The 72,089-nt window shown below is 36.1% G+C and overlaps 8 protein-coding genes across 8 annotated transcripts; 7 read left to right on the forward strand and 1 right to left on the reverse strand.

Moving 5' to 3' along the window:
* Positions 1-48: 48 nt before the first annotated feature.
* LOC144420792 (uncharacterized) lies at positions 49-1,902 on the forward strand. Its single transcript, XM_078110441.1, has one exon. It carries the CDS (start codon positions 49-51, stop codon positions 1,900-1,902), a length of 1,854 nt encoding a protein of 617 aa, XP_077966567.1.
* Positions 1,903-2,021: 119 nt separating this feature from the next.
* On the forward strand, positions 2,022-2,570 carry LOC144420793 (uncharacterized). Its single transcript, XM_078110442.1, has one exon. It carries the CDS (start codon positions 2,022-2,024, stop codon positions 2,568-2,570), a length of 549 nt encoding a protein of 182 aa, XP_077966568.1.
* Positions 2,571-2,674: 104 nt separating this feature from the next.
* LOC144420794 (uncharacterized) lies at positions 2,675-3,178 on the forward strand. Its single transcript, XM_078110446.1, has one exon. It carries the CDS (start codon positions 2,675-2,677, stop codon positions 3,176-3,178), a length of 504 nt encoding a protein of 167 aa, XP_077966572.1.
* A 368-nt stretch (positions 3,179-3,546) lies between these two features.
* Positions 3,547-4,029, forward strand: LOC144420795 (uncharacterized). The gene has a single exon (XM_078110447.1). The coding sequence runs from the start codon at positions 3,547-3,549 to the stop codon at positions 4,027-4,029; it is 483 nt and encodes a 160-aa protein (XP_077966573.1).
* Positions 4,030-4,116: 87 nt separating this feature from the next.
* LOC144420796 (uncharacterized) lies at positions 4,117-4,800 on the forward strand. Its single transcript, XM_078110448.1, has one exon. It carries the CDS (start codon positions 4,117-4,119, stop codon positions 4,798-4,800), a length of 684 nt encoding a protein of 227 aa, XP_077966574.1.
* Positions 4,801-23,567: 18,767 nt separating this feature from the next.
* LOC144421024 (uncharacterized) lies at positions 23,568-24,523 on the reverse strand. The gene is made up of 2 exons (XM_078111073.1): positions 24,348-24,523; positions 23,568-24,060 (listed from the first exon to the last, which is right to left on the reverse strand). The coding sequence occupies exons 1-2, from the start codon at positions 24,392-24,394 to the stop codon at positions 23,763-23,765; spliced, it is 345 nt and encodes a 114-aa protein (XP_077967199.1). The 5' UTR covers positions 24,395-24,523; the 3' UTR covers positions 23,568-23,762.
* A 2,212-nt stretch (positions 24,524-26,735) lies between these two features.
* Positions 26,736-30,158, forward strand: LOC144420797 (uncharacterized). The gene is made up of 5 exons (XM_078110449.1): positions 26,736-27,174; positions 27,325-27,746; positions 27,988-28,827; positions 28,942-29,330; positions 29,561-30,158. Exons 1-5 carry the CDS (start codon positions 26,736-26,738, stop codon positions 30,156-30,158), a joined length of 2,688 nt encoding a protein of 895 aa, XP_077966575.1.
* Positions 30,159-30,239: 81 nt separating this feature from the next.
* LOC144420798 (uncharacterized) lies at positions 30,240-31,850 on the forward strand. The gene is made up of 2 exons (XM_078110450.1): positions 30,240-30,382; positions 30,464-31,850. Exons 1-2 carry the CDS (start codon positions 30,240-30,242, stop codon positions 31,848-31,850), a joined length of 1,530 nt encoding a protein of 509 aa, XP_077966576.1.
* Positions 31,851-72,089: the final 40,239 nt, after the last annotated feature.

Raw genomic sequence — 72,089 nt, forward strand, 5'->3', positions numbered from 1 at the left:
TCTGTTTCACCTAAACAAGACGTGGTGTCACCAAACAAGGATGACAGCATGAATTCAGGGTTTTCCCAACAATCGGCTGATTTTGCACCGAATACAGATTCAAATATTGAACATATATCTAAACCTTTGGTCACTGACACTGATAAATTTGCTCACAGTATAGCCAGAGCATTTGGTGAAGCCATGCATGCTCCCAAGTTGGAATATTTGACATTTTCTGGCAACCCTATTGACTACTATATTTTCAAGAAAAATTTTGAAACTAACATTGATGCTAAAGCACCTACAGATGCCTTGAAATTAGATTTCTTACTACATCAATGTAGAGGGAAGGCAAAATCACTCATACAACACTGTTCTATATTTGAACCGGAAGTGGGTTATGCCAAGGCTAAATCTATTCTTCACAAGAAATTTGGTGATTCAGATGTTGTAACTGAAGCTTTTAAGGAACAGTTGAACCGCTGTTCGAATATAAAACCAGATGATCATGCAGCACTGCAGGACTATGCTCTTTTATTAAGAAAATGTGTTCTTGTACTCGGTAAGCTTGATAGCCTTGGAGAAATGAATACATCTGATCGTATCATCGATTTTGCCAGTAAGCTACCTTACAGCTCACAAAAGGCATGGGAAAGGAAAGCTGTGAGGATCAAGAATGATACTGGTAAAAAGGCTCAGATATGGGACTTGGCTGATTTCATAGAAGAGGAAGCTGATATTGCAGGTTCAAATACTGCAAAATCATTGAACATCAGAAGACGTGAAGATAAGCCACAACTAAAACGACAATCAACACGAAAGTCTACAACTTATACTGTTAAAACTGAGGATGTCAAAGCAACTTCTCATGTCCAGCGTCCTACTATTTTGAAATGTAAGTGTTGTTCCTTTTCCCATCTTTTGTCGAAATGTGAAAAGTTTAATGCAATGTCGATTGAAGAACGAGTGAAGTTTCTGAAAGAATTTGGTTTCTGCTTCAATTGTCTACGTGGAGGTCACTTGGTAAAGGACTGCAAGTCACAATATACATGCACCGTTAAAGTGTGTGGCCGAAGACATCATACCTTGTTGCATTTGAATACTAAAAAATTTGAAAATGAAGAAAATGCAAACTTCAAAAGAAATGATGATAAACAAAGCCCAATTCAGAAGAATGTGACTTCTGCAGTTCAAGCTAATTCAAATGCATGTAAGAGCTCCATGTATACCTACAGGAATATTTTGCCTGTCAGGATTCGAGCAAACAATGTGGAAGTGGAAACATATGCTCTGGTCGATATTGGGTCTGATACAACATTTCGTGAAACAAGCCTAATTGAAGAACTCGGTTTGACTGGAAAACAAAGGAGTGTTGAAATCAACACATTAGGACAACGACCAGTCATGCATGATGGTGTTGTAGTAAATCTCACTGTTGCATCAATCGACGATAAAGAAGAAATATTCATCGAAAATGTGATGTCTATTGACAAGATTCCAGTTCAACCAAATCCTATTCCATCTGATGAAGAATTCAAGCTACTTCCACATCTGCAAGAAATTGATCTACCTAAGATTAAAAATACAACGGTTTCTCTGCTTATTGGAACTGATTGTCCATATGCACATTGTGTGTTGGAAGTTCGAACTGGAAACAAGAAGCAGCCATTTGCACAAAAATCTCCATTGGGATGGTCGATTATCGGACCATCAGTGAATGTTCCATCAACACACAAGATCCATGTCAACTTTGTGAAGTCTGATATGCTACTTGAAGAAGAGATAAGAAGAACATGGTACACTGATTTTGAAGATGAGATTGGAGATTTGACATTTCCAACCTCAAAAGAAGATAGACATGTTCTAAATTTTCTGAAGAGCTCTGTAGAGCATTTCGATGGGCATTTCACAATACCTTAACCTTGGCGTCCTGGAGCACAGCTGCCAAGTGGAAGTCATTCATTGGCTGAACGCAGACTGGAGTATCTCCAGAAACGTTTTCTAAAAATGATGATTTGAGAGAGAAATACACAGAAAAAATGCAGGAATATATTACAAAAGGTTTTGCGAAAAAGCTTTCGCAAGAAGAAGATATCCCTGCAGGTCCTGTTTGGTATTTGTGCCACCACCCGGTGTGTACCCCAAATAAACCGAAAGTGCGTATTGTATTTGATTGTGCTGCAATTTTTAAAGGTATTTCTCTCAATGACACTCTCATGCCTGGACCAGACTTGGTGTCAAGCCTTATTGGTGTGTTGACTCAATTTCGTAAGGGACGCATAGCTTTAGTTGCTGATATTGAAGCTATGTTTCATCAAATTAAAGTTAAGAAAGAAGATTGCAATGCTTTGCGATTTCTTTGGTGGCCAAATGGTGACATTTCAAAGAAAGCGGAATTATATTCCATGGAACGTCATATATTTGGAGCTTGCAGTTCACCTTGCATTGCTTCATTCTGCTTGAAGGAAACCGGGAAACGATTTGGTCATGAATTTGATAAAAGAATTTGTGAGATTGTTGAAAATGGATTTTATGTAGATGACTGTCTTACATCTTCTGATAGTGATGAAGATGAAGATTTCAAATAGTTCCACTGTGATGGCCAAAATTCCAGAATCTGAACAGACTAAGTCTGTAAAGGATTTAGATTTGCATGAACCTCGAAAAGAGCGTGTTCTTGGAGTTTTTTGGAATGTGGATGCCGATGCTTTTCCAATTTCGTTCAACTGTACCTAAGTTGAAGACATATACAAGAAGGACAATTTTATCTGCGGTTAATTCACTATTTGATCCTCTGGGAATGCTTGCTCCTGTGATTCTGGTAGCAAAAATGTTGCAACAAGAAATCATTGAAAAAGGATTAGGCTGGGATGAAGTAATTACAGAAGACAATGTCAAAGAATGGGACACTTGGTTCAACCAGCTCACTGAACTTGAATATATTTCGATTCCAAGATGCTTCAAGCCACAAGAGTTTGGAAATATCAAACATTGTCAGATACATCATTTCTCAGATGCTTCCAGCTTCGGTTATGGTATAGTTTCGTATTTAAGGCTGGTCGATGAAAATAACCAAATACACTGCTCCTTTTTGTGTGATAAAGCAAAGGTGACTCCTCCGAGGGCTGAAAGCATTCCTAGACTTGAACTTGTCGCTGCTGTGCTAGCTGGAAAGCAGACAAGTGGCTACGATTAAAGTTGGGTTATTCTGATTGTGAATCTGTATTTTGGACTGAATCAAGTGCAGTGCGTCAAAGCATATGCAATCCAAGAAAACGTTTTCGTACCTTTGTTGCAAATAGATTGGCCAAGATTCATCGACAGTCAAATCCGTCTCAATGGCGACATGTGCCTTCAAAAATCAATCCGGCTGATGACGCATCACGCGGCTTATCATTGAAAACACTCATCAATAAAAGTCGTTGGTTGCTTGCACCTGAATTTTTATGGAAGAATGAAGATAGTTGGCCAATAAATTGTGAAGATAAAACAGACTTGACTGATGAATTTCAGCTAATAGAAAGAAAGAAAGTGGCAACAATTATTGCTTCGAATATTGACACAATGGACAACTACATAAAAAGCATTTCTGATTTACAAAGACTCAAGATTTCTACTGCATGGGTGTTACGATATAAAGGTTTTCTTCGTAACCACAATTCTGTTACCACAAGAAATATAACTGTGGAAGAAATGCAATATGCAGAGCAAGCACTTGTGAAATATGTCCAGCATCAAAATTACAAATCTGTCATTGATAATTTATCAGACAAAAGTGAAATTGGTGACAGGAAGGCTCGTCATGAGATGAAAAAAGCTGAGCATACAAAGTCAATTGCAAAACTGGATCCAATAATACCTAAATTGGATGGAATTCTACGGATTGTGGGGAGGTTGGATAAAGCTCCTATTTCATTTGAAATGCGACATCCCATCATTTTACCAAATGATCACCACTTAACCAGATTGATCATTGACTTCTATCACAAGAAAGTTGGGCATTCAGGTGTTTCTCATACTTGGAATGTTATTCGTGAAAAATATTAGATCACAAGACCAAGAGCAACAATTCGGCATGAATTGAATAAATGTGTAACTTGTAGAAAAGCTAACACACGACAAGGAGAACAGTTAATGGCTGAACTGCCATCTGCTCGTCTAAAGGTTGGCCAACCACCATTCTATTCGACGGGAATTGACTTCTTCGGCCCATATTTGATCAAACGTGGAAGAAGTGAAATCAAAAGATATGGCTGCATATTTACATGCCTCACAACAAGAGCTGTTCTTATTGAACTGGCTGAAGATTTGTCCACTGATGCTTTTATAAATGCTCTTAGGAGGTTTATGGCAAGAAGGTCAAAACCCTTTGAATTACACAGTGACAATGGCTCCAATTTTGTAGGAGCTCAACGAATATTGCGAGAAGAAATACAGAAGCTTGATCATACCAAATTAGATGGGTTCTTCAGAAAACAAGAAATACTCTGGTATTTCAATACTCCAACAGCCAGCAACCAAGGAGGTTCCTGGGAAATTTTAATTCGATCAATACGAAGAATTTTGAACAAGATGTTTTATAAATCTCCTGTAGTATCTCAAGATGTTCTGCACACTGCGCTTCTGGAGGCAGAATACATAATCAATTCAAGACCTTTGTGTCGGGTTTCTTTTGATCCGAGAGATAATGCACCATTATCCCCAAATCATCTACTTCTACAAAGACCAACGCCATGTATTTCACCTGGATTGTTCGATAATCAAGATTCCTACAGTCGTCTGCACTCTGCAGTGGCGTCGAGTTCAACTTCTTGCTGACGAGTTCTGGAGAAGATTCTGCAAAGAATATTTGCCAACCATAGCTATTCCTCAAAAATGGCCTGACAAGACAAGAAACTTCACTGTTGGGGACATAGTACTTGTGGTAAACAACAGTGTACCAAGAGGCAAATGGGAAATGGGGTGAATTATCAACACATATCCGGATAGATTTGACATAGTTCGTAATGTAGATGTCAAAACTCAATGGGGAGTACTGAGAAGACCAATCAACAGGTTATGTCTCATTCAAGAATCAAATGTGGAAGAAAAGTAATAAAAGGACTGAACTGTTCAAAACAGCTTTTTATCGACTGTTTATTCAAGATGAGAAATCTTGAAATTATTGCACATGTACATACAAGTTGAGATTTTGTCAATTTTTATTATTTGACCATAATTTCGTTTTCTGCACTTTTTGTTTTTAGGGGAAATGTATTTATTGTCCCAATGCATACATTTGGGGGGAGTTTATGTAAGTTCGAAAATTGGTATTATCTACTATCAATGGGGATTTCCCTAAAGTGAAACTACAAATAGGAAGTTCCAGATGTCAACACGTGTTGCAATCGACTCTCGCTGGACAAGTCTAATCTTGCCTGGCTGTCACATGACTCGCTGACGTGTTTTGACGGTAGTTGTTGCTTATTTATTCGCAAGGATTGTTTTTATGTGTTATATAAATTACCTTTAACGTTTGGTTGTAGGGATATTTAATTGCTCGTTCCTGAGGCTTATATTAATAGAACATATAACTGCTGTAACTTTTATTGTAGAATTTTAAGTAATCTAGAAATAGACTATAATTTGATTGATTCCTGAACTGAATTTGAAGAAGTTATTTCTATATATTCTAAAGTTGAATTTGTTATTGCCTGGCTCAAAACGTTTCGGTAAGATTGTAATTTTTGTTTTACATTACTGGTTTATGATAATATTTTCCTCATACTGTCATAGTGCTGTCTTGGTTTGATATTAATTTGTGATCAACATGACTTGTTAGTGTTCGAATATTATTTACTTTAATTGATAATTTAAGATTACAAGTGCTTCAATGCATTATTGTTTCATATGATTGAATTTGAATATTTTTATTTAAATTCAGAAAACCGCAACATACGCAATATTTGGATCATATCGCATCATTCTGTCATTACGTAATACCACACATCTACACCTCTTTAACCTCATTCAACATTGTGAACTGTTTTACTGGATTTATTTCAATATATCAAATTTCATTGAACAACATCATTCTTTTGATATTTGTGGCACTGGAGGACACACTGAGAGTTGCGCGTTTTCGAATAGTTTTCCAAGAATCAAAGAACAGCCAGATATTTCAGTCACCCCCTTATGCGACACTTGTATTTGCCAGGATACATAGAAAAAGGAATTACATGGCGGTCTCCGGTAATTAGGAACTCCATGCGCGCTTCCCGTCGCGTCTGGAGGAAAGGAAGGCATGGTGTGGATTTTCTAACCGTTGTTGTGTTTGCGTATATGTTTCATAATTAAACCTCATCAAAAGTTTGCATGTTCCTCTATAATTTAACTACTAAAGTTAATCAAGTCTTTTTTTATAAACGTTGTTACACCGATTTTCAGTTCTTCCGAAGTGTTTACTTTTAGTCCATCACAAAGAAATATTGTAACAGGATTTAACACTTACTGCATAGATTCATTTTTCCTCGATGTACAACGTGACCTTATTATATTTCATCATTGGCTCGGATGGTGAAAATTCTATTAGAGTATTCTACTGAATGGGCACTGTAATTTTATTGCGTATGCCATAGGGTGTCCATAAAGTACTTTTTTTAATTGAAAAGGGAATTTATCGATGCCATATTTTGTTTTGGCTCTCTCAGATGTATTAAATGAAGTAAAAATACATAAATAATTACTGATTCAATACAAAAAGAACTGGTTAGGTAATTTTGTGAAGAACTTTATGCACACCATGTATATATAAAAGCAAACTAAATATGGCAAAATGATCTTCAAGTTTTAGCAATTTCCATATTAGTGTAACACCCAATAGTTATTCAATTATATTTAGACAATATGCATATAATGATATAAAATTCTGATTTAAATGTTAACTTGCAAACCCTTGAGCTGTATTGTCGGAACCCTGGTTGAAAACCATCGCAATATAGCATATATATATTTCTCATTTTTGTAGATTTGGTAAGAGGACGTCTTATCGGGAAATTTTAGCAAATTCTTGGTTGTGTAGGTATTTTACATACTTCTGTGGGTATCATTCTTTACGGTGACCGTACATTTGAACCCACTTACATTTAAACCCACTTACATTTGAACCCATGTGTATATCCGCGGTTTTAATTTACATACGGGGGCAAAAACCCATGGGTTAGGGTTAGTATGGGTTCAAATATCCGCAAAACGGAAAAAAAATTCATAGGTGCAATATGCAGGTGCAATTGTCGTGGGTTCAAATGTACGTGGGTTCAAATTTACGGAAACCATTATTCACTTGTTTCTGCCACGGCTTAGATGGTGGCACCGTTCCCATCAGGATGTGGGGCATGGTGCAGTCAAGTGTATGTATAATAAGATGCAAGTAGTACTGCTCATGTTTGTGTTAGTCAGATTGATGGAGTAGAAAAACTGAAACCATTCGGTTATTACGTGTACCGCCAATAACACCAATTACTTCAACAATCATCACGCTCATAATTACCTCACAAGTTCACATTGATAAATAAGTAAATAAAAATAACGTTTACTTGAAAATATATCATGGCCAGTTACACGTCTCATTGCGGAAGGTTTTTAACACAGCAATAGAAGGTCCATGTGCGCCCTAATTTAAGTTAATGTGGCGATAGTTCGCAGGCGTAAATTAATGCGGCCCGCACGTTACCGGAAATGTGTTTATTTTTCCCGCAAGTACATAAAATTTGCCGACCACTGGCTTAGTACGATTAGTCACACCGCCGCACCTGTTAATCTACTGGGAAAAAAAATAAGAACACCATGAAGAAAGAAAATGCACTGCACATAGAAAACAATATAAATACAAAATACGATAAAGTAACTGGACATGGACTGGTAACCAAGCAAGAGGCTATGATTGTCGTATGATCAAGCAGTCTTATAGTTTTCCCTTCCCCCAGGGTAAATATGTAAGGTCTTACCTTATCTCATATCCGACATGGAATGGTAACAAGGCGAGCACATGTAGTGCGCCATATGAATAAGCTATCTTATGGACTTTCCATTCCCCCGGGATACATTCAGGTTTGTTGCAAAATGTACGTAAATATCACTATATAAAGTTTGAAGTTTTTAGTGACCAATCAAAACACAATATGAAGCATATGATTGCCACCAGCCATATTCCCTTCGATAATAAATATAGCACAAGCATGATATGAAGTTTCCATTTGACATAATGTATTATCCACTTTTGATTTATTGTGTGTTGTCTCTTGCGCATGACATGCATTTATCAATGCTTTATATTCTTTTCAAATCCCACCAATGTTGCAATGGTGCCTGGCATGTTTAAGAATATTTAATTACATTTCATTTTACTGTCGAGTTCCAAGGTACATGAAGCCCTAAAAGAGGTAACTCAGTCTCCGTCTTGTTGTAGTTCTGAACAATTACGGTGAGACCCAAACTTCAATATTTCCGAATTATTAAAATGTTCGAATATTGATAAATTTTGATATATATATTGATCAAATTTGTTGATACCGGGGTGTCACTGCGGACGCTTGAACACGAATTGGACATTTGATTCCTTCGGTCGCTTAAGAAATTTGCAGTTACTAATCTAGTACCATCAGAAAATGTCATATACGTACATAAGTAGCACCCAATCAATAGTTGCTCATTCATGGTTACAGTTTATGTTTTTATTTTCAAGAATGCGATTGAAGTCTGAAGTCAAAATTTTATATTCATTGCACAGGTGCAACTAGCAATTCAACTAGTACCATTTCCTTAACTCATATACGGAGGCCTCAAAATCATTTCAGGTCAGCACGAGTATCTGCAGGCTCTGATTTTATGAAAATTGGGGTCGCGAAAAAAAAGTTTGGGAACCACTTGAACTAATATATATGGCATCTATGTGGGCGCAAGCGACATTTGTCATGATTTAGAACAATTGCAGTCAAAGCATGTTCCAAAAATGTATCTTGGGGATGGCAGCGTCCCACTTCGAGGCAAATTCGATTCCGATTTATATTTACAAAATATTGAAATTCAAACATGGCATGTTGGCTGAAGTGGTTGACAACTAGTTCGTGAATTTGTGTGTAGCCCATGGATACAGCGCTCGCGTGGTGGGCAGTGTAGCTGTTTTCTCAATACGTCCAGTTCTATTATCAACTAGTTGAAAAAATTGCTGGGTCGATTCTTTGGATCATCCCGTTTATTGACAGAAGGGGGATTTCTTTGATTTGTTTGAAATAACGCCACGGCTGAAATCCCCTTCTTACAATAAAAGAATCAGCGAATCTAGTTTGTCAAAAATGGACGGGTATTTTCCGGACGAATTCCACCAAATTATATTAAAATTATTTGAAATGCACAGAATGCAAGGCATTGCTATTTCCAAAGATTGACCTAGTAACTTGGTTCACAGGTTCATATTGAGACTTTTCGGTCCCGTGAAAAAGTGTGCAGCGACTATAGTTATGTCGTGCGTTTCCTCGACACTATGTATGTCATTTTGAACAGTCATAATAGCTTATTCAAGCAGTATATGAAGGTTGAGCTTTGCAAGAAAAACTAAAGTTGAATCTGCATTACTTCTCGCATCATTCGAAGTGGGATATCTTTGTAATACCTAGATGCCCCAAATAGAATGGAATCCACATATTCGTGAAAGAGCATACGCTACAATGTTTTGTTTGCCGGGGGTGTGCTACATAGTATTAAAATTCAGTCGTATTTTGCTCTCTATAGCTTGGAGTTTCTTAATATTTAATCCGCATTAGTATTGAACATTGGCACACAGTTTTTGATCAGTCACTAAAGTGAAATATCTGTCGTGCAAAAAGTGACTCTGTTTTCGAACTGCTTCATCTATTATAGCAGAGGCTTGTTTCTTTCCTATGGTATATCATGCACCAGTGGAAGATAAAATTCTGGAAAATAAAGCACACGGAGACCTGCTAGGTAGCACACATCAGTTATTTAGAAAGTTTACATTCAAATCCAAGATTCCGTGTTATTATTTGTACATTGCTTGAATATAATAAATGATTCACAGTATCTGGTTTGTACGATGCGATGCCTTAGGCTAGTGCTTAGCCGCGCCCTTTTTTTAGCGTGTTCCAAAATTTTATCTAACCTTCTATAGCTAACAATAAAACAGATGATTGAGGCGAAAATATGTTTTATCCAAAACACCTTGAAAATACATGGGTGGAATTGCAATCTCTAAACAATAAATAAATATAGATGTCCAAAATAAGACGGGCAAGATCAAATCTAACAAATATTTCTACTCTTAATTAGCTTCATGCACTCTCCAAAAATTTTCGGTAAATAAAAGCGTTAATTTTCAGTTGTAGTCAATTTCATATTCTTTCAGAAAATACATCGATATCAGTTTTATAAAACCAGTTTCATTCAGAAATATGCCTTCACATTTTAAAAACTACCTGATATACTAATAGTTTTGTGAGACTTCAAAATTCGAAGGGCGCTGGGATTTACATATTTCAGAGAGAAAAAAGATACTGAAACGGCTTAATCATGTGACAAAACACGGCATATCGCCTGGTTGTCAGTCCATGTTTGGTATAGGATTAGTTGGCCAGTTATCAGTTTTCAGATGTATGGTCTTTATGGTGGAGAAAGCCGTAACGACCAGCGCTTACATGAAACACCTTATGGCGACAGGGAGTCCTGCAACACTCTCGCATATAATCATTCCCGCATGGGATTCGAACCTACGCAGGTTAATTAGAGGTTCTGTGACGAGCGTATTCTGAGTGTTCAGCATGATGCACCACAACACCGAGCCAAGAATATTTGTTGCAGAGCTTTGCTCAACATTATCATCCGTTCTGGACAATCTCAATAGGGCGCTGGGTCATATTGTATCTCTAATTCTGTAAAACCGTGTACAAACGCTTTTATCCGCAATTTAATGAAGTGTGATAAACAAATGGCTTGACATGTCGACGTTTTTGAGGCATCATATCATATTTCCAAAATTGCAATTTGTCCTTAGTTCTCCACCTTCTCAACCTTCATTTTCTTTAACTTTGCACAAAATTAGATTTCCAATTTATGAAGTCCAATTTCACTCTTTCCACCAGCCGACCAAAATGCGGTGGGTTTCGATTGCAGCATGCAGAATAGCATAGGTAGGCTCTCAGATGCTAAAAATGACTTCTATGAATGGACATTTTTCTGAAAAATTGCTCGAGCTCACCAACGCTTATTTGAATTCACTAAGCGAAAAATATGAGAAATTGCATTAGCCTGTATCGACTGTATTTTCTGTTTTTTTTTACAGAAAAACCAGAAACTAATCTTATACGTAAACCTCATATCAACAAAATTGTTGTCATTGCAGCAGCATACTACATTAATGCAATTTATCTGATTGGAATGAGTAAATTACGTTTAATTACGTAACAATAATTAACTAATTGCAGCACAAGATTTGTTTATTCTATTTGTTTACGTCTGTGTTTACTTCTGAGCATGGGTGAAATCGGTTTGCTTTACATGTAGTTGTTGTATCATTTAACATAGCTGTATGAAAAATAATGTTCAATATTAATGTTGTAGTAAACTTAAATGAGGAAAGATTTGATGTAATTAATTTTCAAAAATGATTGCAATTACTATATTTTAGACATAAATTTAGATTAGTTCACGAAATGCAAGATGACATCCATATATATGTGAAAACCATCATTTCAAAAAGGAATCATATCCACTATCAGATTTAATATGACAAAGTTACAACTCACCAAACAGCAAGTTTCTTTTATAGATAGCAAAAAGGGAGAATGTGTTATAATAGAGGTTATAGCATGGTTTATTTAACAATGATGTATGAGGTAAAGTGACACAAATATATTAACAAGTCTTAACACAGACGTAACATTATTATTCATTTACAGGTGTCTTTTTATATTAATTTTATCATTGAAACAAAAGTCTACATCAGTAAACAAGTCGGAGGTTGGTTTGGTCACTGGGACTAAACCCAGTCATCATTTTGGCCCTGGGTCATGATATATGGCCTAGGTTTAAGGTGGTTTTGAAAAAGTTTGGGATGGATTCCTAAAGAAATTTGATTATCGATCTGTATTCAACCGCATTAGAGTCACCACCATCCTGATTTATTTTTATTTCAGATTTCTGGATCGTTAATTTATGACTACAAAACATTTTTCGCAAACGGCATCGTATGCGGGAAGAGACTAAATTGCAAATCTACTTCTCGTATATCACCAAAAACATTTTGCACCCCCGAAAAACGCCCCGAGAAATGAACTAATCAATTGTTATGTTACGTCTTCAACAATGTTAGAGCAACTTTGACAACAATTGCATAACGATATTCAGAAACGCGAGTCACAAAAGAGCGCAGACAGCCGTAAAAAAAATTGTGAGGCTTTTTTGTTTCGTTCTCGTACAAGATATCGTTTCAATTTGTAAATTAGCATAATTGCCAGGTCGAATTTCAACAAGATTTGTCGTCGTAGAAAATCCTAATCGTTGACCCGATAATAACAATTTTGATCATTTTTATTGCAAATTCTATTCTTCAATTTCATCAACTCGCCGCCGATAGTAGTCCGATTTATTTTAAAGGAAGTCTATACGGGTCGTAGTACTTGATGTGGAGTGCCCATTCGACAACGGTGAGGCTGCCATAGAGGATGCGGCCCGTCTGAAACATTCAAAGTATGAAGAGTTATTTCACTCCATTTCTCTTGCCCCTGACAAGAGGGTGGATTTTCCCGCATTTGTGGTTGGTTCCCTTGGCAATTATGCCGTGTGGAACCAGACCTTTTGAGTGTGCGACTAAGGCGGTCTCCGGTAATTAGGAACTCCATGCGCGCTTCCCGTCGCGTCTGGAGGGGAGGAAGGCCTGGTGTGGACTTTCTAACCGTTGTTGTGTTTGCGTATATGTTTCATAACTAGACCTCATCAAAAGTTTGCATGTTCCTCTATAATTTAACTACTAAAGTTAATCAAGTCTTTTATAAACGTTGTTACACCGATTTTCAGTTCTTCCGAAGTGTTTACTTTTAGTCCATCACAAATGAAATATTGTAACAGGATTTAACACTTACTGCATAGATTCATTATTCCTCGATGTACAACGTGACTATACTATATTTCATCAATTGCTCGGATGGCGAAAATTCTATTAGAGTATTCTACTGAATGGGCACGGTAATTTTATTGCGGGTTTCGATTGCAGCTTGCAGAATAGCATAGGTAGGCTCTCAGATGCTAAAAATGACTTCTGTGAATGGACATTTTTCTGAAAAATCGCTCGAGTTCACCAACGCTTATTTGAATTCACTAAGCGAAAAATATGAGAAATTGCATTAGCCTGTATCGACTGTATTTTCTGTTTTTATTACAGAAAAACCAGAAACTAATCTTATACGTAAACCTCATATCAACAAAATTGTTGTCATTGCAGCAGCATACTACATTAATGCAATTTATCTGATTGAAATGAGTAAATTACGTTTAATTACGTAACAATAATTAACTAATTGCAGCACAAGATTTGTTTATTCTATTTGTTTACGTATGTGTTTACTTCTGAGCATGGGTGAAATCGGTTTGCTTTACATGTGGTTGTTGTATCATTTAACATAGCTGTATGAAAAATAATGTTCAATATTAATGTTGTAAGGAAACTTAAATGAGGAAAGGTTTGATGTAATTAGTTTTCAAAAATGATTGCAATTTCTATTTTTTAGACATAAATTTAGATTAGTTCACGAAATGCAAGATGACATCTATATATATGTGAAAACCATCATTTCAAAAAGGAATCATATCCACTATCAGATTTAATATGACAAAGTTACAACTCACCAAACAGCAAGTTTCTTTTATAGATAGCAAAAAGGGAGAATGTGTTTTAATAGAGGTTATAGCATGGTTTATTTAACAATGATGTATGAGGTAAAGTGACACAAATATATTAACAAGTCTTAACACAGACGTAACATTATTATTCATTTACAGGTGTCTTTTTATATTAATTTTATCATTGCAACAAAAGTCTACATCAGTAAACAAGTCGGAGGTTGGTTTGGTCACTGGGACTAAACCCAGTCATCATTTCGGCCCTGGGTCATGATATATGGCCTAGGTTTAAGGTGGTTTTGAAAAAGTTTGGGTTGGATTCTTAAAGAAATTTGATTATTGATCTGTATTCAACCGCATTAGAGTCACCACCATCCTGATTTATTTGTATTTCAAATTTCTGGATCGTTAATTTATGACTACAAAACATTTTCCGCAAACGGCATCGTATGCGGGAAGAGACTAAATTGCAAATCTACTACTCGTATATCACCAAAAACATTTTGCACCCCCGAAAAACGCCCCGAGAAATGAACTAATCGATTGTTATGTTACGTCTTCAGCAATGTTAGAGCAACTTTGACAACAATTGCATAACGATATTCAGAAACGCGAGTCACAAAAGATCGCAGACAGCCGTAAAAAAAATTGTGAGGCTATTTTGTTTCGTTTTCGTACAAGATATCGTTTCAATTTGTAATTAAGCATAATTGCCAGGTCGAATTTCAACAAGATTTGTCGTCGTAGAAAATCCAAATCGTTGACCCGATAATAACAATTTTGATCATTTTTATTGCAAATTCTATTCTTCAATTTCATCAACTCGCCGCCGATAGTAGTCCGATTTATTTTAAAGGAAGTCTATACGGGTCGTAGTAATTGATGTGGTGTGCCCATTCGACAACGGTGGGGTTGCTATAGAGGATGCGGCCCGTCGGAAGCATTCAAAGTATCAAGAGTTATTTCACTCCATTTCTCTTGCCACTGACAAGATGGTGGAGTTTCCCGCATTTGTGGTTGGTTCCCTTGGCAATTATGCCGTGTGGAACCAGACCTTTTGGGTGTGCGACTATGGCGGTCTCCGGTAATTAGGAACTCCATGCGCGCTTCCCGTCGCGTCTGGAGGGAAGGAAGGCCTGGTGTGGACTTTCTAACCGTTATTGTGTTTGCGTATATGTTTCATAATTAAACCTCATCAAAAGTTTGCATGTTCCTCTATAATTTAACTACTAAAGGTAATCAAGTCTTTTATAAACGTTGTTACACCGATTTTCAGTTCTTCCGAAGTGTTTACTTTTAGTCCATCACAAATGAAATATTGTAACAGGACTTAACACTTACTGCATAGATTCATTATTCCTCGATGTATAACGTGACCTTATTATATTTCATCAATTGCTCGGATGGCGAAAATTCTATTAGGGTATTCTACTGAATGGACACTGTAATTTTATTGCGTATGCCATAGGGTGTCCATAAAGTACTTTTTTTAATTGAAAAGGGAATTTATCGATGCCATATTTTGTTTTGGCTCTCTCAGATGTATTAAATGAAGTAAAAATACATAAATAATTACTGATTCAATACAAAAAAAACTGGTTAGGTAATGTTGTGACGAACTTTATGCACACCATGTATATATAAAAGCAAACTAAATATGGCAAAATGATCTTCAAGTTGTAGCAATTTCCATATTAGTGGAACACCCAATAGTTATTCAATTATATTTAGACAATATGCATATAAGGATATAAAATTCTGATTTAAATGTTAACTTGCAAACCCTTGAGCTGTATTGTCGGAACCCTGGTTGAAAACTATTGCAATACAGCATATTGTCTCATTTTTGTAGATTTGGTAAGAGGACGTCTTATCGGGAAATTTTAGCAAATTCTTGGTTGTGTAGGTATTTTACATACTTCTGTGGGTATCAATCTTTACGGTGACCGTACATTTGAACCCACTTACATTTGAACCCATGTGTATATCCGCGGGTTCAATCTACATACATGGGCTAAAACCCATGGGTTAGGGTTAGTATGGGTTCAAATATCAGCAAAACGGAAAAAAAATTCATAGGTGCAATTGTCGTGGGTTCAAATTTACGGAAACCCTTCTTCACTCGTTTCTGCCACGGCTTAGATGGTGGCACCGTTCCCATCAGGAAGTGGGGCATGATGCAGTCAAGTGTATGTATATATAATAAGATGCAAGTAGTACTGCTCATATTTGTGTTAGTCAGATTGATGGAGTAGGTAAACTGAAACCATTCGGTTATTACGTGTACCGCCAATAACACCAATTACTTCAACAATCATCACGCTCATAATTACCTCACAAGTTCACATTGATAATGAGTAAATAAAAATAACGTTTACTTGAAAATATATCATGGCCAGTTACACGTCTCATTGCGGAAGGTTTTTAACACAGCAATAGAAGGTCCATGTGCGCCCTAATTTAAGTTAATGTGGCGATAGTTCGCAGGCTTAAATTACGCACGTTACCGGAAATGTGTTTATTTTTCCCGCAAGTACATAAAGTTTGCCGACCACTGGCTTAGTACGATTAGTCACACCGCCGCACCTGTTAATCTACTGAAAAAGAAAAATAAGAACACCATGAAGAAAGAAAATGCACTGCACATAGACAACAATATAAATACAAAATACGAAAAAGTAACTGGACATGGACTGGTAACCAAGCAAGAGGCTATGATTGTCGTATGATCAAGCAGTCTTATAGTTTTCCCTTCCCCCAGGATAAATATGTAAGATCTTACCTTATCTCATAACCGACATGGAATGGTACCAAGGCGAGCACATGTAGTGCGCCATATGAATAAGCTGTCTTATGGGCTTTCCATTCCCCCGGGATACATTCAGGTTTGCTGCAAAATGTACGTAAATATCACTATATAAAGTTTGAAGTTTTTAGTGACCAATCAAAACACAATATGAAGCATATGATTGCCACCAGCCATATTCCCTTGGATAATAAACATAGCACAAGCATGATATGAAGTTTCCATTTGACATAATATATTATCCACTTTTGATTTATTGTGTGTTGTGTCTCGCACATGACATGCATTTATTAATGCTTTTTATTCTTTTCAAATCCCACCAATGTTGCAATGGTGCCTGGCATGTTTAGTAATGTTTCATTACATTTCATTTTACTGTCGAGTTCCAAGGTACATGAAGCCCAAAAAGAGGTAGCTCAGTCTCAGTCTTGTTGTAGTTCTGAACAATTACGGTGAGACCCAAACTTCAATATTTCCGAATTATTAAAATGTTCGAATATTGATAAATTTTGATATATTGATCGAATTTGTTGATACAGGGGTGTCACTGCGGACGCTTGAACACGAAATGGACATTTGATTCCTTCGGTCGCTTAAGAAATTTGCAGTTACTAATCTAGTACCATCAGAAAATGTCATATACGTACATAAGTAGCACCCAATCAATAGTTGCCCATTCATGGTTACAGTTTTTGTTTTTATTTTCAAGAATGCGATTGAAGTCTGAGGTCAAAATTTTATATTCATTGCACAGGTGCAACTAGCAATTCAACTAGTACCATTTCCTTAACTCATATACGGAGGCCTCAAAATTATTTCAGGTCAGCACGAGTATCTGCAGGCTCTGATTTTATGAAAATTGGGGTCGCGAAAAAAAAGTTTGGGAACCATTTGAACTAATATATATGGCATCTATGTGGGCGCAAGCGACATTTGTCATGAGTTAGAACAATTGCAGTCAAAGCATGTTCCAAAAATGTATCTTGGGGATGGCAGCGTCCCACTTCGAGGCAAATTCGATTCCGATTTATATTTACAAAATGTTGAAATTCAAACATGGCATGTTGGCTGAAGTGGTTGACAACTAGTTCGTGAATTTATGTGTAGCCCATGGATACAGCGCTCGCGTGGTGGGTAGTGTAGCTGTTTTCTCAATACGTCCAGTTCTATTATCAACTCGTTGAAAATATTGCTGGGTCGATTATTTGGATCATCCCGTTTATTGACAGAAGGGGGATTTCTTTGATTTGTTTGAAATAACGCCACGGCTGAAATCCCCTCCTTACAATAAAAGAATCAGCGAATCTAGTTTGTCAAAAATGGACGGGTATTTTCCGGACGAATTCCACCAAACTATATTTTATGTGATTTTTCTAAAGCAGCGTAATCGAACAGAATGGAGAATGATTCAAATGAACATGACACTCGTTAAATTGCATTTGCAATTTTTTTTTATATATTATCTATAAATATTTAGCTCAATATCAGATGGCAATAGCTAATAAAAAAATTCCAATCAAATAGAGCTATTGTTATTGAAAAGAGTACGGAGTATATATACTTAAGAACTACTAATCTGAAATGAGAATTAATCAGCATCAATCTTCTGTTAAAAACTACAATCTTCTCAGTTAAAATTATTTGAAATGCACAGAATGCAAGGCATAGCTATTTCCAAAGATTGACCTAGTAACTTGGTTCACAGGTTCATATTGAGACTTTTCGGTCCCGTGAAAAAGTGTGCAGCGACTATAGTTATGTCGTTCGTTTCCTCGACACTATGTATGTCATTTTAAACAGTCATAAAAGCTTATTCAAGCAGTATATGAAGGTTGAGCTTTGCATGAAAAACTAAAGTTGAATCTGCATTACTTCTCGCTTCATTCGAAGTGGGATATCTTTGTAATACCTAGATGCCCCAAATAAAATGGAATCCACATATTCGTGAAAGAGTATACGCTACAATGTTTTGTTTGCCGGGGGTGTGCTACATAGTATTAAAATTCAGTCGTATTTTGCTCTCTATAGCTTGGAGTTTCTAAATATTTAGTCCGCATTAGTATTGAACATTGGCACACAGTTTTTGATCAGTCACTAAAGTGAAATATCTGTCGTGCAAAAAGTGACTCTGTTTTCGAACTGCTTCATCTATTATAGCAGAGGCTTGTTTCTCTCCTATGGTATATCATGCACCAGTGGAAGATAAAATTCTGGAAAATAAAGCACAGGGAGACCTGCTAGGTAGCACACATCAGCTATTTAGAAAGTTTACATTCAAATCCAAGATTCCGTGTTATTATTTGTACATTGCTTGAATATAATCAAATATTCACAGTATCTGGTTTGTACGATGCGATGCCTTAGGCTAGTGGTTAGCCGCGCCCTTTTTTTAGCGTGTTCCAAAATTTTATCTAACCTTCTATAGCTAACAATAAAACAGATGATTGAGGCGAAAATATGTTTTATCCAAAACACCTTGAAAATACATGGGTGGAATTGCAATCTCTAAACAATAAATAAATGTAGATATCCGAAATAAGACGGGCAAGATCAAATCTAACAAATATTTCTACTTTTAATTAGCTTCATGCACTCTCCAAAAATTTTTGGTAAATAAAAGCGTTAATTTTCAGTTGTAGTCAATTTCATATTCTTTCAGAAAATACATCGATATCAGTTTTATAAAACCGGTTTCATTCAGAAATATGCCTTCACATTTTAAAAACTACCTGATATACTAATAGTTTTGTGAGACTTCAAAATTCGAAGGGCGCTAGGATTTACATATTTCAGAGAGAGAAAAGATACTGAAACGGCTTAATCATGTGACAAAACATGGCTTATCGCCTGGTTGTCAGTCCATGTTTGGTATAGGATTAGTTGGCCAGTTATCAGTTTTCAGATGTATGGTCTTGATGGTGGAGAAAGCCGTAACGACCAGCTCTTACATGAAACACCTTATGGCGACAGAGAGTCCTGCAACACTCTCGCATATAATCATTCCCGCATGGGATTCGAACCTACGCAGGTTAATTAGAGGTTCTGTGACGAGCGTATTCTGAGTGTTCAGCATGATGCACCACAACACCGAGCCAAGAATATTTTTTGCAGAGCTTTGCTCAACATTATCATCCGTTCTGGACAATCTCAATAGGGCGCTGGGTCATATTGTATCTCTAATTCTGTAAAACCGTGTACAAACGCTTTTATCCACAATTTATTAAAGTGTGATAAACAAATGGCTTGACATGTCGACGTTTTTGAGGCATCATATCATATTTCCAAAATTGCAATTTGTCCTTAGTTCTCCACCTTCTCAACCATCATTTTCTTTAACTTTGCACAAAAGTAGATTTCCCATTTATGAAGTCCAATTTCGCTCTTTCCACCAGCCGACCAAAATGCGGTGGGTTTCGATTGCAGCTTGCAGAATAGCATAGGTAAGCTCTCAGATGCTAAAAATGACTTCTATGAATGGACATTTTTCTGAAAAATTGCTCGAGCTCACCAACGCTTATTTGAATTCACTAAGCGAAAAATATGAGAAATTGCATTAGCCTGTATCGACTGTATTTTCTGTTTTTTTTTACAGAAAAACCAGAAACTAATCCTATACGTAAACCTCATATCAACAAAATTGTTGTCATTGCAGCAGCATACTACATTATTGCAATTCATCTGATTGAAATGAGTAATTTACGTTTTATTACGTAACAATAATTAACTAATTGCAGCACAAGATTTGTTTATTCTATTTGTTTACGTATGTGTTTACTTCAGAGCATGGGTGAAATCGGTTTGCTTTACATGTGGTTGTTGTATCATTTAACATAGCTGTATGAAAAATAATGTTCAATATTAATGTTGTAAGGAAACTTAAATGAGGAAAGGTTTGATGTAATTAGTTTTCAAAAATGATTGCAATTACTATATTTTAGACATAATTTTAGATTAGTTCACGAAATGCAAGATGACATCTATATATATGTGAAAACCATCATTTCAAAAAGGAATCATATCCACTATCAGATTTAATATGACAAAGTTACAACTCACCAAACAGCAAGTTTCTTTTATAGATAGCAAAAAGGGAGAATGTGTTATAATAGAGGTTATAGCATGGTTTATTTAACAATGATGTATGAGGTAAAGTGACACAAATATATTAACAAGTCTTAACACAGACGTAACATTATTATTCATTTACAGGTGTCTTTTTATAATAATTTTATCATTGCAACAAAAGTCTACATCAGTAAACAAGTCGGAGGTTGGTTTGGTCACTGGGACTAAACTCAGTCATCATTTCGGCCCTGGGTCATGATATATGGCCTAGGTTTAAGGTGGTTTTGAAAAAGTTTGGGATGGATTCTCAAAGAAATTTGATTATGGATCTGTATTCAACCGCATTAGAGTCACCACCATCCTGATTTATTTTTATTTCAGATTTCTGGATCGTCAATTTATGACTACAAAACATTTTTCGCAAACGGCATCGTATGCGGGAAGAGACTAAATTGCGAATCTACTTCTCGTATATCACCAAAAACATTTTGCACCCCCGAAAAACGCCCCGAAAAATGAACTAATCAATTGTTATATTACGTCCTCAACAATGTTAGAGCAACTTTGACAACATCTGCATAACGATATTCAGAAACGCGAGTCACAAAAGAGCGCAGACAGCCGTAAAAAAAATTGTGAGGCTTTTTTGTTTCGTTCTCGTACAAGATATCGTTTCAATTTGTAATTGAGCATAATTGCCTGGTCGAATTTCAACAAGATTTGTCGTCGTAGAAAATCCAAATCTTTGACCCGATAATAACAATTTTGATCATTTTTATTGCAAATTCTATTTTTCAATTTCATCAACTCGCCGCCGATAGTAGTCCGATTTATTTTAAAGAAAGTCTATACGGGTCGTAGTACTTGATGTGGTGTGCCCATTCGACAACGGTGAGGCTGCTATAGAGAATGCGGCCCGTCGGAAGCATTCAAAGTATGAAGAGTTATTTCACTCCATTTCTCTTGTCACTGACAAGATGGTGGAGTTTCCAGCATTTGTGGTTGGTTCCCTTGGCAATTATGCCGTGTGGAACCAAACCTTTTGGGTGTGCGACTATGGCGGTCTCCGGTAATTAGGAACTCCATGCGCGCTTCCCGTCGCGTCTGGAGGGAAGGAAGGCCTGGTGTGGACTTTCTAACCGTTGTTGTGTTTGCGTATATGTTTCATAACTAGACCTCATCAAAAGTTTGCATGTTCCTCTATAATTTAACTACTAAAGTTAATCAAGTCTTTTATAAACGTTGTTACAACGATTTTCAGTTCTTCCGAAGTGTTTACTTTTGGTCCATCACAAATGAAATATTGTAACAGGATTTAACACTTACTGCATAGATTCTTTATTCCTCGATGTACAACGTGACCTTATTATATTTCATCAATTGCTCGGATGGCGAAAATTCTATTAGAGTATTCTACTGAATGGGCACGGTAATTTTATTGCGGGTTTCGATTGCAGCTTGCAGAATAGCATAGGTAGGCTCTCAGATGCTAAAAATGACTTCTATGAATGGACATTTTTCTGAAAAATTGCTCGAGCTCACCAACGCTTATTTGAATTCACTAAGCGAAAAATATGAGAAATTGCATTAACCTGTATCGACTGTATTTTCTGTTTTTTTTACAGAAAAACCAGAAACTAATCTTATATATACGTAAACCTCATATCAACAAAATTGTTGTCATTGCAGCAACATACTACATTAATGCAATTTATCTGATTGAAATGAGTAAATTACGTTTAATTACGTAACAATAATTTACTAATTGCAGCACAAGATCTGTTTATTCTATTTGTCTACGTATGTGTTTACTTCTGAGCATGGGTGAAATCGGTTTGCTTTACATGTGGTTGTTGTATCATTTAACATAGCTGTATGAAAAATAATGTTCAATATTAATGTTGTAAAGAAACTTAAATGAGGAAAGATTTGATGTAATTAGTTTTCAAAAATGATTGCAATTACTATATTTTAGACATAAATTTAGATTAGTTCACGAAATGCAAGATGACATCTATATATATGTGAAAACCATCATTTCAAAAGGGAATCATATCCACTATCAGATTTAATATGACAAAATTACAACTCACCAAACAGCAAGTTTTTTTTATAGATAGCAAAAAGGGAGAATGTGTTATAATAGAGGTTATAGCATGGTTTATTTAACAATGATGTATGAGGTAAAGTGACACAAATATATTAACAAGTCTTAACACAGACCTAACATTATTATTCATTTACAGGTGTCTTTTTATATTAATTTTATCATTGCAACCAAAGTCTACATCAGTAAACAAGTCGGAGGTTGGTTTGGTCACTGGGACTAAACCCAGTCATCATTTCGGCCCTGGGTCATGATATATGGCCTAGGTTTAAGGTGGTTTTGAAAAAGTTTGGGATGGATTCTTAACTCTTCAAGCCCCAAGGTCAAATTCGAAAAAACCCACCTATACCTGCAATAATCCCCTAAATATGCTATGTTTTCAATTCGAACTCAAACGTCAACTACTGACCCTATAAACACGCATTCGGTAGCGTCTGAAAGAGGTAAACGAGTCCTATATTGCACTCCCTTTCATTTTTACCACATTCCAACCGACTCGCCGAATATGTAGGTCAAACTAATCGATGTTTTCACTCTTAGTAAATATTGGCGAAAATTGATCAAAATCGAGTGACCTTGAAAACGAAATACTCACAAAAAAACTATAAACGCCACGACCACCAAAGTTGGAGGCCAGAAACTACAAGCTATTGCGAATCTAGGAAAATTATCCCTTCCTGTCTAACCCATAAATTACTATTCATAAAGAGCATATGAAAATACACAAAAAATGAATTTTTTTTGTGGTCTCGGATGAAAAACAACAACTCAAACGAAAGAAAAGAACCAAACAGTGATAACAAATGATGAAAGAAATGAATTAAACAGTGATGATATATATACACAATGCATAAAATATAACAAGGATGATTTTAGAAAAAAGTGATATCCATCAAAACAGTGTATACAAAAAGACTAAAAAAAACAGTGTGGGAATAATCGCATCGAAAAATGTTTATATACAATGAGTGAAGAATAAATGAAAAAGAATGAATAAAAACACTGATACCCTGGCAATATAACATGACCAATATAACGTGACCATCTTCTTTTTACTGGTCTGCCTCTCCTTGAACGAGTCGTGCTTGTGGACGCAGACGAGGTACTTGGCATATCTGAACTGCCAGAACTGGAGAATTGCCTTATAAATATTGGAGTTGTTGATTCATCAGAAGAGGACGAAATGTCTTCCAACTCCCACTCATCTCCAGAGCTGTAAAGGAACAATTCTAATCAATCATACTGCACATCTGCTGACTTATATTTGAATATAGATATCAAGAACAGATTTATATGATATATAGGGCCAATATTTTCATTCTAAGTGACTGCTTGCAATTTTAATCAGTCGACTTTCCTCTCCCCCCAGGATAAAAAAGTAAATCCTATTCCTATTCTAATATTGTAATTTACAGTGTCAACAGCAGAATGAATATAAACTAAGCCTTCTGTCAAGACTGTTGAAATAAAACTAACAGGAAGTATATCAAAGTCACTTACCTCTCACCAAAATCACTTTCCACTTCGATTCCAGTAGATAATTCCATATTAAATTTCAAAAGACAATGCCGCTACGCTAACAGTTATCAAGCCAACATTCATAAAAGAGGTCGTCTTTGTTTACAAGCAGTATTTACAAGCAAAACGGCGTGTTCCCAGCGCCTAAATCGACTATATCACAAACAAATCACCATGGAAAATCGTCATTTTTCAAAAACATTGGGAGCACTAACATATCACGTGATGGCTTGATGCCTTTTTCTCGTTATCATAGCGTTGTAGACGAGACGGTCTTTGTTTACAAGCTGTATTTACAAGCAAAACGGCGTGTTCCCAGCGCCTAAATCGACTATATCACGAACAAATCACCATAGAAAATTGTCATTTTTCAAAAACTTTGGGAGCACTAAACAATCACATGATGGCCTGATGCCTTTTTCTCGTTATCATGCGTTGTAGAGACGTAACGTCAGAATCGATTGATACCAAAACCAGGTCACACAGAAGCGTTGAACCGAAACAGTGAACCCGGAAAGCGGAAGGGATATATCGCCGGCTGGTTCGTTACCACGGCCACTAGGAGGCGATAATTCGCTGGCCGGGGCTTGAAGAGTTAAAGAAATTTGATTATCGATCTGTATTCAACCGCATTAGAGTCACCACCTTCCTGATTTATTTTTATTTCAGATTTCTGGATCGTTAATTTATGACTACAAAACATTTTTCGCAAACGGCATCGTATGCGGGAAGAGACTAAATTGCAAATCTACTTCTCGTATATCACCAAAAACATTTTGCACCCCCGAAAAACGCCCCGAGAAATGAACTAATCAATTGTTATGTTACGTCTTCAACAATGTTAGAGCAACTTTGACAACAATTGCATAACGATATTCAGAAACGCGAGTCACAAAAGAGCGCAGACAACCGTAAATAAAATTGTGAGGCTTTTTTGTTTCGTTCTCGTACAAGATATCGTTTCAATTTGTAATTGAGCATAATTGCCAGGTCGAATTTCAACAAGATTTGTCGTCGTAGAAAATCCAAATCGTTGACCCGATAATAACAATTTTGATCATTTTTATTGCAAATTCTATTCTTCAATTTCATCAACTCGTCGCCGATAGTAGTCCGATTTATTTTAAAGGAAGTCTATACGGGTCGTAGTACTTGATGTGGTGTGCCCATTCGACAACGGTGAGGCTGCTATAGAGGATGCGGCCCGTCGGAAGCATTCAAAGTATGAAGAGTTATTTCACTCCATTTCTCTTGCCACTGACAAGATGGTGGAGTTTCCCGCATTTGTGGTTGGTTCCCTTGGCAATTTTGCCGTGTGGAACCAGACCTTTTGGGTGTGCGACTATGGCGTGTAAGTTCGAAAATTGGTATTATCCACTATCAATGGGGATTTCCCTAAAGTGAAACTACAAATAGGAAGTTCCAGATGTCAACACATGTTGCAATCGACTCTCGCTGGACAAGTCTAATCTTGCCTGGCTGTCACATGACTCGCTGCCGTGTTTTGACGGTAGTTGTTGCTTATTTATTCGCAAGGATTGTTTTTATGTGTTATATAAATTACGTTTAACGTTTGGTTGTAGGGATATTTAATTGCTCGTTCCTGAGGCTTATATTAATAGAACATATAACTGCTGTAACGTTTATTGTAGAATTTTAAGTAATCTAGAAATAGACTATAATTTGATTGATTCCTGAACTGAATTTGAAGAAGTTATTTCTATATATTCTAAAGTTGAATTTGTTATTGCCTGGCTCAAAACGTTTCGGTAAGATTGTAATTTTTGTTTTACATTACTGGTTTATGATAATATTTTCCTCATACTGTCATAGTGCTGTCTTGGTTTGATATTAATTTGTGATCAACATGACTTGTTAGTGTTCGAATATTATTTACTTTAATTGATAATTTAAGATTACAAGTGCTTTAATGCATTATTGTTTGATATGATTGAATTTGAATATTTTTATTTAAATTCAGAAAACCGCAACATACGCAACATTTGGATCATAACGCATCATTCTGTCATTACGTAATACCACACATCTACACCTCTTTAACCTCATTCAACATTGTAAACTGTTTTACTGGATTCATTTCAATATATCAAATTTCATTGAACAACATCATTCTTTTGATATTTGTGGCACTGGAGGACACACTGAGAGTTGCGCGTTTTCGAATAGTTTTCCAAGAATCAAAGAACAGCCAGATATTTCAGTCACCCCCTTATGCGACACCTGTATTTGCCAGGATACATAGAAAAGGTGTTACATAGAAAGTTTTCGAAACGTTTTTAAATGTTTCATATGAACAAAGTTTTGAACGAATTCATTTTCAATAAACCTACAGACTGAAGAAAATAAATCATGAACTTGAGTTCGAGTGATGAAGATTACTCACCCAGAACACTGGCTTTGAGGCAACTGGCTAAGTATTCAACAGCCGTTTGTCAGAAGATGCCATCACTGGCTGATGTCAAAAAACAACGTACAATGTTAGAACATTTATATTTCATGGCTGAGAAAGCAATTTCTGATCGAGATTTGCATGTGCTAAATTCTGTTATGTCAAGTATTGATGATCCTTTTGCCAAACTTGTGGAAATGTACTCTGAGAGTATATCAGCTGCACCTAATGATGGAATAAGATTGAAATTCGAAAATGAACTTCGGAATGTGAATAAAGACATTGACAACCTTTTTGCTCGAGTACGTGAATTTACACATTTACAAAACCCCAAGACGTGGAGTTCAAATCAATGCAAAGATTCTAAACTTTCCGATTCCAGAAGAGAAAGAGCGGAAAGTGAAGTCATGTCCTTGTCTGATAGCAAGTTCTCGGTCTTTATTAGATATATTCAGAGGGTCTGGTGTTCAAAAGGAGGCTACTGTTGGAGTAACTTCGCAGACTGTAGAACACGAACAACAACCTGAGAGAAAAGTTCTTATTCAACAGGTGGTAAGTCAATCATCTCCTATAGCTGTATAGCTACAACTAAACCTGCTGTTTCACCTAAACAAGACGTGGTGTCACCAAACAAGGATGACAGCATGAATTCAGGGTTTTCCCAACAATCGGCTGATTTTGCACCGAATACAGATTCAAATATTGAACATATATCTAAACCTTTGGTCACTGACACTGATAAATTTGCTCACAGTATAGCCAGAGCATTTGGTGAAGCCATGCATGCTCCCAAGTTGGAATATTTGACATTTTCTGGCAACCCTATTGACTACTATATTTTCAAGAAAAATTTTGAAAATAATATTGATGCTAAAGCACCTACAGATGCCTTGAAATTAGATTTCTTACTACATCAATGTAGAGGGAAGGCAAAATCACTCATACAACACTGTTCTATATTTGAACCGGAAGTGGGTTATGCCAAGGCTAAATTTATTCTTCACAAGAAATTTGGTGATTCAGATGTTGTAACTGAAGCTTTTAAGGAACAGTTGAACCGCTGTTCGAATATAAAACCAGATGATCATGCAGCACTGCAGACTATGCTCTTTTATTAAGAAAATGTGTTCTTGTACTCGGTAAGCTTGATAGCCTTGGAGAAATGAATTCATCTGATCGTATTATCGATTTTGCCAGTAAGCTACCTTACAGCTCACAAAGACATGGGAAAGGAAAGCTGTGAGGATCAAGAATGATACTGGTAAAAGGGCTCAGATATGGGACTTGGCTGATTTCATAGAAGAGGAAGCTGATATTGCAGGTTCAAATACTGCAAAATCATTGAACATCAGAAGACGTGAAGATAAGCTACAACTAAAACGACAATCAACACGAAAGTCTACAACTTATACTGTTAAAACTGAGGATGTCAAAGCAACTTCTCATGTCCAGGGTCCTACTATTTTGAAATGTAAGTGTTGTTCCTTTTCCCATCTTTTGTCGAAATGTGAAAAGTTTAATGCAAAGTCGATTGAAGAACGAGTGAATTTTCTGAAAGAATTTGGTTTCTGCTTCAATTGTCTACGTGGAGGTCACTTGGTAAAGGACTGCAAGTCACAATATACATGCACCGTTAAAGGGTGTGGCCGAAGACATCATACCTTGTTGCATATGAATACTAAAAAATTTGAAAATGAAGAAAATGCAAACTTCAAAAGAAATGATGATAAACAAAGCCCAATTCAGAAGAATGTGACTTCTGCAGTTCAAGCTAATTCAAATGCATGTAAGAGCTCCATGTATACCTACAGGAATATTTTGCCTGTCAGGATTCGAGCAAACAATGTGGAAGTGGAAACATATGCTCTGGTTGATATTGGGTCTGATACAACATTTTGTGAAACAAGCCTAATTGAAGAACTCGGTTTGACTGGAAAACAAAGGACTGTTGAAATCAACACATTAGGACAACGACCAGTCATGCATGATGGTGTTGTAGTAAATCTCACTGTTGCATCAATCGACGATAAAGAAGAAATATTCATCGAAAATGTGATGTCTATTGACAAGATTCCAGTTCAACCAAATCCTATTCCATCTGATGAAGAATTCAAGCTACTTCCACATCTGTAAGAAATTGATCTACCTAAGATTAAAAATACAAAGGTTTCTCTGCTTGGAACTGATTGTCATTATGCACATTATGTGTTGGAAGTTCGAACTGGAAACAAGAAGCAGCCATTTGCACAAAAATCTCCATTGGGATGGTCGATTATCGGACCATCAGTGAATATTCCATCAACACACAAGATCCATGTCAACTTTGTGAAGTCTGATATGCTACTTGAAGAAGAGATTAGAAGAACATGGTACACTGATTTTGAAGATGAGATTGGAGATTTGACATTTCCAACCTCAAAAGAAGATAGACATGTTCTAAATTTTCTGAAGAGCTCTGTAGAGCATTTCGATGGGCATTTCCCAATACCTTTACCTTGGCGTCCTGGAGCACAGCTGCCAAGTGGAAGTCATTCATTGGCTGAACGCAGACTGGAGTATCTCCAGAAACGTTTTCTAAAAATGATGATTTGAGAGAGAAATACACAGAAAAAATGCAGGAATATATTACATAAGGTTTTGCGAAAAAGCTTTCGCAAGAAGAAGATATCCCTGCAGGTCCTGTTTGGTATTTGTGCCACCACCCGGTGTGTACCCCAAATAAACCGAAAGTGCGTATTGTATTTGATTGTGCTGCAATTTATAAAGGTATTTCTCTCAATGGCAGTCTCATGCCTGGACCAGACTTGGTGTCAAGCCTTATTGGTGTGTTGACTCAATTTCGTAAGGGACGCATAGCTTTAGTTGCTGATATTGAAGCTATGTTTCATCAAATTAAAGTTAAGAAAGAAGATTGCAATGCTTTGCGATTTCTTTGGTGGCCAAATGGTGACATTTCAAAGAAGGCGGAATTATATTCCATGGAACGTCATATATTTGGAGCTTGCAGTTCACCTTGCATTGCTTCATTCTGCTTGAAGGAAACCGGGAAACGATTTGGTCATGAATTTGATAAAAGAATTTGTGAGATTGTTGAAAACGGATTTTATGTAGATGACTGTCTTACATCTTCTGATAGTGATGAAGATGCAATAGACACAAAAACACAACTTTGTAAGTTGATGAAGAAGGGAGGTTTCAATCTAACAAAGTGGATTTTAAATAGTTCCACTGTGATGGCCAAAATTCCAGAATCTGAACAGACTAAGTCTATAAAGGATTTAGATTTGCATGAACCTCGAAAAGAGCGTGTTCTTGGAGTTTTTTGGAATGTGGATGCCGATGCTTTTCAATTTCGTTCAACTGTACCTAAGTTGAAGACATAAACAAGAAGGACAATTTTATCTGCGGTTAATTCACTATTTGATCCTCTGGGAATGCTTGCTCCTGTGATTCTGGTAGCAAAAATGTTGCATCAAGAAATCATTGAAAAAGGATTAGGCTGGGATGAAGTAATTACAGAAGACAATGTCAAAGAATGGGACACTTGGTTCAACCAGCTCACTGAACTTGAATATATTTCGATTCCAAGATGCTTCAAGCCACAAGAGTTTGGAAATATCAAACATTGTCAGATACATCATTTCTCAGATGCTTCCAGCTTCGGTTATGGTATAGTTTCGTATTAAAGGGTGGTCGATGAAAATAACCAAATACACTGCTCCTTTTTGTGTGGTAAAGCAAAGGTGACTCCTCCGAGGGCTGAAAGCATTCCTAGACTTGAACTTGTCGCTGCTGTGCTAGCTGTAAAAGCAGACAAGTGGCTACGATTAAAGTTGGGTTATTCTGATTGTGAATCTGTATTTTGGACTGATTCAAGTGCAGTGCATCAAAGCATATGCAATCCAAGAAAACGTTTTCGTACCTTTGTTGCAAATAGATTGGCCAAGATTCATCGACAGTCAAATCCGTCTCAATGGCGACATGTGCCTTCAAAAATCAATCTGGCTGATGACGCATCACGCGGCTTATCATTGAAAACACTCATCAATAAAAGTCGTTGGTTGCTTGCACCTGAATTTTTATGGAAGAATGAAGATAGTTGGCCATTAATTTGTGAAGATAAAACAGACTTGCCTGATGAATTTCAGCCAATAGAAAGAAAGAAAGTGGCAACAATTATTGCTTCGAATATTGACAAAATGGACAACTACATAAAAAGCTTTTCTGATTTACAAAGACTCAAGATTTCTACTGCATGGGTGTTACGATATAAAGGTTTTCTTCGTAACCACAATTCTGTTACCACAAGAAATATAACTGTGGAAGTAATGCAATATGCAGAGCAAGCACTTGTGAAATATGTCCAGCATCAAAATTACAAATCTGTCATTGATAATTTATCAGACAAAAGTGAAATTGGTGACAGGAAGGCTCGTCATGAGATGAAGAAAGCTGAGCATACAAAGTCAATTGCAAAACTGGATCCAATAATACCTGATGGAATTCTACGGATTGGGGGGGGGGGGGGGGGGTTGGATAAAGCTCCTATTTCATTTGAAATGCGACATCCCATCATTTTACCCAATGATCACCACTTAACCAGATTGATCTTTGACTTCTATCACAAGAAAGTTGGGCATTCAAGTGTTTCTCATACTTGGAATGTTATTCGTGAAAAATATTGGATCACAAGACCAAGAGCAACAATTCGGCATGAATTAAATAAATGTGTAACTTGTAGAAAAGCTAACACACGACAAGGAGAACAGTTAATGGCTGAACTGCCATCTGCTCGTCTAAAGGTTGGCCAACCACCATTCTATTCGACGGGAATTGACTTCTTCGGCCCATATTTGATCAAACGTGGAAGAAGTGAAATCAAAAGATATGGCTGCATATTTACATGCCTCACAACAAGAGCTGTTCATATTGAACTGGCTGAAGTTTTGTCCACTGATGCTTTTATAAATGCTCTTAGGAGGTTTATGGCAAGAAGGTCAAAACCCTTTGAATTACACAGTGACAATGGCTCCAATTTTGTAGGAGCTCAACGAATATTGCGAGAAGAAATATAGAAGCTTGATCATACCAAATTAGATGGGTTCTTCAGAAAACAAGAAATACGCTGGTATTTCAATACTCCAACAGCCAGCAACCAAGGAGGTTCCTGGGAAATTTTAATTCGATCAATACGAAGAATTTTGAACAAGATGTTTTATAAATCTCCTGTAGTATCTCAAGATGTTCTGCACACTGCGCTTCTGGAGGCAGAATACATAATCAATTCAAGACCTTTGTGTCCGGTTTCTTTTGATCCGAGAGATAATGCACCATTATCCCCAAATCATCTACTTCTACAAAGACCAACGCCATGTATTTCACCTGGATTGTTCGAAAATCAAGATTTCTGCAGTGGCGTCGAGTTCAACTTCTTGCTGACGAGTTCTGGAGAAGATTCTGCAAAGAATATTTGCCAACCATAGCTATTCGTCAAAAAGGGCCTGACAAGACAAGAAACTTCACTGTTGGGGACATAGTACTTGTGGTAAACAACAGTGTACCAAGAGGCAAATGGGAAATGGGGTGAATTATCAACACATATCCGGATAGATTTGACATAGTTCGTAATGTAGATGTCAAAACTCAATGGGGAGTACTGAGAAGACCAATCAACAAGTTATGTCTCATTCAAGAATCAAATGTGGAAGAAAAGTAATAAAAGGACTGAACTGTTTAAAACAGCTTTTTATGGACTGTTTATTCAAGATGAGAAATCTTGAAATTATTGCACATGTACATACAAGTTGAGATTTTGTCAATTTTTATTATTTGACCATAATTTCGTTTTCTGCAATTTTTGAACTTTTTGTTTTTAGGGGAAATGTATTTATTGTCCCAATGCATACATTTGGGGGGAGTTTATGTAAGTTCGAAAATTGGTATTATCTACTATCAATGGGGATTTCCTTAAAGTGAAACTACAAATAGAAAGTTCCAGATGTCAACACGTGTTGCAATCGACTCTCGCTGGACAAGTCTAATCTTGCCTCGCTGTCACATGACTCGCTGCCGTGTTTTGACGGTATTTGTTGCTTATTTATTCGCAAGGATTGTTTTTATGTGTTATATAAATTACGTTTAACGTTTGGTTGTAGGGGTATTTAATTGCTCGTTCCTGAGGCTTATATTAATAGAACATATAACTGCTGTAACTTTTATTGTAGAATTTTAAGTAATCTAGAAATAGACTATAATTTGATTGATTCCTGAACTGAATTTGAAGAAGTTATTTCTATATATTCTAAAGTTGAATTTGTTATTGCCTGGCTCAAAACGTTTCGGTAAGATTGTAATTTTTGTTTTACATTACTAGTTTATGATAATATTTTCCTCATACTGTCATAGTGCTGTCTTGGTTTGATATTAATTTGTGATCAACATGACTTGTTAGTGTTCGAATATTATTTACTTTCATTGATAATTTAAGATTACAAGTGCTTTAATGCATTATTGTTTGATATGATTGAATTTGAATATTTTTATTTAAATTCAGAAAACCGCAACATTTGGATCATAACGCATCATTCTGTCATTACGTAATACCACACATCTACACCTCTTTAACCTCATTCAACATTGTGAACTGTTTTACTGGATTTATTTCAATATATCAAATTTCATTGAACAACATCATTCTTTTGATATTTGTGGCACTGGAGGACACACTGAGAGTTGCGCGTTTTCGAATAGTTTTCCAAGAATCAAAGAACAGCCAGATATTTCAGTCACCCCCTTATGCGACACCTGTATTTGCCAGGATACATAGAAAAGGTGTTACATGGCGGTCTCCGGTAATTACGAACTCCATGCGCGCTTCCCGTCGCGTCTGGAGGGAAGGAAGGCCTGGTGTGGACTTTCCAACCGTTGTTGTGTTTGCGTATGTTTCATAATTAAACCTCATCAAAAGTTTGCATGTTCCTCTATAATTTAACTACTAAAGTTAATCAAGTCTTTTATAAACGTTGTTACACCGATTTTCAGTTCTTCCGAAGTGTTTACTTTTAGTCCATCACAAATGAAATATTGTAACAGGATTTAACACTTACTGCATAGATTCATTATTCCTCGATGTACAACGTGACCTTATTATATTTCATCAATTGCTCGGATGGCGAAAATTCTATTAGAGTATTCTACTGAATGGGCACTGTAATTTTATTGCGTATGCCATAGGGTGTCCATAAAGTACTTTTTTTAATTAAAAAGGGAATTTATCGATGCCATATTTTGTTTTGGCTCTCTCAGATGTATTAAATGAAGTAAAAATACATAAATAATTACTGATTCAATACAAAAAAAACTGGTTAGGTAATTTTGTGAAGGACTTTATGCACACCATGTATATATAAAAGCAAACTAAATATGGCAAAATGATCTTCAAGTTGTAGCAATTTCCATATTAATGGAACACCCAATAGTTATTCAATTATATTTAGACAATATGCATATAATGATATAAAATTCTGATTTAAATGTTAACTTGCAAACCCTTGAGCTGTATTGTCGGAACCCTGGTTGAAAACCATTGCAATACAGCATATTGTCTCATTTTTGTAGATTTGGTAAGAGGACGTCTTATCGGGAAATTTTAGCAAATTCTTGGTTGTGTAGGTATTTTACATACTTCTGTGGGTATCATTCTTTACGGTGACCGTACATTTGAACCCACTTACATTTGAACCCATGTGTATATCCGCGGGTTCAATCTACATACATGGGCTAAAACCCATGGGTTAGGGTTAGTATGGGTTCAAATATCCGCAAAACGGAAAAAAAAATTCATAGGTGCAATTGTCGTGGGTTCAAATTTACGGAAACCCTTCTTCACATGTTTCTGCCACGGCTTAGATGGTGGCACCGTTCCCATCAGGATGTGGGGCATGATGCAGTCAAGTGTATGTATAATAAGATGCAAGTAGTACTGCTCATGTTTGTGTTAGTCAGATTGATGGAGTAGGTAAACTGAAACCATTCGGTTATTACATGTACCGCCAATAACACCAATTACTTCAACAATCGTCACGCTCATAATTACCTCACAAGTTCACATTGATAATAAGTAAATAAAAATAACGTTTACTTGAAAATATATCATGGCCAGTTACACGTCTCATTGCGGAAGGTTTTTAACACAGCAATAGAAGGTCCATGTGCGCCGTAATCTAAGTTAATCTGGCGATAGTTCACAGGCGTAAATTAATGCGGCCCGCACGTAACCGAAAATGTGTTTATTTTTCAGTACATAAAGTTTGCCGACCACTGGCTTAGTACGATTAGTCACACCGCCGCACCTGTTAATCTACTGGAAAAGAAAAATAAGAACACCATGAAGAAAGAAAATGCACTGCACATAGAAAACAATATAAATACAAAATACGATAAAGTAACTGGACATGGACTGGTAACCAAGCAAGAGGCTATGATTGTCGTATGATCAAGCAGTCTTATAGTTTTCCCTTCCCCCAGGATAAATATGTAAGATCTTATCTTATCTCATAACCGACATGGAATGGTAACAAGGCGAGCACATGTAGTGCGCCATATGAATAAGCTATCTTATGGGCTTTCCATTCCCCCGGGATACATTCAGGTTTGATGCAAAATGTACGTAAATATCACTATATAAAGTTTGAAGTTTTTAGTGACCAATCAAAACACAATATGAAGCATATGATTGCCATCAGCCATATTCCCTTCGATATTAAACATAGCACAAGCATGATATGAAGTTTCCATTTGACATAATATATTATCCACTTTTGATTTATTGTGTGTTGTGTCTCGCACATGACATGCATTTATTAATGCTTTATATTCTTTTCAAATCCCACCAATGTTGCAATGGTGCCTGGCATGTTTAGTAATGTTTAATTACATTTCATTTTACTGTCGAGTTCCAAGGTACATGAAGCCCTAAAAGAGGTAGCTCAGTCTCAGTCTTGTTGTAGTTCTGAACAATTACGGTGAGACCCAAACTTCAAAATTTCCGAATTATTAAAATGTTCGAATATTGATAAATTTTGATATATTGATCAAATTTGTTGATACAGGGGTGTCACTGCGGACGCTTGAACACGAATTGGACATTTGATTCCTTCGGTCGCTTAAGAAATTTGCAGTTACTAATCTAGTAGCATCAGAAAATGTCATATACGTACATAAGTAGCACCCAATCAATAGTTGCCCATTCATGGTTACAGTTTTTGTTTTTATTTTCAAGAATGCGATTGAAGTCTGAAGTCGAAATTTTATATTCATTGCACAGTTGCAACTAGCAATTCAACTAGTACCATTTCCTTAACTCATATACGGAGGCCTCAAAATTATTTCAGGTCAGCACGAGTATCTGCAGGCTCTGATTTTATGAAAATTGGGGTCGCGAAAAAAAAGTTTGGGAACCACTTGAACTAATATATATGGCATCTATGTGGGCGCAAGCGACATTTGTCATGAGTTAGAACAATTGCAGTCAAAGCATGTTCCAAAAATGTATCTTGGGGATGGCAGCGTCCCACTTCGAGGCAAATTCGATTCCGATTTATATTTACAAAATGTTGAAATTCAAACATGGCATGTTGTCTGAACTGGTTGACAACTAGTTCGTGAATTTATGTGTTGCCCATGGATACAGCGCTCGCGTGGTGGGTAGTGTAGCTGTTTTCTCAATACGTCCAGTTCTATTATCAACTCGTTGAAAAAATTGCTGGGTCGATTCTTTGGATCATCCCGTTTATTGACAGAAGGGGGATATCTTTGATTTGTTTGAAATAACGCCACGGCTGAAATCCCCTCCTTACAATAAAAGAATCAGCGAATCTAGTTTGTTAAAAATGGACGGGTATTTTCCGGACGAATTCCACCAAACTATATTTTATGTGATTTTTTTAAAGCAGCATAATCGAACAGAATGGAGAATGATTCAAATGAACATGACCCTCGTTAAATTGCATTTGCAATTCTTTTTTATATATTATCTATAAATATTTAGCTCAATATCAGATGGCAATAGCTAATAAAAATATTCCAATCAAATAGAGCTATTGTTATTGAAAAGACTACGGAGTATATATACTTAAGAACTACTAATCTGAAATGAGATTTAATCAGCATCAATCTTCTGTTACAAACTACAATCTTCTCATTTAAAATTATTTGAAATGCACAGAATGCAAGGCATAGCTATTTCCAAAGATTGTCCTAGTAACTTGGTTCACAGGTTCATATTCAGACTTTTCGGTCCCGTGAAAAAGTGTGCAGCAACTATAGTTATGTCGTGCGTTTCCTCGACACTATGTATGTCATTTTAAACAGTCATAAAAGCTTATTCAAGCAGTATATGAAGGTTGAGCTTTGCATGAAAAACTAAAGTTGAATCTGCATTACTTCTCGCTTCATTCGAAGTGGGATATCTTTGTAATACCTAGATGCCCCAAATAAAATGGAATCCACATATTCGTGAAAGAGTATACGCTACAATGTTTTGTTTGCCGGGGGTGTGCTACATAGTATTAAAATTCAGTCGTATTTTGCTTTCTATAACTTGGAGTTTCTAAATATTTAGTCCGCATTAGTATTGAACATTGGCACACAGTTTTTGATCAGTCACTAAAGTGAAATATCTGTCGTGCAAAAAGTGACTCTGTTTTCGAACTGCTTCATCTATTATAGCAGAGGCTTGTTTCTCTCCTATGGTATATCATGCACCAGTGGAAGATAAAATTCTGGAAAATAACGCACAGGGAGACCTGCTAGGTAGCACACATCAGCTATTTAGAAAGTTTACATTCAAATCCAAGATTCCGTGTTATTATTTGTACATTGCTTGAATATAATCAAATATTCACAGTATCTGGTTTGTACGATGCGATGCCTTAGGCTAGTGGTTAGCCGCGCCCTTTTTATAGCGTGTTCCAAAATTTTATCTAACCTTCTATAGCTAACAATAAAACAGATGATTGAGGCGAAAATATGTTTTATGATAAAACACCTTGAAAATACATGGGTGGAATTGCAATCTCTAAACAATAAATAAATGTAGATATCCAAAATAAGACGGGCAAGATCAAATCTAACAAATATTTCTACTTTTAATTAGCTTCATGCACTCTCCAAAAATTTTCGGTAAATAAAAGCGTTAATTTTCAGTTGTAGTCAATTTCATATTCTTTCAGAAAATACATCGATATCAGTTTTATAAAACCGATTTCATTCAGAAATATGCCTTCACATTTTAAAAACTACCTGATATACTAATAGTTTTGTGAGACTTCAAAATTCGAAGGGCGCTGGGATTTACATATTTCAGAGAGAAAAAAGATACTGAAACGGCTTAATCATGTGACAAAACACGGCATATCGCCTGGTTGTCAGTCCATGTTTGGTATAGGATTAGTTAGCCAGTTATCAGTTTTCAAATGTATGGTCTTGATGGTGGAGAAAGCCGTAACGACCAGCGCTTACATGAAACACCTTATGGCGACAGGGAGTCCTGCAACACTCTCGCATATAATCATTCCCGCATGGGATTCGAACCTACGCAGGTTAATTAGAGGTTCTGTGACGAGCGTATTCTGAGTGTTCAGCATGATGCACCACAACACCGAGCCAAGAATATTTTTTGCAGAGCTTTGCTCAACATTATCATCCGTTCTGGACAATCTCAATAGGGCGCTGGGTCATATTGTATCTCTAATTCTGTAAAACCGTGTACAAACGCTTTTATTTAATTTTTATTTACATTTTTTATTTAATGAAGTGTGATAAACAAATGGCTTGACATGTCGACGTTTTTGAGGCATCATATCATATTTCCAAAATTGCAATTTGTCCTTAGTTCTCCACCTTCTCAACCATCATTTTCTTTAACTTTGCACAAAATTAGATTTCCCATTTATGAAGTCCAATTTCGCTCTTTCCACCAGCCGACCAAAATGCGGTGGGTTTCGATTGCAGCTTGCAGAATAGCATAGGTAGACTCTCAGATGCTAAAAATGACTTCTATGAATGGACATTTTTCTGAAAAAGTGCTCGAGCTCACCAACGCTTATTTGAATTCACTAAGCGAAAAATATGAGAAATTGCATTAGCCTGAATCGACTGTATTTTCTGTTTTTTTTACAGAAAAACCAGAAACTAATCTTATACGTAAACCTCATATCAACAAAATTGTTGTCATTGCAGCAGCATACTACATTAATGCAATTTATCTGATAGGATTGAGTAAATTACGTTTAATTACGTAACAATAATTAACTAATTGCAGCACAAGATTTGTTTATTCTATTTGTTTACGTATGTGTTTACTTCTGAGCATGGGTGAAATCGGTTTGCTTTACATGTAGTTGTTGTATCATTTAACATAGCTGTATGAAAAATAATGTTCAATATTAATGTTGTAAGGAAACTTAAATGAGGAAAGATTTGATGTAGTTAGTTTTCAAAAAAGATTGCAATTACTATATTTTAGACATAAATTTAGATTAGTTCACGAAATGCAAGATGACATCTATATATATGTGAAAACCAGCATTTCAAAAAGGAATCATATCCACTATCAGATTTAATATGACAAAGTTACAACTCACCAAACAGCAAGTTTATTTTATAGGCAGCAAAAAGGGAGAATGTGTTATAATAGATGTTATAGCATGGTTTATTTAACAATGATGTATGAGGTAAAGTGACACAAATATATTAACAAGTCTTAACACAGACGTAACATTATTATTCATTTACAGGTGTCTTTTTATATTAATTTTATCATTGCAACAAAAGTCTACATCAGTAAACAAGTCGGAGGTTGGTTTGGTCACTGGGACTAAACCCAGTCATAATTTCGACCCTGGGTCATGATATATGGCCTAGGTTTAAGGTGGTTTGAAAAAGTTTGGGATGGATTCTTGAAGAAATTTGATTATCGATCTGTATTCAACCGCATTAGACTCACCACCATCCTGATTTATTTTTATTTCAGATTTCTGGATCGTTAATTTATGACTACAAAACATTTTTCGCAAACGGCATCGTATGCGGGAAGAAACTAAATTGCAAATCTACTTCTCGTATATCACCAAAAACATTTTGCACCCCCGAAAAACGCCCCGAGAAATGAACTAATCAATTGTTATGTTACGTCTTCAACAATGTTAGAGCAACTTTGACAACAATTGCATAACGATATTCAGAAACGCGAGTCACAAAAGAGCGCAGACAGCCGTAAAAAAAATTGTGAGGCTTTTTTGTTACGTTCTCGTACAAGATATCGTTTCAATTTGTAATTGAGCATAATTGCCAGGTCGAATTTCAACAAGATTTGTCGTCGTAGAAAATCCAAATCGTTGACCCGATAATAACAATTTTGATCATTTTTATTGCAAATTCTATTCTTCAATTTCATCAACTCGCCGCCGATAGTAGTCCGATTTATTTTAAAGGAAGTCTATACGGGTCGTAGTACTTGATGTGGTGTGCCCATTCGACAACGGTGAGGCTGCTTTAGAGGATGCGGCCCGTCGGAAGCATTCAAAGTATGAAGAGTTATTTCACTCCATTTCTCTTGCCACTGACAAGATGGTGGAGTTTCCCGCATTTGTGGTTGGTTCCCTTGGCAATTATGCCGTGTGGAACCAGACCTTTTGGGTGTGCGACTATGGCGGTCTCCGGTAATTAGGAACTCCATGCGCGCTTCCCGTCGCGTCTGGAAGGAAGGAAGGCCTGGTGTGGACTTTCTAACCGTTGTTGTGTTTGCGTATATGTTTCATAATTAAACCTCATCAAAAGTTTGCATGTTTCTCTATAATTTAACTACTAAAGTTAATCAAGTCTTTTATAAACGTTGTTACACCGAGTATTACAGTATTCCACTAAATGGGCACTGTAATTTTATTGCGTATGCCATAGGGTGTCCATAAAGTACTTTTTTTAATTGAAAGGGAATTTATCGGTGCTATATTTTGTTTTGGCTCTCTCAGATGTATTAAATGAAGTAAAAATACATAAATAATTACTGATTCAATTCAAAAACAAAATGGTTAGGTAATTTTGTGAAGGACTTCATGCACACCATGTATATATAAAAGCAAACTAAATATGGCAAAATGATCTTCAAGCTGTAGCAATTTCCATATTAGTGGAACACCCAATAGTTATTCAATTATATTTAGACAATATGCATATAATGATATAAAATTCTGATTTAAATGTTAACTTGCAAACCCTTGAGCTGTATTGTCGGAACCCTGGCTGAAAACCATCGCAATATAGCATATTGTCTCATTTTTGTAGATTTGGTAAGAGGACGTCTTATCGGGAAATTTTAGCAAATTCTTGGTTGTGTAGGTATTTTACATACTTCTGTGGGTATCATTCTTTACGGTGATCGTACATTTGAACCCACTTACATTTGAACCCATGTGTATATCCGCGGGTTCAATCTACATACATGGGCTTAGGGTTAGTATGGGTTCAAATATCCGCCATACGGAAAAAAAATTCATAGGTGCAATATGCAGGTGCAATTTTCGTGGGTTCAAATGTACGTGGGTTCAAATTTACGGAAACCCTTCTTCACTTGTTTCTGCCACGGCTTAGATGGTGGCACCGTTCCCATCAGGATGTGGGGAATGATGCAGTCAAGTGTATGTATAATAAGATGCAAGTAGTACTGCTCATGTTTGTGTTAGTCAGATTGATGGAGTAGGTAAACTGAAACCATTCGGTTATTACGTGTACCGCCAATAACACCAATTCCTTCAACAATCATCACGCTCATAATTACCTCACAAGTTCACATTGATAATAAGTAAATAAAAATAACGTTTAATTGAAAATATATCATGGCCAGTTACACGTCTCATTGCGGAAGGTTTTTAACACAGCAATAGAAGGTCCATGTGCGCCGTAATTTAAGTTAATGTGGCGATAGTTCGCAGGCGTAAATTAATGCGGCCCGCACGTTACCGGAAATGTGTTTATTTTTCCCGCAAGTACATAAAGTTTGCCGACCACTGGCTTAGTACGATTAGTCACACCGCCGCACCTGTTAATCTACTGGAAAAGAAAAATAAGAACACCATGAAGAAAGAAAAAGCACTGCACATAGAAAACAATATAAATACAAAATACGATAAAGTAACTGGACATGGACTGGTAACCAAGCAAGAGGCTATGATTGTCGTATGATCAAGCAGTCTTATAGTTTTCCCTTCCCCAGGATAAATATGTAAGATCTTACCTTATCTCATACCCGACATGGAATGGTACCAAGGCCAGCACATGTAGTGCGCCATATGAATAAGCTATCTTATGGGCTTTCCATTCCCCCGAGATACATTCAGGTTTGTTGCAAAATGTACGTAAATATCACTATATAAAGTTTGAAGTTATTAGTGACCAATCAAAACACAATATGAAGCATATGATTGCCACCAGCCATATTCCCTTCGATAATAGACATAGCACAAGCATGATATGAAGTTTCCATTTGACATAATATATTATCCACTTTTGATTTATTGTGTGTTGTGTCTCGCACATGTCATGCATTTATTAATGCTTTATATTCTTTTCAAATCCCACCAATGTAGCAATGGTGCCTGGCATGTTTAGTAATGTTTAATTATATTTCATTTTACTGTCGAGTTCCAAGGTACATGAAGCCCTAAAAGAGGTAGCTCAGTCTCCGTCTTGTTGTAGTTCTGAACAATTACGGTGAGACCCAAACTTCAATATTTCCGAATTATTAAAATGTTCGAATATTGATAAATTTTGATATATTGATCAAATTTGTTGATACAGGGGTGTCACTGCGGACGCTTGAACACGAATTGGACATTTGATTCCTTCGGTCGCTTAAGAAATTTGCAGTTACTAATCTAGTACCATCCGAAAATGTCATATACGAACATAAGTAGCACCCAATCAATTTTTGTTTTGTTTTTGTTTTTATTTTCAAGAATGCGATTGAAGTCTGAAGTCAAAATTTTATATTCATTGCACAGGTGCAACTAGCAATTCAACTAGTACCATTTCCTTAACTCATATACGGAGGCCTCAAAATTATTTCAGGTCAGCACGAGTATCTATCTGCAAGCTCTGATTTTATGAAAATTGGGGTCGCGAAAAAAAAAGTTTGGGAACCACTTGAACTAATATATATGGCATCTATGTGGGCGCAAGCGACATTTGTCATGAGTTAGAACAATTGCAGTCAAAGCATGTTCCAAAAATGTATCTTGGGGATGGCAGCGTCCCACTTCGAGGCAAATTCGATTCCGATTTATATTTACAAAATGTTGAAATTCAAACATGGCATGTTGGCTGAAGTGGTTGACAACTAGTTCGTGAATTTATGTGTAGCCCATGAATACAGCGCTCGCGTGGTGGGTAGTGTAGCTGTTTTATCAATACGTCCAGTTCTATTATCAACTCGTTGAAAAAATTGCTGGGTCGATTCTTTGGATCATCCCGTTTATTGACAGAAGGGGGATTTCTTTGATTTGTTTGAAATAACGCCATGGCTGAAATCCCCTCCTTACAATAAAAGAATCAGCGAATCTAAATTGTCAAAAATGGACGGGTATTTTTCGGACGAATTCCACTAAACTATATTTTATGTGATTTTTCTAAAGCAGCGTAATGGAACAGAATGGAGAATGATTCAAATGAACATGACCCTCGTTAAATTGCATTTGCAATTCTTTTTTATATATTATCTATAAATATTTAGCTCAATATCAGATGGCAATAGCTAATAAAAATATTCCAATCAAATAGAGCTATTGTTATTGAAAAGAGTACGGAGTATATATACTTAAGAACTACTAATCTGAAATGAGATTTAATCAGCATCAATCTTCTGTTAAAAACTACAATCTTCTCAGTTAAAATTATTTGAAATGCACAGAATGCAAGGCATAGCTATTTCCAAAGATTGACCTAGTAACTTGGTTCACAGGTTCATATTGAGACTTTTCGTTCCCGTGAAAAAGTGTGCAGCGACTATAGTTATGTCGTGCGTTTCCTCGACACTATGTATGTCATTTTAAACAGTCATAAAAGCTTATTCAAGCAGTATATGAAGGTTGAGCTTTGCATGATAAACTAAAGTTGAATCTGCATTACTTCTCGCTTCATTCGAAGTGGGATATCTTTGTAATGGCTAGATGCCCCAAATAAAAATGGAATCCACATATTCGTGAAAGAGTATACGCTACAATGTTTTGTTTGCCGGGGGTGTGATACATAGTATTAAAATTCAGTCGTATTTTGCTCTCTATAGCTTGGAGTTTCTAAATATTTAATCCGCATTAGTATTGAACATTGGCACACAGTTTTTGATCAGTCACTAAAGTGAAATATCTGTCGTGCAAAAAGTGACTCGGTTTTCGAATTGCTTCATCTATTATAGCAGAGGCTTGTTTCTCTCCTATGGTATATCATGCACCAGTGGAAGACAAAATTCTGGAAAATAAAGCACAGGGAGACCTGCTAGGTAGCACACATCAGCTATTTAGAAAGTTTACATTCAAATCCAAGATTCCGTGTTATTATTTGTACATTGCTTGAATATAATCAAATATTCACAGTATCTGGTTTGTACGATGCGATACCTTAGGCTAGTGGTTAGCCGCGCCCTTTTTTTAGCGTGTTCCAAAATTTTATCTAACCTTCTATAGCTAACAATAAAACAGATGATTGAGGCGAAAATATGTTTTATCCAAAACACCTTGAAAATACATGGGTGGAATTGCAATCTCTAAACAATAAATAAATGTAGATATCCAAAATAAGACGGGCAAGATCAAATCTAATAAATATTTCTACTTTTAAATTAGCTTCATGCCCTCTCCAAAAATTTTCGGTAAATAAAAGCGTCAATTTTCAGTTGTAGTCAATTTCATATTCTTTCAGAAAATACATCGATATCAGTTTTATAAAACCGGTTTCATTCAGAAATATGCCTTCACATTTTAAAAACTACCTGATATACTAATAGTTTTGTAAGACTTCAAAATTCGAAGGGCGCTGGGATTTACATATTTCAGAGAGAAAAAAGATACTGAAACGGCTTAATCATGTGACAAAACACGGCATATCGCCTGGTTGTCAGTCCATGTTTGGTATAGGATTAGTTGGCCAGTTATCAGTTTTCAGATGTATGGTCTTTATGGTGGAGAAAGCCGTAACGACCAGCGCTTACATGAAACACCTTATGGCGACAAGGAGTTCTGCAACACTCTCGCATATAATCATTCCCGCATGGGATTCGAACCTACGCAGGTTAATTAGAGGTTCTGTGACGAGCGTATTCTGAGTGTTCAGCATGATGCACCACAACACCGAGCCAAGAATATTTTTTGCAGAGCTTTGCTCAACATTATCATCCGTTCTGGACAATCTCAATAGGGCGCTGGGTCATATTGTATCTCTAATTCTGTAAAACCGTGTACAAACGCTTTTATCCGCAATTTAATGAAGTGTGATAAACAAATGGCTTGACATGTCGACGTTTTTGAGGCATCATATCATATTTCCAAAATTGCAATTTGTCCTTAGTTCTCCACCTTCTCAACCATCATTTTCTTTAACTTTGCACAAAGTTAGATTTCCCATTTATGAAGTCCAATTTCGCTCATTCCACCAGCCGACCAAAATGCGGTGTGTTTCGATTGCAGCTTGCAGAATAGCATAGGTAGGCTCTCAGATGCTAAAAATGACTTCTATGAATGGACATTTTTCTGAAAAATTGCTCGAGCTCACCAACGCTTATTTGAATTCACTAAGCGAAAAATATGAGAAATTGCATAAGCCTGTATCGACTGTATTTTCTGTTTTTTTTTACAGAAAACCAGAAACTAATCTTATACGTAAACCTCATATAAACAAATTTGTTGTCATTGCAGCAGCATACTACATTAATGCAATTTATCTGATTGGAATGAGTAAATTACGTTTAATTACGTAACAATAATTAACTAATTGCAGCACAAGATTTGTTCATTCTATTTGTTTACGTCTGTGTTTACTTCTGAGCATGGGTGAAATCGGTTTGCTTTACATGTAGTTGTTGTATCATTTAACATAGCTGTATGAAAAATAATGTTCAATATTAATGTTGTAAGGAAACTTAAATGAAGAAAGATTTGATGTAATTAGTTTTCAAAAATGATTGCAATTACTATATTTTAGACATAAATTTAGATTAGTTCACAAAATGCAAGATGACATCTATATATATGTGAAAACCATCATTTCAAAAAGGAATCATATCCACTATCAGATTTAATATGACAAAGTTACAACTCCCTAAACAGCAAGTTTCTTTTATAGATAGCAAAAAAGGAGAATGTGTTATAATAGAGGTTATAGCATGGTTTATTTAGCAATGATGTATGAGGTAAAGTGACACAAATATATTAACAAGTCTTAACACAGACGTAACATTATTATTCATTTACAGGTGTCTTTTTATATTAATTTTATCATTGCAACAAAAGTCTACATCAGTAAACAAGTCGGAGGTTGGTTTGGTCACTGGGACTAAACCCAGTCATCATTTCGGCCCTCGGTCATGATATATGGCCTAGGTTTGGGGTGGTTTTGAAAAACTTTGGGATGGATTCTTAAAGAAATTTGATTATCGATCTGTATTCAACCGCATTAGAGTCACCACCATCCTGATTTATTTTTATTTCAGATTTCTGGATCGTTAATTTATGACTACAAAACATTTTTCGCAAACGGCATCGTATGCGGGAAGAGACTAAATTGCAATTCTACTTCTCGTATATCACCAAAAACATTTTGCACCCCCGAAAAACGCCCCGAGAAATGAACTAATCAATTGTTATGTTACGTCTTCAACAATGTTAGAGCAACTTTGACAACAATTGCATAACGATATTCAGAAACGCGAGTCACAAAAGAGCGCAGACAGCCGTAAAAAAAATTGTGAGGCTTTTTTATTTCGTTCTCGTACAAGATATCGTTTCAATTTGTAATTAAGCATAATTGCCAGGTCGAATTTCAACAAGATTTGTCGTCGTAGAAAATCCAAATCGTTGACACGATAATAAAAATTTTGATCATTTTTATTGCAAATTCTATTCTTCAATTTCATCAACTCGGAGCCGATAGTAGTCCGATTTATTTTAAAGGAAGTCTATACGGTTCGTAGTACTTGATGTGGTGTGCCCATTCGACAACGGTGAGGCTGCCATAGAGGATGCGGTCCGTCGGAACCATTCAAAGTATGAAGAGTTATTTCACTCCATTTCTCTTGCCACTGACAAGATGGTGGAGTTTCCCGCATTTGTGGTTGGTTTCCTTGACAATTATGCCGTGTGGAACCAGACCTTTTGGGTGTGCGACTATGGCGGTCTCCGGTAATTAGAAACTCCATGCGCGCTTCCCGTCGCGTCTGGAGGGAAGGAAGGCCTGGTGTGGACTTTCTAACCGTTGTTGTGTTTGCGTATATGTTTCATAATTAAACCTCATCAAAAGTTTGCATGTTCCTCTATAATTTAACTACTGAAGTTAATCAAGTCTTTTATAAACGATGTTACACCGATTTTCAGTTTTTCCGAGTGGTTAATTTTAGTCCATCACAAATGAAATATTGTAACAGGATTTAACACTTACTGCATAGATTCATTTTTCCTCGATGTACAACGTGACCTTATTATATTTCATCAATTGCTCGGATGGCGAAAATTCTATTAGAGTATTCTACTGAATGGGCACGGTAATTTTATTGCGGGTTTCAATTACAGCTTGCAGAATAGCATAGGTAGGCTCTCAGATGCTAAAAATCACTTCTATGAATGGACATTTTTCTGAAAAATCGCTCGAGCTCACCAACGCCCATTTGAATTCACTAAGCGAAAAATATGAGAAATTGCATTAGCCTGTATCGACTGTATTTTTTGTTTTTTTTACAGAAAAACCAGAAACTAATCTTATACGTAAACCTCATATCAACAAAATTGTTGTCATTGCAGCAGCATACTACATTAATGCAATTTATCTGATTGAAATGAGTAAATTACGTTTAATTACGTAACAATAAATACCTAATTGCAGCACAAGATTTGTTTATTCTATTTGTTTACGTATGTGTTTCTTCTGAGCATGGGTGAAATCAGTTTGCTTTACATGTGGTTGTTGTATAATTTAACATAGCTGTATGAAAAATAATGTTCAATATTAATGTTGTAAGGAAACTTAAATGAGGAAAGGTTTGATGTAATTAGTTTTCAAAAATGATTGCAATTACTATATTTTAGACATAAATTTAGATTAGTTCACGAAATGCAAGATGACATCTATATATATGTGAAAACCATCATTTCAAAAAGGAATCATATCCACTATCAGATTTAATATGACAAAGTTACAACTCACCAAACAGTAAGTTTCTTTTATAGATAGCAAAAAGGGAGAATGTGTTATAATAGAGGTTATAGCATGGTTTATTTAACAATGATGTATGAGGTAAAGTGGCACAAATATATTAACAAGTCTTAACACAGACGTAACATTATTATTCATTTACAGGTGTCTTTTTATATTAATTTTTTCATTGCAACAAAAGTCTACATCAGTAAACAAGTCGGAGGTTGGTTTGGTCACTGGGACTAAACCCAGTCATCATTTCGGCCTTGGGTCATGATATATAGCCTAGCTTTAAAGGGGTTTTGAAAAAGTTTGGGATGGATTCATAAAGAAATTTGATTATCGGTCTGTATTCAACCGCATTAGAGTCACCACCTTCCTGATTTATTTTTATTTCAGATTTCTGGATCGTCAATTTATGACTACACCCCTTTTGGGTGTGCGACTACGGCGGTCTCCGGTAATTAGGAACTCCATGCGCGCCTCCCGTCGCGTCTGGAGGGAAGGAAGGCCTGGTGTGGACTTTCTAACCGTTGTTGTGTTTGCGTATATGTTTCATAATTTTAAACCTCATCAAAAGTTTGCATGTTCCTCTATAAATTAACTACTAAAGTTAATCAAGTCTTTTATAAACGTTGTTACATCGATTTTCAGTTCTTCCGAAGTGTTTACTTTTAGTCCATCACAAATGAAATATTGTAACAGGATTTAACACTTACTGCATAGATTCATTATTCCTCGATGTACAACGTGACCTTATTAAGTTATTATATTTCATCAATTGCTCGGATGGCGAAAATTCTATTAGAGTATTCTACTGAATGGGCACTGTAATTTTATTGCGTATGCCATAGGGTGTCCATAAAGTACTTTTTTTTAATTGAAAAGGGAATTTATCGATGCCATATTTTGTTTTGGCTCTCTCAGATGTATTAAATGAAGTAAAAATACATAAATAATTACTGATTCAATACAAAAAAAACTGGTTAGGTAATTTTGTGAAGGACTTTATGCACACCATGTATATATAAAAGCAAACTAAATATGGCAAAATGATCTTCAAGTTGTAGCAATTTCCATATTAGTGGAACACCCAATAGTTATTCAATTATATTTAGACAATATGCATATAATGATATAAAATTTTGATTTAAATGTTAACTTGCAAACCCTTGAGCTGTATTGTCGGAACCCTGGTTGAAAACCATCGCAATACAGCATATTGTCTCATTTTTGTAGATTTGGTAAGAGGACGTCTTATCGGGAAATTTTAGCAAATTCTTGGTTGTGTAGGTATTTCACATACTTCTGTGGGTATCATTCTTTAGTGACCAATCAAAACACAATATGAAGCATATGATTGCCACCAGCCATATTCTTCCCTTCGATAATAAACATAGCACAAGCATGATATGAAGTTTCCATTTGACATAATATATTATCCACTTTTGATTTATTGTGTGTTGTGTCTCGCACATGACATGCATTTATTAATGCTTTATATTCTTTTCAAATCCCACCAATGTTGCAATGGTGCCTGGCATGTTTAGTAATGTTTAATTACATTTTATTTTACTGTCGAGTTCCAAGGTACATGAAGCCCTAAAAGAGGTAGCTCAGTCTCAGTCTTGTTGTAGTTCTGAACAATTACGGTGAGACCCAAACTTCAATATTTCCGAATTATTAAAATGTTCGAATATTGATAAATTTTGATATATTGATCAAATTTGTTGATACAGGGGTGTCACTGCGGACGCTTGAACACGAATTGGACATTTGATTCCTTCGGTCGCTTAAGAAATTTGCAGTTACCAATCTAGTAGCATCAGAAAATGTCACATACGTACATAAGTAGCACCCAATCAATAGTTGCCCATTCATGGTTACAGTTTTTGTTTTTATTTTCAAGAATGCGATTGAAGTCTGAAGTCAAAATTTTATATTCATTGCACAGATGCAACTAGAAATTCAACTAGTACCATTTCCTTAACTCATATACGGAGGCCTCAAAATTATTTCAGGTCAGCACGAGTATCTGCAGGCTCTGATTTTATGAAAATTGGGGTCTCGAAAAAAAAGTTTGGGAACCACTTGAACTAATATATATGGCATCTATGTGGGCGCAAGCGACATTTGTCATGAGTTAAAACAATTGCAGTCAAAGCATGTTCCAAAAATGTATCTTGGGGATGGCAGCGTCCAACTTCGAGGCAAATTCGATTCCGATTTATATTTACAAAATGTTGAAATTCAAACATGGCATGTTGGCTGAAGTGGTTGGCAACTAGTTCGTGAATTTAAGTGTAGCCCATGGATACAGCGCTCGCGTGGTGGGTAGTGTAGCTGTTTTCTCAATACGTCCAGTTCTATTATCAACTCGTTGAAAAAATTGCTGGGTCGGTTCTTTGGATCATCCCGTTTATTGACAGAAGGGGGATTTCTTTGATTTGTTTGAAATAACGCCACGGCTGAAATCCTCTCCTTACAATAAAGGAATCAGCGAATCTAGTTTGTCAAAAATGGACGGGTATTTTCCGGACGAATTCCACAAAACTATATTTTATGTGATTTTTTTAAAGCAGCGTAATCGAACAGAATGGAGAATGATTCAAATGAACATGACCCTCGTTAAATTGCATTTGCAATTCTTTTTTTATATATTATCTATAAATATTTAGCTCAATATCAGATGGCAATAGCTAATAAAAATATTCCAATCAAATAGAGCTATTGTTATTGAAAAGAGTACGGAGTATTTAAACTTAAAAACTACTAATCTGAAATGAGATTTGATCAGCATCAATCTTCTGTTAAAAACTACAATCTTCTCAGTTAAAATTATTTGAAAGGCACAGAATGCAAGGCATAGCTATTTCCAAAGATTGACCTAGTAACTTGGTTCACAGGTTCATATTGAGACTTTTCAGTCCCGTGAAAAAGTGTGCAGCGACTATAGTTATGTCGTGCGTTTCCTCGACACTATGTATGTCATTTTAAACAGTCATAAAAGCTTATTCAAGCAGTATATGAAGGTTGAGCTTTGCATGAAAAACTAAAGTTGAATCTGCATTACTTCTCGCTTCATTCGAAGTGGGATATCTTTGTAATACCTAGATGCCCCAAATAAAATGGAATCCACATATTCGTGAAAGAGTATACGCTACAATGTTTTGTTTGCCGGGGGTGAGCTACATAGTATTAAAATTCAGTCGTATTTTGCTCTCTATAGCTTGGAGTTTCTAAATATTTAATCCGCATTAGTATTGAACATTGGCACACAGTTTTTGATCAGTCACTAAAATGAAATATCTGTCGTGCAAAAAGTGACTCTGTTTTCGAACTGCTTCATCTATTATAGCAGAGGCTTGTTTCTCTCCTATGGTATATCATGCACCAGTGGAAGATAAAATTCTGGAAAATAAAGCACAGGGAGACCTGCTAGGTAGCACACATCAGCTATTTAGAAAGTTTATATTCAAATCCGAGATTCCGTGTTATTATTTGTACATTGCTTGAATATAATCAAATATTCACAGTATCTGGTATGTACGATGCGATGCCTTAGGCTAGTGGTTAGCCGCGCCCTTTTTTTAGCGTGTTCCAAAATTTTATCTAACCTTCTATAGCTAACAATAAAACAGATGTTTGAGGCGAAAATATGTTTTATCCAAAACACCTTGAAAATACATGGGTGGAATTGCAATCTCTAAACAATAAATAAATGTAGATATCCAAAATAAGACGGGCAAGATCAAATCTAACAAATATTTCTACCTTTAATTATAGCTTCATGCACTCTCCAAAAATTTTCGGTAAATAAAAGCGTTAAATTTCAATAGTAGTCAATTTCATATTCTTTCAGAAAATACATCGATATCAGTTTTATAAAACCGGTTTCATTCAGAAATATGCCTTCACATTTTAAGAACTACCTGATATACTAATAGTTTTGTGAGACTTCAAAATTCGAAGGGCGCTGGGATTTACATATTTCAGAGAGAAAAAAGATACTGAAACGGCTTAATCATGTGACAAAACACGGCATATCGCCTGGTTGTCAGTCTATGTTTGGTATAGGATTAGTTGGCCGTTATCAGTTTTCAGATGTATGGAGAAATGGTGATGGTGGAGAAAGCCGTAACGACCAGCGCTTACATGAAACACCTTATGGCGACAGGGAGTCTTGCTACACTCTCGCATATAATCATTCCCGCATGGGATTCGAACCTACGCAGGTTAATTAGAGGTTCTGTGACGAGCGTATTCTGAGTGTTCAGCATGATGCACCACAACACCGAGCCAAGAATATTTTTTGCAGAGCTTTGCTCAACATTATCATCCGTTCTGGACAATCTCAATAAGGCGCTGGGTCATATTGTATCTCTAATTCTGTAAAACCGTGTACAAACGCTTTTATCCGCAATTTACTGAAGTGTGATAAACAAATGGCTTGACATGTCGACGTTTTTGGGGCATCATATCATATTTCCAAAATTGCAATTTGTCCTTAGTGTTCCACCTTCTCAACCATCATTTTCTTTAACTTTGCACAAAATTAGATTTCCCATTTATAAAGTCCAATTTCGCTCTTTCCACCAGCCGACCAAAATGCGGTGGGTTTCGATTGCAGCTTGCAGAATAGCATAGGTAGGCTCTCAGATGCTAAAAATGACTTCTATGAATGGACATTTTTCTGAAAAATTGCTCGAGCTCACCAACGCTTATTTGAATTCACTAAGCGAAAAATATGAGAAATTGCATTAGCCTGTATCGACTGTATTTTCTGTTTTTTTTTACAGAAAAACCAGAAACTAATCTTTACGTAAACCTCATATCAACAAAATTGTTGTCATTGCAGCAGCATACAACATTAATGCAATTTATCTGATTGGAAGGAGTAAATTACGTTTAATTACGTAACAATAATTAACTAATTGCAGCACAAGATTTGTTTATGCTATTTGTTTACGTCTGTGTTTACTTCTGAGCATGGGTGAAATCGGTTTGCTTTACATGTAGTTGTTGTATCATTTAACATAGCTGTATGAAAAATAATGTTCAATATTAATGTTGTAAGGAAACTTAAATGAGGAAAGATTTGATGTAATTAGTTTTCAAAAATGATTGCAATTACTATATTTTAGACATAAATTTAGATTAGTTCACGAAATGCAAGATGACATCTATATATATGTGAAAACCATCATTTCAAAAAGGAATCATATCCACTATCAGATTTAATATGACAAAGTTACAACTCACCAAACAGCAAGTTTCTTTTATAGATAGCAAAAAGGGAGAATGTGTTATAATAGAGGTTATAGCATGGTTTATTTAACAATGATGTATGAGGTAAAGTGACACAAATATATTAACAAGTCTTAACACAGACGTAACATTATTATCCATTTACAGGTGTCTTTTTATATTAATTTTATCATTGCAACAAAAGTCTACATCAGTAAACAAGTCGGAGGTTGGTTTGGTCACTGGGACTAAACCCAGTCATCATTTCGGCCCTGGGTCATGATATATGGCCTAGGTTTAAGGTGGTTTTGAAAAAGTTTGGGATGGATTCTTAAAGAAATTTGATTATCGATCTGTATTCAACCGCATTAGAGTCACCACCATTCTGATTTATTTTTATTTCAGATTTCTGGATCGTTAATTTATGACTACAAAACATTTTTCGCAAACGGCATCGTATGCGGGAAGAGGCTAAATTGCAAATCTACTTCTCGTATATCACCAAAAACATTTTGCACCCCCGAAAAACGCCCCTGAGAAATGAACTAATCAATTGTTATGTTACGTCTTCAACAATGTTAGAGCAACTTTGACAACAATTGCATAACGATATTCAGAAACGCGAGTCACAAAAGAGCGCAGACAGCCGTAAAAAAAATTGTGAGGCTTTTTTGTTTCGTTCTCGTACAAGATATCGTTTCAATTTGTAATTGAGCATAATTGCCAGGTCGAATTACAACAAGATTTGTCGTCGTAAAAAATCCAAATCGTTGACCCGATAATAACAATTTTGATCATTTTTATTGCAAATTCTATTCTTCAATTTCATCAACTCGCCGCCGATAGTAGTCCGATTTATTTTAAAGGAAGTATATACGGGTCGTAGTACTTGATGTGGTGTGCCCATTCGACAACGGTGAGGCTGCTATAGAGGATGCGGCCCGTCGCAAGCATTCAAAGTATGAAGAGTTCTTTCACTCCATTTCTCTTGCCACTGACAAGATGGTGGAGTTTCCCGCATTTGTGGTTGGTTCCCTTGGCAATTATGCCGTGTGGAACCAGACCTTTTGGGTGTGCGACTATGGCGGTCTCCGGTAATTAGGAACTCCATGCGCGCTTCCCGTCGCGTCTGGAGGGAAGGAAGGCCTGGTGTGGACTTTCTAACCGTTGTTGTGTTTGCGTATATGTTTCATAATTAAACCTCATCAAAAGTTTGCATGTTCCTCTATAATTTAACTACTAAAGTTAATCAAGTCTTTTATAAACGTTGTTACACCGATTTTCAGTTCTTCCGAAGTGTTTACCTCTAGTCCATCACAAATGAAATATTGTAACAGGATTTAACACTTACTGCATAGATTCATTATTCCCCGATGTACAACGTGACCTTATTATATTTCATCAATTGCTCGGATGGCGAAAATTCTATTAGAGTATTCTACTGAATGGGCACTGTAATTTTATTGCGTATGCCATAGATAGGGTGTCCATAAAGTACTTTTTTAATTGAAAAGGGAATTTATCGATGCATAATTTTGTTTTGGCTCTCTCAGATGTATTAAATGAAGTAAAAATACATAAATAATTACTGATTCAATACAAAAAAAAAACTGGTTAGGTAATTTTGTGAAGGACTTTATGCACACCATGTATATATAAAAGCAAACTAAATATGGCAAAATAATCTTCAAGTTTTAGCAATTTTCATATTAGTGGAACACCCAATAGTTATTCAATTATATTTAGACAATATGCATATAATGATATAAAATTCTGATTTAAATGTTAACTTGCAAACCCTTAAGCTGTATTGTCGGAACCCTGGTTGAAAACCATTGCAATACAGCATATTGTCTCATTTTTGTAGATTTGGTAAGAGGACGTCTTATCGGGAAATTTTAGCAAATTCTTGGTTGTGTAGGTATTTTACATACTTCTGTGGGTATCATTCTTTACGGTGACCGTACATTTGAACCCACTTACATTTGAACCCATGTGTATATCCGCGGGTTCAATCCATATACGGGGGCTAAAACCCATGGGTTAGGGTTAGTATGGGTTCAAATATCCGCAAAACGGAAAAAAAAATTCCATAGGTGCAATATGCAGGTGCAATTGTCGTGGGTTCAAATGTACGTGGGTTCGAATTTACGGAAACCATTCTTCAGTTGTTTCTGCCACGGCTTAGATGGTGACACCGTTCCCATCAGGATGTGGGGCATGATGCAGTCAAGTGTATAATAAGAGGCAAGTAGTACTGCTCATGTTTGTGTTAGTCAGATTGATGGTGTAGGGAAACTGAAACCATTCGGTTATTACGTGTACCGCCAATAACACCAATTACGTCAACAATCACCACGCTCATAATTACCTCACAAGTTCACATTGATAATAAATAAAAATAACGTTTACTTGAAAATATATCATGGCCAGTTACACGTCTCATTGCGGAAGGTTTTTAACACAGGAATAGAAGGTCCATGTGCGCCGTAATTTGAAGTTAATGTGGCGATAGTTCGCAGGCGTAAATTAATGCGGCCCGCACGTTACTGGAAATGTGTTTATTTTTCCCGCAAGTACATAAAGTTTTCCGACCACTGGCTTAGTACGATCAGTCACACCGCCGCACCTGTTAATCTACTGGAAAAGAAAAATAAGAACACCATGAAGAAAGAAATGCACTGCACATAGAAAACAATATAAATACAAAATACGATAAAGTAACTGGACATGGACTGGTAACCAAGCAAGAGGCTAAGATTGTCGTATGATCAAGCAGTCTTATAGTTTTCCCTTCCCTCAGGATAAATATGTAAGATCTTACCTTATATCATACCCGACATGGAATGGTAACAAGGCGAGCACAAGTGGTGCGCCATATGAATAAGCTATCTTATGGGCTTTCCATTCCCCCGGGATACATTCAGGTTTGTTGCAAAATGTACGTAAATATCACTATATAAATTTGAAATTTTTTGTGACCAATCAAAACACAATATGAAGCATATGATTGCCACCAGCCATATTCCCTTCGATAATAAACATAGCACAAGCATGATATGGAGTTTCCCATTAACATAATATATTATCCACTTTTGATTTATTGTGTGTTGTGTCTCGCACATGACATGCATTTATTAATGCTTTATATTTTTTTCAAATCCCACCAATGTTGCAATGGTGCCTGGCATGTTTAGTAATGTTTAATTACATTTCATTTTACTGTCGAGTTCCAAGATACATGAAGCCATAAAAGAGGTAGCTCAGTCTCAGTCTTGTTGTAGTTCTGAACAATTACGGTGAGACGCAAACTTCAATATTTCCGATTTATTAAAATGTTCGAATATTGATAAATTTTGATATATTGATCAAATTTGTTGATACAGGGGTGGCACTGCGGACGCTTGAACACGAATTGGACATTTGATTCCGGTCGCTTAAGAAATTTGCAGTTACTAATCTAGTAGCATCAGAAAATGTCATATACGTACATAAGTAGCACCCAATCAATAGTTGCCCATTCATGGTTACAGTTTTTGTTTTTATTTTCAAGAATGCGATTGAAGTCTGAAGTCAAAATTTTATATTCATTGCACAGGTGCAATTAGCAATTCAACTGGTACCATTTCCTTAACTCATATACGGAGGCGTCAAAATTATTTCAAGTCAGCACGAGTATCTGCAGGCTCTGATTTTATGAAAATTGGGGTCGCGAAAAAAAAGTTTGGGAACCACTTCAACTAAAATATATGGCATCTATGTGGGCGCAAGCGACATTTGACATGAGTTAGAACAATTGCAGTCAAAGCATGTTCCAAAAATGTATCTTGGGGATGGCAGCGTCCCACTTCGAGGCAAATTCGATTCCGATTTATATTTACAAAATGTTGAAATTCAAACATGGCAAGTTGGCTGAAGTGGTTGACAACTAGTTCGTGAATTTATGTGTAGCCCATGAATACAGCGCTCGCATGGTGGGTAGTGTAGCTGTTTTCTCAAAACGTCCAGTTCTATTATCAACTCGTTGAAAAAATTGCTGGGTCAATTCTTTGGATCATCTCGTTTATTGACAAAAGGGGGATTTATTTAATTTGTCTGAAATAACGCCACGGTTGAAATCCCCCTCCTTACAATAAAAGATACAGCGAATCTAGTTTGTCAAACATGGACGGGTATTTTCTGGACGAATTCAACCAAATTATATTTTATGTGATTAAGCAGCGTAATCAAACAGAATCTAGAATGCTCCAAATGAACATCACCCTCGTTAAATTGCATTTGCAATTCTTTTTTTATAAACTATCTATAAATATTCAGCTCATTATCAGATGGCAATAGCTAATAAAAATATTCCAATCAAATAGAGCTATTGTTATTGAAATCAGTACGGAGTATATATACTTAAACGATATCTCCATTTATGCAAAACAATGTGCAAAACAATGGACAAACGCTTTTAGCCGCATTTGAATGCAGTTTGAACTTTAAAGTATACCAAAAACTAAGTTATCAATGTTTTTGAGGCATCATCTCTCGGATCTCCAAAGTTGCCATTTTTTATCAGTTTTACGTCTTCTTACAGGCATAACTTAAACAACAACAATAAACGTCTGCTTCCCCTGCCCTCGACACCATTGTGACACAACATCCAACACATCTGGTATTGGTATCTCAGGTTACACTTCAATAATCATTTTCTATTTAACCTTCCACAAAATTAGCCCAAGATCGCGGCTGGCTCGCAGAGGTTAAGAACTACTAATCTAAAGTGAGATTTAATCAGCATCAATCTTCTGTTAAAAACTACAATCTTCTCAGTTAAAATTATTTGAAATGCACAGAATGCAAGACATAGCTATTTCCAAAGATTGACCTAGTAAATTGGTTCAAAGGTTCATATTGAGACTTTTCGGTCCCGTGAAAAAGTGTACAGCGACTATAGTTATGTCGTGCGTTTCCTCGACACTATGTATGTCATTTTAAACAGTCATAAAAGCTTATTCAAGCAGTATATGAAGGTTGAGCTTTGCATGAAAAACTAAAGTTGAATCTGCATTACTTCTCGCTTCATTCGAAGTGGGATATCTCAGTCACTAAAGTGAAATATCTGTCGTGCAAAAAGTGACTCCGTTTTCGAACTGCTTCATCTATTATAGCAGAGGCTTGTTTCTCTCCTATGGTATATCATGCACCGGTGGAAGATGAAATTCTGGAAAATAAAGCACAGGGCGACCTGCTAGGTAGCACACCATCAGCTATTTAGAAAGTTTACATTCAAATCCAAGATTCCGTGTTATTATTTGTACATTACTTGAATATAATCAAATGTTCACACTTCACAGTATCTGGTTTGTACGATGCGATGCCTTAGGCTAGTGGTTAGCCGCGCCCTTTTTTAGCGTGTTCCAAAATTTCATCTAACCTTCTAGCTAACAATAAAACAGATGATTGAGGCGAAAATATGTTTTATCTAAAACACCTTGAAAATACATGAGTGGAGTTGCAATCTTTAAACAATAAATAAATGTAGATATCCAAAATAAGACGGGCAAAATCAAATCTAACAAATATTTCTACTTTTAATTAGCTTCATGCACTCTCCAAAAATTTTCGGTAAATAAAAGCGTTAATTTTCAGTTGTAGTCAATTTCATATTCTTTCAGAAAATACATCAATATCAGTTTTATAAAACCGGTTTCATTCAGAAATATGCCTTCACATTTTAAAAACTACCTGATATACTAATAGTTTTGTGAGACTTCAAAATTCGAAGGGCGCTGGGATTTACATATTTCAGAGAGAAAAAAGATACTGAAACGGCTTAATCATGTGACAAAACACGGCATATCGCCTGGTTGTCAGTCCATGTTTGGTATAGGATTAGTTGGCCAGTTATCAGTTTTCAGATGTATGGTCTTGATGGTGGAGAAAGCCGTAACGACCAGCGCTTACATGAAACACCTTATGGCGACAAGGAGTCATTCAACACTCTCGCATATAATCATTCCCGCATGAGATTCGAACCTATGCAGGTTAATTGGAGGTTCTGTGACGAGCTGCTCTGCTCAACATTATCATCCGTTCTGGACAATCTCAATATGGCGCTGGGTCATATTGTATCTCTAATTCTGTAAATCCGTGTACAAACGCTTTTATCCGCAATTTAATGAAGTGTGATAAACAAATGGCTTGACATGTCGACGTTTTTGAGGCATAATATCAAATTTCCAAAATTGCAATTTGTCCTTAGTTCTCCACCTTCTCAAACATCCCACTTATGCTATAAAAATATCAGTTCCCTTGTCGTCGACACCATGACACCACACTGGCAATTGTCACAAAAGTTGCACCATCATTTTCTAACTTTGCACAAAATTAGATTTCCCATTTATAAAGTCCAATTTCGCTCTTTCCACCAGCCGACCAAAATGCGGTGGGTTTCGATTGCAGCTTGCAGAATAGCATAGGTAGGCTCTCAGATGCTAAAAATGACTTCTATGAATGGACATTTTTCTGAAAAATTGCTCGAGCTCACCAACGCTTATTTGAATTCACTAAGCGAAAAATATGAGAAATTGCATTAGCCTGTATCGACTGTATTTTCTGTTTTTTTTTACAGAAAAACCAGAAACTAATCTTATACGTAAACCTCATATCAACAAAATTGTTGTCATTGCAGCAGCATACTACATTAATGCAATTTATCTGATTGGAATGAGTAAATTACGTTTAATTACGTAACAATAATTAACTAATTGCTGCACAAGATTTGTTTATTCTATTTGTTTACGTATGTGTTTACTTCCGAGCATGGGTGGAATCGGTTTGCTTTACATGTGGTTGTTGTATCATTTAACATAGCTGTATGAAAAATAATGTTCAATATTAATGTTGTAAAGAAACTTAAATGAGGAAAGGTTTGATGTAATTAGTTTTCAAAAATGTTTGCAATTACTATATTTTAGACATAAATTTAGATTAGTACAGGAAATGCAAGATGACATCTATATATATGTGAAAACCATCATTTCAAAAAGGAATCATATCCACTATCATATTTAATATGACAAAGTTACAACTCACCAAACAGCAAGATTCTTTTATAGATAGCAAAAAGGGAGAATGTGTTATAATAGAGGTTATAGCATGGTTTATTTAACAATGATGTATGAGGTAAAGTGACACAAATATATTAACAAGTCTTAACACAGACGCAACATTATTATTCATTTAGAGATGTCTTTTTATATTAATTTGATCATTGCAACAGAAGTCTACATCAGTAAACAAGTCGGAGGTTGGTTTGGTCACTGGGACTAAACCCAGTCATCATTACGGTCCTGGGTCATGATATATGGCCTAGGTTTAAGGTGGTTTTGAAAAAGTTTGGGATGGATTCTTAAAGAAATTTGATTATCGATCTGTATTCAACCGCATTAGAGTCACCACCATTCTGGTTTATTTTTATTCAGATTTCTGGATCGTTATTTTATGACTACAAAACATTTTTCGCAAACGGCATCGTATGCGAGAAGAGACTAAATTGCAAATCTACTTCTCGTATATCACCAAAAACATTTTGCACCCCCGAAAAACGCCCCGAGAAATGAATTAATCAATTGTATTGTTACGTCTTCAACAATGTTAGAGCAACTTTGACAACAATTGCATAACGATATTCAGAAACGCGAGTCACAAAAGAGCGCAGACAGCCGTAAAAAAATTGTGAGGCTTTTTTGTTTCGTTCTCGTACAAGATATCGTTTCAATTTGTAATTGAGCATAATTGCCAGGTCGAATTTCAACAAGATTTGTCGTCGTAGAAAATCCAAATCGTTGACCCGATAATAACAATTTTGATCATTTTTATTGCAAATTCTATTCTTCAATTTCATCAACTCGCCGCCGATAACAGTCCGATTTAATTTTAAAGGAAGTCTATACGGGTCGTAGTACTTAATGTGGTGTGCTCATTTGACAACGGTGAGGCTGCCATAGAGGATGCGGCCCGTCGGAAGCATTCAAAGTATGAAGAGTTATTTCACTCCACTTCTCTTGCCACTGACAAGATGGTGGAGTTCCCCGCATTTGTGGTTGGTTCCCTTGGCAATTATGCCGTGTGGAACCACCCATTGGGTGTGAGACTATGGCGGTCTCCGGTAATTAGGAACTCCATGCGCGCTTCCCGTCGCGTCTGGAGGGGAGGAAGGCCTGGTGTGGACTTTCTAACCGTTGTTGTGTTTGCATATATGTTTCACATTTAAACCTCATCAAAAGTTTGCATGTTCTTCTATAATTTAACTACTAAAGTTAATCAAGTCTTTTATAAACGTTGTTACACCGATTTTCAGTTCTTCTGAAGTGTTTACTTTTAGTCCATCACAAATGAAATATTGTAACAGGATTTAACACTTACTGCATAGATTCATTACTCCTCGATGTACAACGTGACCTTATTATATTTCATCAATTGCTCGGATGGCGAAAATTCTATTAGAGTATTCTACTGAATGGGCACGGTAATTTTATTGCGTATGCCATAGGGTGTCCATGAAGTACTTGTTTTAATTGAAAAGGGAATTTATCAATGCCATATTTTGTTTTGGCTCTCTCAGATGTATTAAATGAAGTAAAAATAAATAAATAATTACTGATTCAATACAAAAAAAAATGGTTAGGGAATTTTGTGAAGGACTTTATGCACACCATCTATGTATAAAAGCAAACTAAATATGGCAAAATAGTCTTCAAGTTGTAGCAATTTCCATATTAGTGGAACACCCAATAGTTAATCAATTATATTTAGACAATATGCATATAATGATATAAAATACTGATTTAAATGTTAACTTGCAAACCCTTGAGCTGTATTGTCGGAACCCTGGTTGAAAACCATTGCAATACAGCATATTGTCTCATTTTTTTAGATTTGGTAAGAGAACGTCTTATCGAGAAATTTTAGCAAATTCTTGGTTGTGTAGGTATTTTACATACTTCTGTGGGTATCACTCTTTACGGTGACCGTCTATTTGAACCCACTTACATTTGAACCCATGTGTATATCCGCGGGTCCAATCTACATACGGGGTCTAAAACCCATGGGTTAAGGTTAGTATGGGTTCAAATATCCGCAAAACGGAAAAAAAAATTCCATAGGTGCAATATGCAGGTGCAATTGTCGTGGGTTCAAATGTACGTCGTTTCGAATTTACGGAAACCATTCTTCAGTTGTTTCTGCCACGGCTTAGATGGTGACACCGTTCCCATCAGGATGTGGGGCATGATGCAGTCAAGTGTATAATAAGAGGCAAGTAGTACTGCTCATGTTTGTGTTAGTCAGATTGATGGTGTAGGGAAACTGAAACCATTCGGGTATTACGTGTACCGCCAATAACACCAATTACTTCAACAATCATCACGCTCATAATTACCTCACAAGTTCACATTGATAATAAGTAAATAAAAATAACGTTTACTTGAAAATATATCATGGCCAGTTACACGTCTCATTGCGGAAGGCTTTTAACACGGCAATAGAAAGTCCATGTGCGCCGTAATATGAAGTTAATGTGGCGATAGTTCGCAGGCGTAAATTAATGCGGCCCGCACGTTACCGGAAATGTTTTTATTTTTCCCGCAAGTACATAAAGTTTGCCGACCACTGGCTTAGTACGATTAGTCACACCGCCGCACCTGTTAATCTACTGGAAAAGAAAAATAAGAACACCATGAAGAAAGAAAATGCACTGCCCATAGAAAACAATATAAATACAAAATACGATAAAGTAACTAGACATGGACTGGTAACCAGGCAAGAGGCTATGATTGTCGTATGATCAAGCAGTCTTATAGTTTTCCCTTCCCCCAGGATAAATATGTAAGATCTTACCTTATATCATACCCGACATGGAATGGTAACAAGGCGAGCACATGTAGTGCGCCATATGAATAAGCTATCTTATGGGCTTTCCATTCCCCCGGGATTCATTCAGATTTGTTGCAAAATGTACGTAAATATCACTATATAAAGTTTGAAGTTTTTAGTGACCAATCAAAACACAATATGAAGCATATGATTGCCACCAGCCATATTCCCTTCGATAATAAACATAGCACAAGCATGATATGAAGTTTCCATTTGACATAATATATTATCCACTTTTGATTTATTGTGTGTTGTGTCTCGCACATGACATGCATTTATTAATGCTTTATATTCTTTTCAAATCCCAGCAATGTTGCAATGGTGCCAGGCATGTTTAGTAATGTTTAATTACATTTCATTTTACTGTCGAGTTCCAAGGTACATGAAGCCCTAAAAGAGGTAGCTCAGTCTCAGTCTTGTTGTAGTTTTGAACAATTACGGTGAGACCCAAACTTCAATATTTCCGAGTTATTAAAATGTTCGAATATTGATAAATTTTGATATATTGATAAAATTTGTAGATACAGGGGTGTCACTGCGGACGCTTGAACACGAATTGGACATTTGATTCCTTCGGTCGCTTAAGAAATTTGCAGTTACTAATCTAGTAGCATCAAAAAATGTCATATACGTACATAAGTAGCACCCAATCAATAGTTGACCATTCATGGTTACAGTTTTTGTTTTCAAGAATGCGATTGAAGTCTGACGTCAAATTTTTATATTCATTACACAGGGTTAACTTGCAATTCAACTAGTACCATTTCCTTAACTCATATACGGAGGCCTGAAAATTATTTCAGGTAACGAGTATCTGATTTATGAAAATGGGGGTCGCGATAAAAAAGTTTGGGAACCACTTGAACTAATATATATATATGGCATCTATGTGGGTTGTCATGAGTTAGAACAATTGCAGTCAAAGCATGTTCCAAAATTGTATCTTGGGGATGGCAGCGTCCAACTTCAAGGCAAATTCGATTCCGATTTATATTTACAAAATGTTGAAATTCAAACATGGCATGTTGGCTGAAGTGGTTGACAACTAGTTCGTGTATTTATGTGTAGCCCATGAATACAGCGCTCGCGTGGTGGGTAGTGTAGCTGTTTTCTCAATACGTCCAGTTCTATTATCAACTCGTTGAAAAAATTGCTATTTCGATTCTTTGGATCATCCCGTTTATTGACAGAAGGGGGATTTCTTTGATTTGTTTGAAATAACGCCACGGCTGAAATCCCCTCCTTACAATAAAAGAATCAGCGAATCTAGTTTGTCAAAAATGGACGGGTATTTTCCGGACGAATTCCACCAAACTATATTTTATGTGATTTTTCTAAAGCAGCGTAATCGAACAGAATGGAGAATGATTCAAATGAACATGACCCTCGTTAAATTGCATTTGCAATTCTTTTTTATATATTATCTATAAATATTTAGCTCAATATCAGATGGCAATAGCTAATAAAAATATTCCAATCAAATAGAGCTATTGTTTTCGAAAAAAGTACAGAGTATATATACTTAAGAACTACTAATCTGAAATGAGATTTAATCAGCATCAATCTTCTGTTAAAAACTACAATCTTCTCAGTTAAAATTATTTGAAATGCACAGAATGCAAGGCATAGCTATTTCCAAAGATTGACCTAGTAACTTGGTTCACAGGTTCATATTGAGACTTTTCGGTCCCGTGAAAAAGTGTGCAGCGACTATAGTTATGTCGTGCGTTTCCTCGATACTATGTATGTCATTTTAAACAGTCATAAAAGCTTATTCAAGCAGTATATGAAGGTTGAGCTTTGCATGAAAAACTAAAGTTGAATCTGCATTACTTCTCGCTTCATTCGAAGTGGGATATCTTTGTAATACCTAGATGCCCCAAATAAAATGGAATCCACACATTCGTGAAAGAGTATACGCTACAATGTTTTGATTGCCGGGGGTGTGCTACATAGTATTAAAATTCAGTCGTATTTTGCTCTCTATAGCTTGGAGTTTCTAAATATTTAATCCGCATTAGTATTGAACATTGGCACACAGTTTTTGATCAGTCACTAAAGTGAAATATCTGTCGTGCAAAAAGTGACTCTGTTTTCGAACTGCTTCATCTATTATAGCAGAGGCTTGTTTCTCTCCTATGGTATATCATGCACCAGTGGAAGATAAAATTCTGGAAAATAAAACACAGGGAGACCTGCTAGGTAGCACACATCAGCTATTTAGAAAGTTTACATTCAAATCCAAGATTCCGTGTTATTATTTGTACATTGCTTGAATATAATCAAATATTCACAGTATCTGGTATGTACGATGCGATGCCTTAGGCTAGTGGTTAGCCGCGCCCTTTTTTTAGCGTGTTCCAAAATTTTATCTAACCCTCTATAGCTAACAATAAAACAGATGATTGAGGCGAAAATATGTTTTATCCAAAACACCTTGAAAATACATGGGTGGAATTGCAATCTCTAAACAATAAATAAATGTAGATATACAAAATAAGACGGGCAAGATCAAATCTAACAAATATTTCTACTTTTAATTAGCTTCATGCACTCTCCAAAAATTGTCGGTAAATAAAAGCGTTAATTTTCAGTTGTAGTCCATTTCATATTCTTTCAGAAAATACATCGATATCAGTTTTATTAAACCGGTTTCATTCAGAAATATGCCTTCACATTTTAAAAACTACCTGATATACTAATAGTTTTGTGAGACTTCAAAATTCGAAGGGCGCTGGGATTTACATATTTCAGAGAGAAAAAAGATACTGAAACGGCTTAATCATGTGACAAAACACAGCATATCGCCTGGTTGTCAGTCCATGTTTGGTATAGGATTAGTTGGCCAGTTATCAGTTTTCAGATGTATGGTCTTGATGGTGGAGAAAGCCGTAACGACCAGCGCTTACATGAAACACCTTATGGCGACAGGGAGTCCTGCAACACTCTCGCATATAATCATTCCCGCATGGGATTCGAACCTACGCAGGTTAATTAGAGGTTCTGTGACGAGCGTATTCTGAGTGTTCAGCATGATGCACCACAACACCGAGCCAAGAATATTTGTTGCAGAGCTTTGCTCAACATTATCATCCGTTCTGGACAATCTCAATAGGGCGCTGGGTCATATTGTATCTCTAATTCTGTAAAACCGTGTACAAACGCTTTTATCCGCAATTTAGTGAAGTGTGATAAACAAATTGCTTGACATGTCGACGTTTTTGAGGCATCATATCATATTTCCAAAATTGCAATTTGTCCTTAGTTCTCCACCTTCTCAACCATCATTTTCTTTAACTTTGCACAAAATTAGATTTCCCATTTATGAAGTCCAATTTCGCTCTTTCCACCAGCCGACCAAAATGCGGTGGGTTTCGATTGCAGCTTGCAGAATAGCAAAGGTAGGATCTCAGATGCTAAAAATGACTTCTATGAATGGACATTTTTCTGAAAAATAATGTTCAATATTAATGTTGTAATGAAACTTAAATGAGGAAAGATTTGATGTAATTAGTTTTCAAAAATGATTGCAATTACTATATTTTAGACATAAATTTAGATTAGTTCACGAAATGCAAGATGACATCTATATATATGTGAAAACCATCATTTCAAAAAGGAATCATATCCACTATCAGATTTAATATGACGAAGTTACAACTCACCAAACAGCAAGTTTCTTTTATAGATAGCAAAAAGGGAGAATGTGTTATAATAGAGGTTATAGCATGGTTCATTTGACAATGATGTATGAGGTAAAGTGACACAAATATATTAACAAGTCTCAACACAGACGTAACATTATTATTCATTTACAGGTGTCTTTTTATATTAATTTTATCATTGCAACAAAAGTCTACATCAGTAAACAAGTCGGAGGTTGGTTTGGTCACTGGGACTAAACCCAGTCATCATTTCGGCCCTGGGTCATGATATATGGCCTAGGTTTAAGGTGGTTTTGAAAAAGTTTGGGATGGATTCTTAAAGAAATTTGATTATCGATCTGTATTCAACCGCATTAGAGTCACCACCATCCTGATTTATTTTTATTTCAGATTTCTGGATCGTTAATTTATGACTACAGACCTTTTGGGTGTGCGACTATGGCGGTCTCCGGTAATTAGGAATTCCATGCGCGCTTCCCGTCGCGTCTGGAGGGAAGGAAGGCCTGGTGTGGACTTTCTAACCGTTGTTGTGTTTGCGTATATGTTTCATAATTAAACCTCATCAAAAGTTTGCATGTTCCTCTATAATTTAACTACTAAAGTTAATCAAGTCTTTTATAAACGTTGTTACACCGATTTTCAGTTCTTCCGAAGTGTTTACTTTTAGTCCATCACAAATGAAATATGGTAACAGGATTTAACACTTACTGCATAGATTCATTATTCCTCGATGTACAACGTGACCTTATTATATTTTATCAATTGCTCGGATGGCGAAAATTCTATTAGAGTACTGAATGGGCACTGTAATTTTATTGCGTATGCCATTGGGTGTCCATAAAGTACTTTTTTTAATTGAAAAGGGAATTTATCGATGCCATATTTTGTTTTGGCTCTCTTAGATGTATTAAATGAAGTAAAAATACATAAATAATTACTGATTCAATACAAAAAAAAAACTGGTTAGGTAATTTTGTGAAGGACTTTATGCACACCATGTATATATAAAAGCAAACTAAATATGGCAAAATGATCTTCAAGTTGTAGCAATTTCCATATTAGTGGAACACCCAATAGTTATTCAATTATATTTAGACAATATGCATATAATGATATAAAATTCTGATTTAAATGTTACCTTGCAAACCCTTGAGCTGTATTGTCGGAACCCTGGTTGAAAACCATTGCTATACAGCATATTGTCTCATTTTTGTAGATTTGGTAAGAGGACGTCTTATCGGGAAATTTCAGCAAATTCTTGGCTGTGTAGGTATTTTACATACTTCTGTGGGTATCATTCTTTACGGTTACCGTACATTTGAACCCACTTACATTTGAACCCATGTGTATATCCGCGGGTTCAATCTACATACATGGGCTAAAACCCATGGGTTAGGGTTAGTATGGGTTCAAATATCCGCAAAACGGAAAAAATTTCATAGGTGCAATATGCAGGTGCAATTGTCGTGGGTTCAAATGTACGTGGGTTCAAATTTACGGAAACCTTTCTTCACTTGTTTCTGCCACGGCTTAGATGGTGGCAACGTTCCCATCAGGATGTGGGGCATGATGCAGTCAAGTGTATGTATAATAAGATGCAAGTAGTACTGCTCATGTTTGTGTTAGTCAGATTGATGGAGTAGGTAAACTGAAACCATTCGGGTATTAGGTGTACCGCCAGTAACACCAATTACTTCAACAATCGTCACGCTCATAATTACCTCACAAGTTCACATTGATAATAAGTAAATAAAAATAACGTTTACTTGTAAATATATCATGGCCAGTTACACGTCTCATTGCGGAAGGTTTTTAACACAGCAATAGAAGGTCCATGTGCGCCGTAATTTAAGTTAATGTGGCGATAGTTCGCAGGCGTAAATTAATGCGGCCCGCACGTTACCGGAAATGTGTTTATTTTTCCCGCAAGTACATAAAGTTTGCCGACCACTGGCTTAGTACGATTAGTCACACCGCCGTACCTGTTAATCTACTGGAAAAGAAAAATAAGAACACCATGAAGAAAGAAAATGCACTGCACATAGAAAACAATATAAATACAAAATACGATAAAGTAACTAGACATGGACTGGTAACCAAGCAAGAGGCTATGATTGTCGTATGATCAAGCAGTCTTATAGTTTTCCCTTCCCCCAGGATAAATATGTAAGATCTTACCTTATCTCATAACCGACATGGAATGGTACCAAGGCGAGCACATGTAGTGCGCCATATGAATAAGCTATCTTATGGGCTTTCCATTCCCCCGGGATACATTCAGGTTTGCAAAATGTACGTAAATATCACTATATAAAGTTTGAAGTTTTTAGTGACCAATCAAAACACAATATGAAGCATATGATTGCCACCAGCCATATTCCCTTGGATAATAAACATAGCACAAGCATGATATGAAGTTTCCATTTGACATAATATATTATCCACTTTTAATTTATTGTGTGTTGTGTCTCGCACATGACATGCATTTATTATTGCTTTATATTCTTTTCAAATCCCACCAATGTTGCAATGGTGCCTGGCATGTTCAGTAATGTTTAATTACATTTCATTTTACTGTCGAGTTCCAAGGTACACGAAGCCCTAAAAGAAGTAACTCAGTCTCAGTCTTGTTGTAGTTCTGAACAATTACGGTGAGACCCAAACTTCAATATTTCCGAATTATTAAAATGTTCGAATATTGATAAATTTTGATATATTGATCAAATTTGTTGATACAGGGGTGTCACTGCGGACGCTTGAACACGAATTGGACATTTGATTCCTTCGGTCGCTTAAGAAATTTGCAGTTACTAATCTAGTAGCATCAGAAAATGTCATATACGTACATAAGTAGCACCCAATCATTAGTTGCCCATTCATGGTTACAGTTTTTGTTTTTATTTTCAAGAATGCGATTGAAGTCTGAGGTCAAAATTTTATATTCATTGCACAGGTGCAACTAGCTATTCAACTAGTACCATTTCCTTAACTCATATACGGAGGCCTCAAAATTATTTCAGGTCAGCACAAGTATCTGATCTGCAGGCTCTGATTTTATGAAAATTGGGGTCGCGAAAAAAAAGTCTGGGAACCACTTGAACTAATATATATGGCATCTATGTGGGCGCAAGCGACATTTGTCATGAGTTAGAACAATTGCAGTCAAAGCATGTTCCAAAAATGTATCTTGGGGATGGCAGCGTCCCACTTCGAGGCAAATTCGATTCCGATTTATATTTACAAATTGTTGAAATTCAAACATGGCATGTTGGCTGAAGTGATTGACAACTAGTTCGTGAATTTATGTGTAGCCCATGGATACAGCGCTCGCGTGGTGGGTAGTGTAGCTGTTTTCTCAATACGTCCAGTTCTATTATCAACTCGTTGAAAAAATTGCTGGGTCGATTCTTTGGATCATCCCGTTTATTGACAGAAGGGGGATTTCTTTGATTTGTTTAAAATAACGCCACGGCTGAAATCCCCTCCTTACAATAAAAGAATCAGCGAATCTGGTTTGTCAAAAATGGACGGGTATTTTCCGGACGAATTCCACCAAACTATATTTTATGTGATTTTTCTAAAGCAGCGTAATCGAACAGAATGGAGAATGATTCAAATGAACATGACCCTCGTTAAATTGCATTTGCAATTCTTTTTTTATATATTATCTATAAATATTTAGCTCAATATCAGATGGCAATAGCTAATAAAAATATTCCAATCAAATAGAACTATTGTTATTGAAAAGAGTACGGAGTATATATACTTAAGAACTACTAATCTGAAATGAGATTTAATCAGCATCAATCTTCTGTTAAAAACTACAATCTTCTCAGTTAAAATTATTTGAAATGCACAGAATGCAAGGCATAGCTATTTCCAAAGATTGACCTAGTAACTTGGTTCACAGGTTCATATTGAGACTTTCCGGTCCCGTGAAAAAGTGTGCAGCGACTATAGTTATGTCGTGCGTTTCCTCGACACTATGTATGTCATTTTAAACAGTCATAAAAGCTTATTCAAGCAGTATATGAAGGTTGAGCTTTGCATGAAAAACTAAAGTCGAATCTGCATTACTTCTCGCTTCATTCGAAGTGGGATATCTTTGTAATACCTAGATGCCCCAAATAAATTGGAATCCGCATATTCGTGAAAGAGTATACGCTACAATGTTTTGTTTGCCGGGGGTGTGCTACATAGTATTAAAATTCAGTCGTATTTTGCTCTCTATTGCTTGGAGTTTCTAAATATTTAATCCGCATTAGTATTGAACATTGGCACACAGTTTTTGATCAGTCACTAAAGTGAAATATCTGTCGTGCAAAAAGTGACTCTGTTTTCGAACTGCTTCATCTATTATAGCAGAGGCTTGTTTCTCTCCTATGGTATATCATGCACCAGTGGAAGATAAAATTCTGGAAAATAAAGCACAGGGAGACCTGCTAGGTAGCACACATCAGCTATTTAGAAAGTTTACATTCAAATCCAAGATTCCGTGTTATTATTTGTACATTGCTTGAATATAATCAAATATTCACAGTATCTGGTTTGTACGATGCGATGCCTTAGGCTAGTGGTTAACCGCGCCCTTTTTTTAGCGTGTTCCAAAATTTTATCTAACCTTCTATAGCTAACAATAAAACAGATGATTGAGGCGAAAATATGTTTTATCCAAAACACCTTGAAAATACATGGGTGGAATTGCAATCTCTAAACAATAAATAAATGTAGATATCCAAAATAAGACAGGCAAGAACAAATCTAACAAATATTTCTACTTTTAATTAGCTTCATGCACTCTCCAAAAATTTTCGGTAAATAAAAGCGTTAATTTTCAGTTGTAGTCAATTTCATATTCTTTCAGAAAATACCTCGATATCAGTTTTATAAAACCGGTTTCATTCAGAAATAAGCCTTCACATTTTAAAAACTACCTGATATAGATTAATAGTTTTATGAGACTTCAAAATTCGAAGGGCGCTGGGATTTACATATTTCAGAGAGAAAAAAGATACTGAAACGGCT

This window comes from Styela clava, chromosome 3 (assembly GCF_964204865.1).
Source record: "Styela clava chromosome 3, kaStyClav1.hap1.2, whole genome shotgun sequence".
NCBI lineage: Eukaryota > Metazoa > Chordata > Ascidiacea > Stolidobranchia > Styelidae > Styela > Styela clava.

Bases quoted from the DNA above. Each gene is read 5' to 3' on its own strand.
- LOC144420792 (XM_078110441.1), top strand. From the start codon at position 49: ATGAATTCAGGGTTTTCCCAACAATCGGCTGATTTTGCACCGAATACA.
- LOC144420793 (XM_078110442.1), top strand. From the start codon at position 2,022: ATGCAGGAATATATTACAAAAGGTTTTGCGAAAAAGCTTTCGCAAGAA.
- LOC144420794 (XM_078110446.1), top strand. From the start codon at position 2,675: ATGTGGATGCCGATGCTTTTCCAATTTCGTTCAACTGTACCTAAGTTG.
- LOC144420795 (XM_078110447.1), top strand. From the start codon at position 3,547: ATGGACAACTACATAAAAAGCATTTCTGATTTACAAAGACTCAAGATT.
- LOC144420796 (XM_078110448.1), top strand. From the start codon at position 4,117: ATGGCTGAACTGCCATCTGCTCGTCTAAAGGTTGGCCAACCACCATTC.
- LOC144421024 (XM_078111073.1), bottom strand. From the start codon at position 24,394: ATGGAATTATCTACTGGAATCGAAGTGGAAAGTGATTTTGGTGAGAG. The intron at 24,061-24,347 runs GTAAGTGACTTT...GTTCCTTTACAG, and splicing joins GAAAGTGATTTTGGTGAGAG to CTCTGGAGATGAGTGGGAGT.
- LOC144420797 (XM_078110449.1), top strand. From the start codon at position 26,736: ATGAACTTGAGTTCGAGTGATGAAGATTACTCACCCAGAACACTGGCT. The intron at 27,747-27,987 runs GTGGGTTATGCC...GCTACCTTACAG, and splicing joins GTTCTATATTTGAACCGGAA to CTCACAAAGACATGGGAAAG. The intron at 29,331-29,560 runs GTATCTCCAGAA...TCTCAATGGCAG, and splicing joins TTGGCTGAACGCAGACTGGA to TCTCATGCCTGGACCAGACT.
- LOC144420798 (XM_078110450.1), top strand. From the start codon at position 30,240: ATGTTGCATCAAGAAATCATTGAAAAAGGATTAGGCTGGGATGAAGTA. The intron at 30,383-30,463 runs GTTTGGAAATAT...TTCGTATTAAAG, and splicing joins AGATGCTTCAAGCCACAAGA to GGTGGTCGATGAAAATAACC.